At 38.9% G+C, this 72089-nt stretch overlaps 1 protein-coding gene and 1 long non-coding RNA gene across 3 annotated transcripts; both read right to left on the reverse strand.

Annotated features, from left to right (window-relative positions):
• Positions 1 to 13896: 13896 nt before the first annotated feature.
• Positions 13897 to 15075, reverse strand: LOC145028832 (uncharacterized). Its single transcript, XR_013676204.1, has 2 exons — positions 14712 to 15075; positions 13897 to 14125 (listed from the first exon to the last, which is right to left on the reverse strand). It is a non-coding gene; the product is annotated as an uncharacterized LOC145028832 (long non-coding RNA).
• A 6543-nt stretch (positions 15076 to 21618) lies between these two features.
• On the reverse strand, positions 21619 to 39656 carry LOC145030850 (uncharacterized). Of its 2 annotated transcripts, XR_013676725.1 has the most exons (6): positions 39285 to 39656; positions 39102 to 39158; positions 23596 to 23668; positions 23221 to 23300; positions 22332 to 22397; positions 21619 to 21788 (listed from the first exon to the last, which is right to left on the reverse strand). XR_013676725.1 is itself a non-coding variant. In XM_078979281.1 (3 exons), the coding sequence occupies exon 3, from the start codon at positions 34609 to 34611 to the stop codon at positions 33574 to 33576; it is 1038 nt and encodes a 345-aa protein (XP_078835407.1). In that variant the 5' UTR covers positions 34612 to 35251; positions 39102 to 39158; positions 39285 to 39656; the 3' UTR covers positions 32429 to 33573. The 2 variants fall into 2 exon arrangements, 1 of the variants encoding a protein (XP_078835407.1); XM_078979281.1 differs by lacking the exons at positions 21619 to 21788; positions 22332 to 22397; positions 23221 to 23300; positions 23596 to 23668 and adding an exon at positions 32429 to 35251.
• Positions 39657 to 72089: the final 32433 nt, after the last annotated feature.

Below are 72089 nucleotides of genomic sequence, written 5' to 3' on the forward strand. Positions count from 1 at the left end.
GTTTTGTAGTTATTAATCACATGTGATTGATGTAATAACTATAAGTATTTAACTTGTATTCCCCCCATAAAAGCATTTAAAAACACTTAAATCATTGATTAAGGGGTATGAACTCACCTGTAGTGAGTGGTACGGATGAACTGAAGATGTAGGATTGCTAGGTGTCAAGTGAAGTCTTGAACACCCTCTATGATCCTAGTTAACATATAATATCACATATATGCATACAATTAGTCTTTAAACAACTAATAAACAAAGTTAAGACACCTAGGACATGCTAAACACCATATACAAGTGTTATAAGTCTCAAGGGTTGCATCTAAGTGTTGTAGGGAAAGGCTAGTGTGTTTGGGGTTCAAGGAACACTCCTTTAAGGAGTTTACGGTTTTATGGTTAATAGCAAAAGGGTTTATGGTCGTAAACAGTTGGTTTTATGGTCGTATGGTCAGCCCCTTTGTGACCATTTGATGTTTGAAGCTTTCTAAGCCAATCCAAGCATTCCTATTTCATGTTTAAGCCTTAGGAAGTGTTGTGTGGCATCAAAACACTCCTAAATGGAGTTTACGGTCTATGGACCATTTCTCCATGAGTTTAATACCATAAACTCTCATGGACTTAGGTATTTTGGTGTTTTCAAGTCCTTAGCTCATCATGGTAATAGTCTAGGTTAGATTCTAGGAATTAGGAGTAAATATGGGACATTTAAACACCTTTTGGGGTGTTTACGGTTTTGGGAGATCCCCAAACCGTTAACACATCTAAATGATTGTTTTCTTGTTCTTTTAGGTGATAAACACATCAAGGATGGATCTAGACACGTCCCTAAGGCATTGTGAAGCATCTAGACACCCTAAAGCATCCTTTGGCACTATACTTGGTGTTTACGGTTTTGGGAGCTTCCCAAAACCGTGACCACCTTGTTCTTGGTGTTCTTGGGACTTTTCCTTGATATTAATATGTACAGCAAGCTTTAAATGACTCTAGGATAGAAGTACATACTTTGTGGAAGCTTGAAATGAACTTAAAGTCCAAGAACACTAGTGTTTGTTCTTGGTGTTCTTAGTGTTTTGGAAATCTAGTCAAAACACATAAATGGGTGGATTAAAGGATGTATAATCACTAGATGTTGTGTTATATCAACTAATCAAGTCGAGAAACACTTACGTTTTCGGGAAATCGGGCGAAAACCGGGATGATACTTGAGAGAGTTTGGAGTTTACTCTTTAGGGTGAAAATGAGAAGTGATGCACATTGGGGAGTAAACTCATGCTTAAGCATGATTTTACGTTTTTGGGGGTAGTTTACGGCCCAAACATTAAATTTTGACCGTGAACTTCTAAGCTACGTGGTATTCGCAGTTTAGAAATTTCAAGACCCGAGACGGCACATTCTTTCACCCGTTCATTTAAAGAATAATTATTATAATAGTCAAACGAACTTTAAATTTGTTAAAAACAAATAGAACTGAAATTGACTTATAATATGAAGTGATTGACTTTTAGGGTTTGACCGAATGAAAATTTCGAGTTGTCACATTCTTTATATCCACGAGTATGTGAGAATATACTCTACAATGTTCGTTTAGACTTCACCAGCTAATTTTAACTTTATTTTTAATAACATATTTTTAACTTGTCGGGACAGGATAAAACAATTAAAAATTCATAACTTCTTCATCTGATGTCCATTTCCGTCTATCTTTTTACCGTTGTACTACTATTGTCGAGATCTTCAATTTTCGTTTAGGTTGTGTTGGCTAAAAATCGTTCGATCTTTATTTCGAGTTTTTAGCTGTCTACTACTGTTCTTAAACTTATAAAAATCATAACTTCCTCATATGAAGTCAGATTTGGACGTTCTTTTTATGTATGCTCGTGGTTTGTTATTATCTATGACTTTCGTTTAGATACTTAAGGCTAATAATTCTTTATTGAAATTTTACTTTTTACATTCAATATTGTTTTACTGTTTTAGTCGCGAATTTTTGATCGGTCATAACTACTTCGTTATAACTCGAATTTGAGTGTTCTTTATTTCGAGTTTTTAGTCGTCTACTGTTGTTCCGAAACTTATAAAAATCATAACTTCCTCATACGAAGTCATATTTGGGGGCTCTTTTTATGTATGCTCACGGTTTGTTATTATCTACGACTTTCGTTTAGATACTTAAGCTAACAATTCTTTTATTGAAATTTTACTTTTTATGTTCAACAGTGTTTTAACAGTTTAGTCGCGAATCTTTGATCGGTCAGAACTATTTCGTTATAACTCGGATTTGAGTTTTATATTTCTGAAAACCTTGACATGATATCTAACATTTTATGTATCCCAATTGAGACTTTTTGAACATTTCATTTTTGACGTTATTTTTACTGATTTCAAAATAGATTATAATATTTGACTTTTTGAACATTACATTGACTTGGAATATCGGGTTGTCACACGTTAGACAAGGAGATATACATCGGGGATATCGTTGATGAGTCTTACCCCATCAGGGGCAGGGATGAGCCCTTTCCACCATCCCCTCCCTCTTACTAGGTATATAGGCACCCTAATAGAGGACCTCTTTGGATTAATACACATTGCAAAAGGGTATTACCGTATTACCCATTCAGAGACTAACTTCTTTATTGATATATGCTCCTATTTAAGATGCATCAACTCAATGGATGACACAACTACACTTATTGGCGAGAGAGAACGATCTGCGATCTGTATTTGGCATGTATCCATCACACCACTTCTCGGGACCTAGCACCCCTGCAGACCGAGCATTACCCATCATGGTACCATGGCTGTCCCGCCTGGAAACCCAAGTTAAAGCCCTTAGCCAGGAGGTGATGGAGGTCGAAGGTGAGGCTCGGATCACAAGGATACAATTGTGATGCCTGAGGAGCAGGACCGCCATAGGGAGACCAAACTAGCCCTACAGGATGAGCAGGTGGACACAGTTGCACACATACACTCCTTAGAAGAGAGAATGGACGCCTTGGAGCAACGAGTTGTAGGAGCTGAGGCCAGGGCAACGACCTTAGAGAAAAGGGTAGAAAAAGCTACTCGTGAGATGAATGAGATCGCGGGATAACATGTACGCTATTTTGGCATATGATAGATAGGATATCTTATTTAGTAAGTGACTACACTACTCACATTTTGTGCTAGGGCTTATTGTATTTTTTTTCGGGTAATTTCCATAAAAGACACTATATTCTAACTTTTTTCTTTTTAGACTTAATTTTTTTTTTTCTTTTCCAACTTTTATGTGTTACTTGTTATTTAGACCCTAGGAGGTCACCAACAGGTAAATTAGGTATATTTGTTTCATAAAAGACCCTATATTATGTAGTTGTTAGCATTTTAGGCCTAAAATGTTTTTTTTCAAAATAAACTCAACTTTAAAATTGGTTATAATCTTTAAGACCAAATATATAAGGTACTTCTTAAGTACACCGAAAAAGAAAGTATACATGTATACACTAAAAAATGTTATCTAATCGATTACCTTTTGAGCGAATATAACCTAAAGGAAATGCAAAAAAAAAAAAAAAAAAAAAAAAAAAAAAAAAAAAAAAAAAACTAAAAGATATAGTTAAACTTTATCTTGGATATATATTATATCATTAAACTTGATATATTGTTTATACAAAATGTTATTATTACCACTAATAAAAAGTTTGATGTTAATTTGATATTTTTTTGGTAACATGGATAATATATGGCTAAAAAGAATCTTTTAGCATAATAACAAATTTTTTTATTTGTAGGAAAAAAAATACCATATAATTTAACAAAATGTAAACAAAATAAATTTTTTTAGTTTGTCTATTATACTTATTTGGTGAGTTTGAACATATTTCCCTCTCTCACTTTTCTATATTATTTTTTTTGCCGAATTTTTTAATCTACTTTTTTAGAACAGTTAACAAGCGCACTCACTATCATTCTCCTAAACCAAAGCCATAGAATATTTTGTAGCATTATCCCATTATTAAATAAAATGTTATAATTATATCAAATAAATACATAAAAATATTAATCCTAAATATTTGTATTAGTTTTGTTTAGATATATGAGATTCAAGTATAAGACTTTCTTAAAATGTTAACATCACATATGAATACATAAAACTATATTTTGGGAATGAAACTATTTGAGCATAATTTGAAAATCCAAATAACAAGAATGATATTGCACACTTAAATATCAAAAGATGATGGTTGACATTATTAACAATAGTTGGAATGTGGTGAATGAGCAAAACTGACAAAACTATGAAATTTTGTTGTAGCGAAAAGAAGATTGAATAGTTGGCCTCCTACCTCATTTTATTAGTCTATCTTATGTATACATGGTGTTTAGATCAATACATGGGGTTTGTATGTCACACCCCGGCCGTCGGCGGAAACACCGGGTGGTGTAACGTCATTCTTCGTATCACAGTTATATAACATACATTGGACAGTACTAAAGAAAACACATACTTTTATTGATAATTGAAAGTTACATAACTATTTTTACGGAACCTATTACATAATATCCGACTATATCATACTTCTTAATGAACAGAAAGGTAATAGTAAAACTTCTCCTGTTCGAATACATACCAGCTTTTCAAGTTCCTGAAAACACATGCATTTTAAAATACATCAACATAAAGTTTGTGAGTTTACAGGTTTTGACTCCATATAAAAATAATACTTTCTATGAGTTCAAAAGTATAGTTTTGAAAGTATTATTGACTCCATATAAAACCACATGACAAGCCACACTTTTTATAAGTTTAAAAGTTATAGGAACTTCTATTTTATAAATACTTTTGGTTATATACTACATACATTGGATTTTTCTACAACTAAACTCTTATGAACTCACAAACTTTATTTTGACTTTTAAAACAACATGTAATCTCAGGAAACACTTAAGCTCGGATCAATGGAGCAACTTTTGAAGTCAAGGCATTAAATAACATCGCTTAAATTTTGTGGGAAACTACTTCGTTCGATAACATGCAAAAGTTGTATTGTGTTTTGATAATACTTAACATTCGGATCATGTAACTTACCAAGTCATATGGTATGATGGTTGATTATGTACTTTTGTTTCAATGTATTCAATTATTGTGATACTGTGTTCTCGTTCCACCCTTGGACGTTTCTACCATCTGGTTTGGGGTGTGACAGATTGATATCAGAGCAGTTGTCTGTAGCAAACTAAGTATATTCTTCCATGTAATAAATACAAATATAGATACGGGGACTAATGCATCTGAGTAAAAATTCTAATTTACAATTATACTTTATAATATAATAAAAGTATTATATAAAAGTATACATACATAACCAAAGGCAGTGCCATAATAACAAAACCAAGAACATCAAAGTTTAGGTTGGACACTATGAATAGACTTAGTATAACCGGTTATGGAATCATGGGCAGATGTAGCCTGATCAACTAAGTTTGACTAGGGTTTGACTGACAGATAACTAAGTGTGGGCATAGTGGACAACAACATAAAAAGTCAAGTAATCTAGAAAATAACACTGAATAAACCTGCCAAGAGACACTAAAAGATTAGTAGTATTAGTTACTATATTACGAATCACATAGTACACACACTTATGCGCCCGTTTTCCTAGTCAGACATGGCATAATTCAACCACGGAGACCCCTATTACCCCGCATTGGAAGCTAACGACTGGATTGAGGAGGAATCAGATGAGGAGATTCATGAGGAGGATCCAAAAGAGGATCTCGAGGAGGAGTCAAATAACGAGATATACATCGGGAGATCGTTGATGAGCCTTACCCCATCAGGGGCAAGGATGAGCCCCTTCCACCACCCCCTCTCTCTTCCCAGGTATATGGGAACCTTAATGGAGGCCCTCTTTGGATGAATACACATCGCAAAAGGGTATTACCCATTCAGAGACTGACTTCTTCCTTGATATCTGCTCCTGTTTAAGATGCATCACGACGATGGGCGACACACCTACACTCATGGGAGAGAAAGGATGATTTGCGATCCACATTTGGCATGCATCCGTTACACCACGTCTTGGGACCTTTCACCCTTATAGATCGAGCATTACGAATCATGGTACCACAGGTGTCCTGCTTGGATACATGAGTTCAGGCGCTTAGCCAGGAGGTGATGGAGGTCATAGGTGAGGCCTGGATCACGAGGATACAAGTGCGATGCATTAGGAGCATGACCGCAATAGAGAGACCATACTAGCCCTACAGGATGAGCAGGTGGATACTATTGCACACGGATGGACGCCTTGGAGCAACGAGTTCTAGCAGCTAAGACCAAAGCAGCGGCCTAAGAGTAAAGGGAAGAAGATGCTACTTGTGAGATGAGTAAGATGGCAGGACACCTTGTATGCCTTTCTGGCATATGATAGATAGGATAGCCTTTTTAGTAAGTGATTACACTACTCACATTTTGTGTTGCAGCTTATTGTATTTTTTTTCTTGTGTCTAGTAGTAGTAAGACAACCTATATATGCTCTTTCAAAACTATTGTAACTCAAATCGACTGAATGTTATGATGTTATGTTTTATTGAAAACTATGATGTTTAAGCATGGTGTGTGATATAATTATTACTACTACTACTATTTGTTATCTTAAGTTTATTAGGATAATGTTGACTAAAACATAGGAAAATATATGTTGAAAACATGTCATATACTCATGGAATATGACTAGTAATGACTACAGTTACTTAAATACTTGTTTTACACCATAATCCATGAAACAGGGCGATGCCGATCAGATGAAACTCAAGAATCCGAACAGGACCAACACTAACACCAACACCAACCCCAAAACTGACATACATGGACGTAGCCGCAATCGAAGAAAGGATTGCACAAAGGGTAACAACCATATTAGCTTCATCGATTCCACCCTGTCATGGTGGAAAGGTCATATAAAGACTTTCGGCCTCGGTACTCCAAATTCCATGAGTTAGGAGGGTTTAAAGGTCATGATGATGAAAGAATCCTTGGAAAATAGTCAGACCTTCTTTTGGATGGAATAAGATAAAAATAGATTGCATGTTTATAAATATTAGTAGTGAATGCATTTAGTACCAGCATACACTCTCCCATGTAGTTGAAGTAGTGAGGCCTATAATCTTTACATGATCTATCCACCATGACAGGGCAGAATCCATGAAGGTGCTTGGAACAAACTTTACTTTGCACTCGTTTGCGCTGGAGCTTATCTCGAATACAAATTCAGTCTTTTCAATCCAACTTGTTAGTTCGATCACTCCCCCATCGCCAAAGAAGGACTTGGATTTTCGGTTGGAAAAGTCTTTGTAGAAACCAACTCGGGAATTTTGTCGGCTGTCGTTATGGGAACTGTTGTTAATATACCCTGACCCCTCACGTCTATCGGCATGGTAGTTGGCTACTATGGTTGCTACCCTTTGTGCAACCATTTCTTTGATTGTGGCTGCATCCATGGATATCGGTGTTGGGGTTAGTGTTAGACCCATGCGGATTCGTGAGCTTCGCCTAATCAACATGGCCCTGTTCCAAGGATTAAGGTGTGAAAATAGCTCATAAGTAACTTTAGTCATTATTAGTCATGTTCCATGAGTATGACATAGTTTTATTGTATGTTTTCCAATGTTTTAATCAACATTATCCTAATATACTTAAGATAACAAATAGTAGTAGTAGTAATAGTAAGAAATAGTCACCTCATTCACAACAACCAAGATGAAGGATGGAGAGTCCATTACGACCTAAGTGCAAAGGATGCAGAGGTATGTGGATCGTTTGCTCCATTTGAATGTCAACTTTGATGAAGAGCTGGCTATAGACATAGTCTTGCACTCTTTACATCCCTGCTATGATTAGTTCAAGATGACTTATCATCTGAGAAAGGAGGAAGCCACCTTGAGCAAACTTCAAGATTTGTTAAGAACTAATGAAAGTGGATTAAAAGGAAAAAGTGTTGATCGACTCCTACTGCTACCCCAGTCCTGGCTATTGGACATGGAAAGGGGAAAAAGAGGAAAGCTCCCTAAAAGAACTGGAAGGGAAAGTCACATGATGGATCTTCTTCTAGTAGATGCAAAGGTGAAATCGGTTCTGCCCCTCCCTCCTCTGATCCAGAAGAAGCAACGTGCTTCTACTGCCATGAAAAGAGGCATTGGAAACGAAGTTGGTTGAAGTGCTTGTAGGACATCAAGGATGGGAAGATAAAGCCCACCTTTGCAGGTATTTATACTATTTTGCCTAAAAACTCATCACATGCTAGTTCTTGGGTCCTTGATACAGGATGTGGTTTTCACATTTGTTCTGACTTGTAGTGACTAAGAACAAGTAGGGATGTGGAGCATGGGAAGATGAACTTAATAATGGGCAATAGGAAATCATCACCTGTTACCAAGATCAGAGTTTACTCTTTAGTGCTTAGTAGTGAGTTAGGTTTAGATTTGAATAATTGTTGCTACTCGTCAGAAATGGAGAGGAATATTATTTCTTTTCATGGTTTGCACAGACAAGGATTTAGATATTCATTTAATAATGAAAGTTGTTCTATAAATGCTTATTATAATGGTACTTTTTATTTTGAAGCATTTCCTTGTAATTGTGTATATGAAACTATGATGGTTGTAGATAACTTAGGAAATAATGTATTGCATATTGATTCGTTTAATGGTTTAGACAAGGCATGCTTGTGGCATTGTTGTCTTGGACATGTCAACAAGAAGCGCATCGCCTAACTCCAAAAGGATGGAGTGTTGGAGTTATTTGACCTTAAGTCAGATGAAACATGCAAGTCTTGTTTACTTGGGAAGATGACTAAATTACCTTTCATTGGTACTTGTGAAAGAGGTGAGGGATTGTTGGATCTCATACACACAGATATGTGTGGGCCCTTCAGATCCACCACAAGGGATGTTAATCGCTTCTATGTGACTTTTACTGATGATTATAGCCTATATGGATATATCTACTTAATCAAACATAAGTCAGAGACCTTTGAAAAGTTCAAAAAAGTTTAAGCAAGAAATGGAGAATCAATTAGGCAGTAAAATAAAGATGCTCAGATATGACAGAGGTGGTAAATATCTTAGTATCGAGATCCACGACTATCCTAAGGAATGTGGAATTTTTTCACAACTGACACCTTCTAGGACACTACAACTTAATGGTGTGGCTGAGAGGCGCAATCGAACCTTGTTGGAGATGGTTCGTTCCATGATGAGTCGAGCTTCGCTACCAATCTCATTATGGGGGTATTCCTTAGAGACTACCACCCATATCCTTAATCTAGTGCCAACTAAGAAGGTTGTCAAAACACCTCACAAGATGTGGATAGGGAAGGTTCCCTCGTTGGCACACATCAAGGCTTGGGGTTATGAAGCTTTCGTAAGACGAGAGACTCATGACAAGCTTGAACCTTGAAGTAAGCGGTGTATTTTCATAGGCTACCGATAGAAATCCTTTAGATATCTATTCTACAAACCTAGTGATAATGTGGTCTTCGTAGCAAGGAGAGGAGTTTTCCGCGAAAGGAAACTTATATTCTAAGAGGATGGTGGGAGTACAATTGATCTTGAATAGATTCAAGAATCGAGCAGTGAAGGAACCTCTAACAATAGCGCTCAACCTGAGAAAGAGATTCTTGTTGAACCAGTTGATGCCATTACGTCTTAGACGTTCCAGTAGAGTTAGCATTCCACCTGTATTATATGGTTTCCATATAACTTCAGAAGGTGATATGTTTATCAGTGACAGCACACTAATAAATTTGGATGAACCTAATAACTACAAGGAAGCCATGGCGGGCCCTGAGGCTGTCAAATGGAAAGAGGCAATAGAGAGCGAGATCCATCCCATGTATGAGAATCAAGTTTGGAACTTGGTTGACAATGTACCAGGTCGAAAGACAGTTGGGTGTAAATGGATCTTCAAGAAGAGGACTATCATGGATTGAAAGGTGCACACGTTCAAGGCACTACTGGTTGCGAAGGGCTTTACTCAAACCCTAGGGGTTGACTATGATGAGACCTTCTCACTAGTGGCTAAGGTTAAATCTATTAGGGTTATGTTAACCATCGTTGTGTTTCATGATTATGAAATATGGCAGATGGATGTCAAAACCACTTTCCTTAATGGGAAGCTGGTTGAAGATGTTTACATGTGTCAGCCAGAAGGTTTTGTGGATGCTAAATACCCTAATAGAATGTCTAAGCTTGAGAAATCTGTCTTTGGATTAAAGCAAGTTTCTCGCAGATGGAATCTTTGGTTTGATGAGAAAATCAAAGAGTTTGATTTCGCTAGGAGTGAGGATGAGTCTTGTGTATATGTCAAAGCTAGTGAGAGCATAGTTAGCTTTCTAGTGTTGTATGTCGATGACATACTTCTTATAGAAACAACATTCCAAGCTTGCAGGAGGTTAAGGCCTAGCTTGGGAAGTGTTTCGCTATGAAGGATCTAGGAGAAGTTGCTTATATTCTGGGGATAAGTATCTTGAGAAATAGGAGTAGAAGACTAATTGGACTTAGTCAAAGTACTTACTTGGATAAAGTGCTAAAACGTTTTAGCATGGAGAATTCCAAGAAAGGGGAGTTACCTATCCAGAGCAATACCAAACTAAGTAAGACTCAGAGTTCGAGTACTGATGCAGAGATAGTGGAAATGAGTTGAGTACAATATGATTCCGCCATTGGCTCGGTCATGTACGTTATGACATGTATTCGTCCTGACATGACTTTTGCTTTGAGCATGGTTAGCTAGGGAAACTCGAATAAAGCTCATTGGATAGTAGTTAAGAACATTTTTAAGTATCTATGAAGTACAAAGGAATGGGTCCTTATGCTTGATGGCAGTGATGACTTAAGTGTTACAGGGTATAGCGACGTCAGTTTTTAGACCGGCTGAGACAACTTTCATTCTTAGTCAGGCTGGGTGTTTACCCTTAGTGGAGGAGTTGTTACTTGGAAAAGTTCCAAACAGGAGACCGTAGTTGATTCAACGTGCGAATCGGAGTATATAGCTGCAAGTGGAGCGACAAAGGAAGCTATATGGTTGAAGAACATCGTTAGAGACCTTCGAGTTGTGATAGCTATAAGGGAGCCCATTGAGATTTTATGCAATAATGAAGGAGCGGTTGCCTTAACAAAGGACCCCAGGTTTCCTTTTTTCACTCTTTTACTCTTAATCCGTTAAGACCATTGCTACTACTACAGATATGTGCTAGATAAGGTCCATTACTCTATAAAGTCGGTGACTTGAAGCCTTAGTAGTGATGGACAAGTCTAAATCTCATAAGCTCTAATGCTTTACTCATAAGGGTCCTCATATCTCATGCATGGAGAGATCTTGACGTCCAAAATCTCATTTTAGAAACACCTAAATGGACATGTCTTTGGCTCTAGAGTTCACAAAACTCATAAAGCTTCAAGCTTGGGGCATAAAACCTTAAAAATGGACCAAAACATGAACTAATCAAACAATGAGAAAGTTTTGAGCTTGATACCTCTTAATGATGCACCAACCACAGAGAAAATCGGATCCAAAAGCTTGGACACCAACTCTTCTTCCTTCAAAGCTCCTTCTTCACAAAAGAATCCCACAAGATCACTCAAGAAACCTCAAATACTCACACAAGCTACAAGAACGGAATTTAGGGGTTGAGGGAAGTTGAAGGCTGGAAATGGTGGTTGGAAATGAGGCCATCATGTTCCTTAAATAGGGACACACCATACAATTAGGGTTTTCACTCTGGGCCTAGTACGCCCAGCAAACCCTTTGGTACGCCCAGCATACTAGGTGGTCTCTGCATCCATAAAACAAACATGAGTATGCTGAGCGTACACATGCGTACGCCCCACGTACTCATTTGCCACCTTTTCTCAATTAAGGGCTAGTTTTGACAATTCAATAAAAGTAAGGGTTATCGATACATACCTTATTTCGGGGTGTTACAATTCTCCCCCACTAGGATTAGACTTCGCACACAAAGTCATCCTCTAGAAATAACTCTGGGTACTACTCATGTATCTCGGACTCTGGCTCCCAAGTTCATTTCGAACCCCTACGATGTTGCCATTGAACCTTAACCAAGGGCACCTCCTTATTTCTCAAGATCTTCACCTTCTTATCCAAAATCGCCACTGTCTTTGGCACACCCCCGAACCAGACGGCGGAAACATCCGATGGCTGTTGTGACTCAATTGAATACCATCACAGTGAATATACATGAAACATAACATCATTCATCCCCATGCATTGGAATAATACAACTGGTAGTGTTTACATTTAGTACATTGTTTCAAAACATTACATTCCCAAAAAGTAGATTGTTCGATACTAGTTAAACAAACAACAATATATCACTGAGTACATTTTTCCTTTCGATTTACCTGTTACCTGAGAATACAAGCATTTTGAAAAATGTCAACATATGAAATGTTGGTGAATTCATAAGTAATGTTTGAAATATAATGTTTTGTATTGTTTTGAAAACCGTCAGAAAATCCGATATTTTCTTTAAAAAAAATATTGTATAAAAAGTGTGAAGATCCGTAAATATGCTTGTTTGTTTCTATAAATGTAAGAAAATTTGTTATACTTGGTACGCATCTCGTAGATGTATGAATTGAAAACCCGATGTTTTCCTAACACTGTGAGTTACGCGTTTTATATTTTGTTGTACCGTTGCGACGTGTGTATTTGATGATTCCAGGTGACATTGGATTAATTATGGATTGTGAATTGTTATAAACACGCATTAATGAAAACGACTAGTTTACAACTATACAAACGATTCCTTAGGCGTCGTCCGTATTATTCACTTAATCCAACCACCCCGACTTCTCATAGCCCCACAACCGAGGAGGAAAGAGGGTACAAAACCCCGATATTTCCATAAGTCGTTCAAGGCTATCATGAATGCGAAGGGCCCTTGGCCCGACCCGCATTTGTGAATTCTCGACTTTACTAGCGGTACCAAAGGACCCTTGGGGCCCAACAGCACAAAAGCCATTGAAAGTCCTTTTAAACGGAATTAGGTCATATAAGGCCCAACAAAATGTAAGTGAGTTTCCTTCGAGCCTAAAGATCATGTCATTGGGCTAGCTAGGCCCAACAAGCACAATTTGAAACTTTCGGGCTCAAAGATGGTGTATCGACGTCTGGTGTATTCCCACGTGTGTATTGACTTCCCGAAATTTCCGCGTGTGTATTGAAGTATCGTCGTATTATTATTATTGGATTCGATGTGGATTCGAGACCGAATCAATTAGTTTGGTAACAATTTTGGTGTTGAAGGTGTATTATATTTCGCCGGTAGTCGTGCTGCTGGTATTTTATCATAACAGATTTATTATTTCAAAACACTATAATTTTTCTTTTTGCAACCCCTTTCTTTTGGATAAATTACAATTTTGGCCCTTTGTATGATGGAATTTCCATTTTAGCCCTTAAACCATTTTTCTTGACACTATAGTATCAAAACTTGTAGAAAAGACATTTTTCAGCTCAAATTTATTTGAAAAACAGTTAAAGTCCCTCAAAATGAAGTTTTCTCGGCAGAAACCTCAATTTTTCGCAATTTTTACACTTTTGGCCCACAATAGAAAATTTTTGCATCTTTGGTCCTTTTTATATGTGAAAAGCATTTTTAACCTTTTAAATGGACTTGGTACACTAATAGTCCCCGAACCAGACGGAGGAAACGTCCGAGGGCTGTTGTGACTCAATTGAATACCATCACAGTGAATATACATGAAACATAACATCATTCATCCCCATGCATTGGAATAATACAACTGGTAGTGTTTACATTTAGTACATTGTTTCAAAACATTACATTCCCAAAAAGTAGATTGATGGATACTAGTTAAACTGAAACGACACAAAAATACGACCCAAAAATTTCGTTTTTCAATATAATCAAAACCATAATATGAGTATCATAACATAAAAAAAAAACATACGCGATGTATCCCAAATCATAATAAAATACTATGCGGAAAACTGTATCATACTATATCAAATCCAAAACAACTAAAACCATCCCCAGGACAAAACCTAAGTTGTGGTGTGTGCGATGCTATCACCCCGAGCTCTTCCCTTTGCTTGCGGAAGTACCTGAAACCAAAACTGAAACTGTAAGCACGAAGCTTAGTGAGCTCCCCCAAACTACCACATACCATACAATAACATATAAACACATATTGGGCCTCGCCCACTGTATCGGGCCGAAGCCCGAAAACTGCATCGGACCGAAGTCCGGGACCGACTGGGACCTTGTCCCCTGCATCGGACCGAAGTCCGGAACTGACTGCATCGGATCGAAGTCCGGAACTAACTGCATCGGACCAAAGTTTCGGAACTAACTGCATCGGACCGAAGTCCGGAACTAACTGCATCGGACCGAAGTCCGGAACTGACTGGGACCTTGTCCCCTGCATCGGACCGAAGTCCGGAACTGACTGACTGAACATGGCATAGCATAACGCATCAGCTAGCATGAACACATATACGGCATACTACATCAGTCCGTAGCCCGGAACACATAACACTTAACGCATAAAACATAGCACACAAACCCTGTTCGAGCCACGAAGGCATCAAACATACTAGTTGTTGCATCGGACCTAAATCCGGAAACTACTGCTAACTGAACGGGCCGGCATAGTGGCCTTAGACCCGTTCCTACTGGAAGGAAACTCACCTCGTAAGCTGGCTGCTGAGTGTGTGGCTCGAGAAGCTAATGGCTGCTGCTCCTGAATCTCCTCGGCTACAAGTCCATAAACACACTCAATCAAATACTAAACACTGCGCTTGGAGTAAAATGACTCTTTTACCCTTGGTCAAAGTCAACTCTCTTTTGGGCTGACTCGCCGAGTTAGGCCGCCCAACTCGTCGAGTCCTACTCTCACTTCTCAGTTCTGCATGCTGCTACTCGTCGAGTGTGGCATCGACTCGACGAGTACCCTCTTGATCCAAGAACTCAGACAATCTTCATCTGACTCGTCGAGCCGTATGAACAAACTCGACGAGTTGTTCTTGATCATTAAGAAGATTGCCTTGGACTCGCCGAGTTGTATGAACAACTCGCCGAGTCCCTCCATCACTGAGTCTACCCTCAACTCGCTGAGTCCACTCACTAACTCACTAGATCCACTCGACACTGATAAAAATGGAGGAATCGGGAACTCGCGACCCAACTCGCCGAGTCGTTCTTCCCGACTCGCCGAGTTGCCGCCATGCAACTGATTTTTACTCGATTTTGTTTGAATCCAACACATACAATTGATAGATCTGCGTCCAATAAGCTGATTTACCACGTAAAGTTTCCAACTTTACGTGTACAACCTCATGAATAAGGGAAATAAGGCTAAAAGATGCACAAAATGGGTAGATATATGGTTAATATGCAAAGAAACTCCAAAAAGGCAGTAGATCTGGGCTCTACAACACCCAATCATTCAGATCTAAAGATATCTCAACTTATTAAGGCATTCATGCAAACATAAGGCTTGGGACAAGCATCAACTAGATCTTAGAAGAGCTCTAATGGAGGTTTAAAGCATATAACAAGAGGGGAAATCCGAAAATACCTCAAATAACTCAGATTTGCCCTTGGATCTTTGCACTACAACTCTTCTCCTTGCTCCTTTCTTCTTCTCCTTCTTCACACCTTCACAAAATGGCACACAAAACACTTATAAGCTCTCAAGGTGGATTAGGGTTCTTTCTCACAGCTTTAGAGGGTGAGGGAGGCGAGAATGGGGGCTATAAGGTGACTTAAATAGTCGGCAACCCGGGGATTTAGGGTTTCACCCAGACGGATGGACTCGCCGAGTCAGGGATATGGACTCGCCGAGTCCCCGGCTCACGCGTGCTCAAAGTCGCGACCCTACTCGGCGAGTCAGGCTATGACTCGCCGAGTCCCTCTTGCAAAACTTACAACAATTACCAATCAATTAACATACCGAGAACGGGTCGTGACAATTCTCCCCCACTTGTCTCAGACTTCGTCCTCGAAGTCTGCTTCGGCTGGATCTGTAAATATCTCCGGGTAGTGCGCTCTCATCTCCTCCTCAGCCTCCCACGTCCATTCGGACCCCTTCTGGTGCTGCCACTGCACCTTCACTAGCTGAATTACCTTGTTCCTCAAGGTCTTGATCTTCCGTTCCAGAATCGCGACCGACCTCTCAATATAATTCAAGCCGCTATCAACCTGAATGTCCTCTAGGGGAACGACTGCTGTCTCATCCACCAAACACTTCCTTAACTGCGACACGTGGAAGGTGTTGTGTATCTGACTAAGCTCCTCGGGAAGATCCAATCGATAAGCAACCCGACCCACCCGGGCCAAAACCCTAAAAGGACCAATAAATCTGGGGCCCAATTTGCCCCTCTTCCGGAACCTGATGACACCTTTCCAAGGTGAGACTTTCAGAAGAACCATATCTCCCACCTGGAACTCCAAGTCCGAACGCCTCCTGTCGGCATAGCTCTTCTGCCGACTCTGCGCAGTCTGCAACCTACTACGGACCTGCTGGATCAACTCAGTCGTCTTGAGCACCACTTCGGTGCTCCCTATGACTCGCTGGCCGACCTCGCCCCAACAAATCGGGGTCCTGCACTTCCTGCCATATAACAACTCAAAAGGAGGTCGATCAATGCTCGCATGATAACTGTTGTTATACGAGAATTCTGCTAACGGAAGATACGTATCCCAACTGCCCCCAAAATCTAGAACACATGCCCTAAGCATGTCCTCAAGAGTCTGAATCGTCTTCTCGCTCTGCCCGTCAGTCTGAGGGTGGAAAGCGGTGCTGAAATGGAGACGAGTACCCATCTCGTCGTGGAACCGCTTCCAGAATCTGGACGTGAAACGAACATCTCGGTCCGACACCACCGATACCGGCACTCCATGGCGTGCCACAATCTCCCGCACATAGATATCGGCTAACTTTTCCGCCGATATACTCTCCTGAATCGGAATAAAATGAGCACTCTTCGTCAACCGATCCACTACTACCCATATCGAGTCCACTCCACGTGCGGTCCTGGGGAGTTTGGTGACAAAATCCATGGTGATATCCTCCCATTTCCACACGGGAATGTCTAACGGCTGCATCTTGCCGTGAGGTCTCTGGTGCTCCGCCTTGACCTTCCGGCAGGTCAAACATCTCTCAACATACCAAGCGACGTCCCGCTTCATGCAGGGCCACCAATAATCAGGTCGAAGATCTCGATACATCTTCGTCGCTCCTGGGTGGATAGAAAATCGAGACTTATGAGCCTCGTCCATCAATACTTGCCGTACCCCACCCCAGTACGGTACCCACACCCTACCATGAAGCGTCAACAAACCCCGATTGTCGTAATCAAATGAAGCTACTCGGCCCACTATCCTCTCACACTTCTGTCTCTCCTCCTTGAGGCCCTCCGTCTGAGCCTCCTTGATCCGCTCCAACAACGGAGTGATCACTGTCATCCTCATACACAGATCTCTGATAGGGATCGTCGACACCTTGCGGCTCAGGGCGTCGGCCACCACATTGGCCTTCCCTGGATGATAAAGGATCTCACAGTCATAGTCTTTCAGCACGTCCAACCATCTCCTCTGCCTCATGTTCAAACTCGGCTGATCCATAAGATATCGCAAACTCTTGTGATCCGTGTATATGGTACAGCGGACCCCATAAAGGTAATGTCTCCAAATCTTGAGGGCAAATACAACTGCCCCCAGCTCCAAGTCGTGGGTAGGATAATTAGCCTCGTGAGGCTTCAACTGTCTCGAGGCATAAGCTACTACGTGGCCTCGTTGCATCAATACTGCTCCCATACCTGTGATCGAAGCATCACAATAGACTACGAAATCCTCTACTCCCTCTGGCAAGGTAAGGATCGGAGCCTCGCACAATCTCTGTCTGAGAGTCTCGAACGCCGCCTGCTGCTCAGGCCCCCAACGAAAAACCACCGACTTCTTGGTTAGTCGGGTGAGCGGCACTGCTATCTTGGAGAAGTCCTGAATAAATCTCCGATAATACCCTGCCAGCCCTAGGAAGCTCCGAATCTCAGATGGAGACCTCGGGACCTCCCACTGCATCACGGCCTCAATCTTGGCCGGATCTACCAAAATACCCTTCTGGTTGACGAGATGACCAAGAAACTGCACCTCGCGCAACCAGAACTCACACTTGGAGAACTTTGCGAAAAGTCTCTCCCTCCTCAAAGTCTCCAACACCTCCCGCAAGTGCTCCTCGTGCTGCCCCTGTGTCTTGGAATATACCAAGATGTCATCTATGAATACTATCACCGACCGATCCAGCATCGGTCTGCACACGCGGTTCATGAGATCCATGAACGCGGCTGGGGCATTGGTGAGCCCAAATGGCATCACCACGAACTCATAATGACCATACCGGGTCCTGAAAGCAGTCTTCTGTACATCCTCATCTCTAACCCTCGTCTGATGATAACCGGAGCGTAGATCGATCTTGGAGAACCAAGACGCTCCCTGAAGCTGATCAAACAAGTCATCTATCCTCGGAAGTGGGTAACGGTTCTTCACCGTTACTTTGTTCAACTCTCGATAATCAATGCACATACGATGCGACCCATCCTTCTTCCTCACAAATAAGATCGGCGCTCCCCAAGGCGAACTGCTCGGCCGAATGAAGCCCTTGTCTAACAGCTCCTGAAGCTGTGTAGACAACTCCTGCATCTCAGGGGGAGCAAGTCGATACGGCGCTTTGGCTATCGGAGCCGCACCAGAAACTAGGTCGATCCTGAACTCAACCTGCCTCTCTGGAGGTATCCCCGGCAAATCCTCGGGAAACACATCCGGGTAGTCACGAACAATAGGAACATCATCAATCGTCGCCTTGCCCTTCTCCCGGGCATCCAAGACGTAAGCTACAAAACCGGCGCAACCCTGCTGAACATAGCGCCTCGCCCTTGCGGCGGAACAAAAGGTCGGTCCTCGCTGGGGCCTCTCTCCCTGAATCACTATCTCTCCCCCACTGGGAGTGCGAACCCTCACTAGCTGAAGCTCACAATCAATCACCGCCCCATTGGGGCTGAGCCAATCCATGCCCACAATAACTTTATTCCCACGCAGGGGAATAGGAACCAGGTCCACTGAAAACTACTCATCAAATATCTGAAGGGAACACCCTCTATGTACTCTGCCGACCCTCACGGTCCTATCATCTGCTATCTCAACCTCTAATGGACAATCCAGCTCCCCTGGAGCTCTGCTAAATCTCTTGCTAAGCGCAAGCGATACAAATGATCGGGTAGCCCTCGAATCGAACAATACCAAAGCAGGGATGCCGTTCACCGAGAACGACCCCGTCACCACATCAGGAGTCGCTCGCGCCTCCTCTGCTGTCATCTGAAATGCCCTGCTCTTCGCCACTGGCGCATCAGATCGGCCCTGCCGGCCATCCGTAATCCTCAAGGTGGCAGGGGCAGGTGCAACCACCTTCCCTGCTGCAGCTAAACTGGGACACTGGGACCTTTTATGTCCCCTCTGATTGCACTGAAAGCAAATCAGATCTGATGCTGTAACCGTAGTAGCAGGGGTCGTACAATCCCTACTCAAATGCCCAGTCCGACCGCACTTGTAGCAGCCGGAACTCCCTGCCTTGCACGCCCCCTCGTGCAATCTCCCACACTTGCCACACCGACCGTGGCTCTGCTGACTCCTAGACCTGTGATCTGAAACCTTGGGCTTTTTGCCCATACTGCCTGAACCCGAAACCGCCTCCGGTTTCCTCTTCTTCTCCATCTCGAGATCAATCTCCCTCTCTCTAGCTCTGGCAATCATGTCGTCCAGCGTTTTACAACTGGACCGGCTCACAAACATGCGGATGTCACTCCGCAACATCTCATGATAACGGGCCTTCTTCATCTCCTCATCGGCTGCATACTGAGGAACAAGAAGGGCCCTCTCCCTGAACTTAGCGGTGATCTCCGCCACTGTCTCTGTAGTCTGGGTAAGGTCCTGGAACTCCCTAGCTAACTGCTGCACCTCAATGACCGGTGCAAACTCCGCCCTGAACCTGGTAGAGAAATCAGCCCAGGTCATGGCATCCAATGCCGCATCATCCCCGATGGCATGTCCGACCTCCTCCCACCAATCTCGTGCCCTGTCCTTCAGAAGACAGGACGCCAATCTGACCTTGTCCCCCTCGGGACACCTGCTAGTGCGGAAAGCGTTGGCCACATCCACCAACCATCTAGTACTCGCTATGGGGTCCCGCGCCCCATGATAGTCTGGAGCCCCGCATGCCCTGAACTCCCTGAACGTAAGTGTGCGCGACCCCATCACGGCCGCCATCTCAGCACGGAAAGTACTCAATCTCTCATCCATCAGCTCTAAAATACCCTCCTTGATCGAACCAAAGATCACAGGAGTCTGCTCCAGTATGATGCGGGTAACCTCAGAAGAAAGGAACTCTCTAGTCTGCTCATCCATCTGCCCGACCTCCGGGCCTGATCCCGATCCTGATCCCCCTCCGGCATCTGAGCTGCCGACTGCTGGTCTCGGACGCAAAACTACCATTCTGAAACATATCATAACAACATCAGAACACTGAAATATCTCAAGGGATCATGACACTGCTACTAGCTTCCTGGTCTTGTCTTGGCCTTCCTTGATTCGAGTACGGATCCTCTGCTTTCAGTAGTACGGGCCCATACTACCTTCCACAACTATCCGTACTTTCCTCAAGAACTGCCTTGACTCCACCAAGTCACTTCTACTACTGCTATTCTCTGCTACTCTCATCCTAGGCTTGCCCTAGGGAAACCTCAAGCTCAACACGACTGGTCCTCAGCTGCTGTAGGTCTCCTCATAATGCCAGTTAGCCACCACCTAAACACCATCACATGTGATGAGGATCAGATAATCCTTCAAGTAAAAGACCCGTCCCTACAACGGTTGGACTCAAACGAGAGCTGCGCAATAGGGCCAGTTCCAGCACTCTGGGATTATTCAAACCTGATCACATATGGTGTGACGTGTTCACCTAATGGCTAACTCCCATTACTCAGAACCCCACCAAGCACGAAGCAAGCAGCATTCGGATAAGGGAAACAGACTCAGGCCAAACTATTCTCATAACAAGAAACTGCACTAGCATAGGATGCTAAGCTTCCACTAACAGGCATAACCTAATCAAGCTATCCTACTGCTGTCTACTCAGTACTAGCATGCAATACTCATAAGGCTGTAACACATAAACAGGCACATAAGGCATTCTCCTAGATCCTTAGTCCTATACTAGCATGTTGTTCTACTGAAACTGAAACTGAAAAATTAACTTGTATGGGTAATTTGGGAGTACTTACTTAAGCTCGGCTGACCGCATGCACACACCCCTATCTTGTTAAAAACAATTCTTTCTTTCTAAGTGCTTTCAAAATTCTTTTTGGTAAAACATTTTTATTTTACTAAAATCTTTTATTTCCCTTAGTTTGAGTTCAGACACACCCGGAAGTGTATCCGAATCCCTCAAACCAGGGCTCTGATACCAACTTGAAACGACCCAAAAATACGACCCAAAAATTTCGTTTTTTCAATATAATCAAAACCATAATATGAGTATCATAACATTAAAAAAAACATACGCGATGTATCCCAAATCATAATAAATTACTGTGCGGAAAACTGTATCATACTATATCAAATCCAAAACAACTAAAACCATCCCCAGGACAAAAGCTAAGCTGTGGTGTGTGCGATGCTATCACCCCGAGCTCTTCCCTTTGCTTGCGGAAGTACCTGAAACCAAAACTGAAACTGTAAGCACGAAGCTTAGTGAGCTCCCCCAAACTACCACATACCATACAATAACATATAAACACATATTGGGCCTCACCCACTGCATCGGGCCGAAGCCCGGAAACTGCATCGGACCGAAGTCCGGGACCAACTGGGACCTTGTCCCCTGCATCGGACCGAAGTCCGGAACTGACTGCATCGGACCGAAATCCGGAACTAACTGCATCGGACCAAAGTCCGGAACTAACTGCATCGGACCAAAGTCCGGAACTAACTGCATCGGACCGAAGTCCGGAACTGACTGACTGAACATGGCATAGCATAACGCATCAACTAGCATGAACACATATACGGCATACTACATCGGTCCGTAGCCCGGAACACATAACACTTAACGCATAAAACATAGCACACAAACCCTGTTCGAGCCACGAAGGCATCAAACATACTAGTTGCTGCATCGGACCTAAATCCGGAAACTACTGCTAACTGAACGGGCCGGCATTGTGGCCTTAGACCCGTTACTACTGGAAGGAAACTCACCTCGTAAGCTGGCTGCTGAGTGTGTGGCTCGAGAAGCTAACGGCTGCTGCTCCTGAATCTCCTCGGCTACAAGTCCATAAACACACTCAATCAAATACTAAACACTGCGCTTGGGGTAAAATGACTCTTTTACCCTTGGTCAAAGTCAACTCTCTTTTGGGCTGACTCGCCGAGTTGGGCCGCCCAACTCGTCGAGTCCTACTCTCACTTCTCAGTTCTGCATGTTGCTACTCGTCGAGTGTGGCATCGACTCGACGAGTACCCTCTTGATCCAAGAACTCAGACAATCTTCATCCGACTCGCCGAGCCGTATGAACAAACTCGACGAGTTGTTCTTGATCATTAAGAAGATTGCCTTGGACTCGCCGAGTTGTATGAACAACTCGCCGAGTCCCTCCATCACTGAGTCTACCCTCAACTCGCTGAGTCCACTCACTAACTCACTAGATCCACTCGACACTGATAAAAATGGAGGAATCGGGAACTCGCGACCCAACTCGCCGAGTCGTTCTTCCCGACTCGCCGAGTTGCCGCCATGCAACTGATTTTTACTCGATTTTGTTTGAATCCAACACATACAATTGATAGATCTGCGTCCAATAAGCTGATTTACCACGTAACGTTTCCAACTTTACGTGTACAACCTCATGAATAAGGGAAATAAGGCTAAAAGATGCACAAAATGGGTAGATCTATGGTTAATATGCAAAGAAACTCCAAAAAGGCAGTAGATCTGGGCTCTACAACACCCAATCATTCAGATCTAAAGATATCTCGACTTATTAAGGCATTCATGCAAACATAAGGCTTGGGACAAGCATCAACTAGATCTTAGAAGAGCTCTAATGGAGGTTTAAAGCATATAACAAGAGGGGAAATCCGAAAATACCTCAAATAACTCAGATTTGCCCTTGGATCTTTGCACTACAACTCTTCTCCTTGCTCCTTTCTTCTTCTCCTTCTTCACACCTTCACAAAATGGCACAAAAAACACTTATAAGCTCTCAAGGTGGATTAGGGTTCTTTCTCACAGCTTTAGAGGGTGAGGGAGGCGAGAATGGGGGCTATAAGGTGACTTAAATAGTGGGCAACCTGGGGATTTTGGGTTTCACCCAGACGGATGGACTCGCCGAGTCAGGGATATGGACTCGTCGAGTCCCCGGCTCACGCGTGCTCGAAGTCGCGACCCTACTCGGCGAGTCAGGCTATGACTCGCCGAGTCCCTCTTGCAAAACTTACAACAATTACCAATGAATTAACATACCGGGAACGGGTCGTGACATAAACAAACAACAAGATATCACTGAGTACATTTTTCCCTTCGATTTACCTGTTACCTGAGAATACAAGCATTTTGAAAAACGTCAACATATGAAATGTTGGTGAGTTCACAAGTAATGTTTGAAATATAATGTTTTGTATTGTTTTGAAAACCGTCAGAAAATCCGATATTTTCTGTAAAAAAAATATTGTATAAAAAGTGTGAAGATCCGTAAGTATGCTTGTTTGTTTCTATAAATGTAAGAAAATTTGTTATACTTGGTATGCATCTCGTAGGTGTATGAATTGAAAACCCTAGGAAAACCCGATGTTTTCCTAACACTGTGAATTACGCGTTTTATATTTTGTTGTACCGTTGCGACGTGTGTATTTGATGATTCCAGGTGACATTGGATTAATTTGAGATTGTGAATTGTTATAAACACGCATTAATGAAAACGACTAGTTTACAACTATACAAACGATTCCTTAGGTGTCGTCCGTATTATTCACTTAATCCAACCACCCCAACTTCTCATAGCCCCACAACCGAGGAGGAAAGAGGGTACGAAACCCCGATATGTCCATAAGTTGTTCAAGGCTATCATGAATGCGAAGGGCCCTTGGCCTGACCCGCATTTGTGAATTCTCGACTTTACTAGCGGTACCAAAGGACCCTTGGGGCCTAACAGCACAAAAGCCATTGAAAGTCCTTTTACACGGAATTAGGTCATATAAGGCCTAACAACATGTAAGCGAGTTTCCTTCGAGCCTAAAGATCATGTCATTGGGCTAGCTAGGCCCAACAAGCACGATTTGAAACTTTCGGGCTCAAAGATGGTGTATCGACATTTGGTGTATTCCCACGTGTGTATTGACTTCCCGAAATTTCCGCGTGTGTATTGAAGTATCGTCGTATTATTATTATTCGATTCGATGTGGATTCGAGACCAAATCAATTCGTTTGGTAACGATTTTGGTGTTGAAGGTGTATTATATTTCGCCGGTAGTCGTGGTACTGGTGTTTTATGATAACAGATTTATTATTTCATAACACTAGAATTTTTCTTTTTGCAACCCCTTTCTTTTGGATAAATTACAATTTTGGCCCTTTGTATGATGGAATTTCCATTTTAGCCCTTAAACCATTTTTCTTTACACTATAGTATCAAAACTTGTAGAAAAGACATTTTTCAGCTCAAATTTATTTGAAAAACAATTTTAGTCCCTCAAAATGAAGTTTTCTCGGCTGAAACCTCAATTTTTTGCAAATTTTACACTTTTGGCCCACAATAGAAATTTTTGCATCTTTGGTCCTTTTTATATGTGAAAAGCATTTTTAACCCTTGAAATGGACTTGGTACACTAATAGTCCCCTGTTTTACAGAAAAATACGGTCTCATCCCCTCTATTTTGAAAATCTCGCAACTTGCGCCTTATTGGGCCGAAATGTTCATTTTTGGCCCATTATGTTTAAAAATTCACATTTTAATCCTTCAAAGAAGTAAATTTTCAGAAAATACATTTTTGAATCTGTTTTGACTCATCTCAACCCTCAGAATTTGTATTTTGTCATTTTGGCCCTTTAGTTTTATATTTTTAGCATTTTGAGCCCAAAATGGGTTTTAAGCCCAAAGAGGTTCATATTAACCAACTTGGTTATTTTTTCTAGAATTGATTTGTATGAAATAATATAGGTTGTACTTATTTCATTCAACATATTGTAGATCTCGGTTTCTAAGCTCATTTTGACTAGATCCAACACCACAATCACATAGAACATATATATAAGCATAGAAATCACACAAAGCATACATATACTCATAGATCTACACATTTGCTTATATTCTCCCCCCACAAAACTTATAAAAACCGAAAAATAGGGGGTATGAAGCTCACCTTGAGTTGTAGTTTCGGTTTTGAAGAGAGAAAAGAAGAAAATTTCGATCCTAGCAAGTCTTCTTGGTAGATCTCGAGTTTAGTGACTTCTAAGGTGCATGATCACAAGTTGGAATAGATTTAGAAGAGATTTTGATGAAATGAAGGAGCTAGATAATGGAATAGTCATCAACTTACCTTAGATGATGTGTTTGTGGGAAAAACCTCCTTGAAAAGCTCTTGATTCTCGAAAATTTGATGAAGAAAGGTGAGGGTGTTCTTTGAGAGAGCTTACTTAATAAAAATGGGATGAAGTGTGTGTGCTTGGAAGCTCTCGGCCGAGAATCAAGAAGAGAAGAGAGAGTGCATGGAAATATGAGTAAGGCTTGGATGCATGATGAATAATAGCCTAGTTACCCACAATATAACAATGAGGTGGCTAGCATAAGTCAACCCTTCTTCTTGGGTTTACCTTGGGCCGATAATGGAGAGGGGAGAGAGGGGATTTTTGGTCTTTTTGCTCCAAGGCCCATATTATTCTTAAGTTAGAGGATTGTTAGTCCTATAAAAATATAAATGTGATTTTTATGCTTTATTAGGCTTGCTTAGGTTAATTATGGTCCAAAATAGTTTATAATATTTGATATATTTCACTCTAGGCACAATATGGCCCAAAATAGTGAAATAGTTGGAAGTGGGTCCAATTAGAGCCCATTTAAGGGTTCTAAGCCCAAGATAGTCAAATTGGAAGTTTATTGGTCCATTGGGTCCAATAAGGAAGTCCTAGTCCAAAATGGACCTAAACAAGAACTTCTAGGGTTTCCAATTGCTTGTTGACTATTTGTAGTGCTTGTATGAAGTGTTTGATTGAAAATGTGTTGTTATAGAGTAAGCATCATGCATGCTTTCATATCCTAGATTCATAATTCTTACTTAAGTGTTGAAGTTACAAGGCACAAAATTTCTAATTGTGACAGTCTTCTTGATGTTGTTCAGACGATCATCAACCTGAATGTCCACTAAAGGGACCACTACCGCCTCGTCGGCTACACACTTCCTCAGCTGGGATACATGGAAGGTGTCATGAATCTGGCTCAACTCTGCAAGGAGCTCTAACCGATAAGCTAACTTACCTACTTGAGCAATCACTCTGAAAGGACCAATGTATCTAGGGACTAGCTTGCCTCGTTTCCTAAATCAAATCACCCCTTTCCATGGGGATACCTTCAGAAGGACAAAATCACCGACCTGGAACTCTAGTCTGGAATGTCTCCTATCGGCGTAACTCTTATGATGACTATGGACCATCAGCAACCTCTGCCTAACTTTGTAGAGATTTGCTCTGTCGTCTTAAGCACTATCTCAGTGCTCCCCATCACTCTCTGCCCGACCTCCCCCCAACAGATCGGAGTCTGGCACCTCCTCCTATATAAAATCTCAAAGGGAGGCATCCTAATACTGGAATGATGGTTGTTGTTGTATGAAAACTCAGTCAAGGGCAGGTATGAGTCCTAACTCCCACCGAAATCCATAACACATGCGCGTAGCATGTCATCGAGCGTCCGAATCGTCCACTCGCTCTGCTCGTCTATCTGTGGGTGGTATGCGGTGCTCAAATGTAGTCGGGTACCCAAATCCTCATGAAATTTCCTCCAGATCCTGGAAGTAAAACGTACATCACGATCTGACACTATCGATGTTCGCACTCCATGTCATGCCACCACCTATCGAACGTAGACCTCAGCCAGTTTCTCTGCAAAAGAGTTCTCACTTATAGCCAGAGAGTGAGCACTCTTTGTTAACCAATCTACAATCACCCATATCGCGTCGACACCCCTCGTAATGCTCGGTAATTTGGTAATAAAATCCACGGAGATCTGTTCCCACTTCCACAGGGGAATCTCCAAAGGCTGCAACTGGTCATGGGGATGCTGATGCTCTACCTTAACCTAACAACAGGTCAAACATCTCTCGACTACCCATGCCCCAGGGTGGATTGAAAATCTCAACCTATGGGCCTCATCTATCAAAGTACGTCGGGCTCCACCTGTATATGGCACCCATATCCGCCCATGGAAAGTCATAAGCCCCCGACTATCAGTCTCAAACTCAAATTTGTCCGATCACCCGCTCTCTCCTATGGTTCTCTGGTTTCATGGCCACCGCTTGGGCCTCTTGGATGGTATCTAAGACTGGATTCATCACCATCATCCTTATACACACGTCTCGGATCACAGCACTCATTGCTCTACGACTCAGGGCATCGGCTACCACATTAGCCTTGCCAGGATGATACAAAATCTCACAGTCGTAATTCTTTACCACATCCAACCACCTCCTATGTCTCATATTCAGGTTGGGCTGATCCATAAGGTACTTCAGACTCTTATGGTTCGTGTATATAGTACATCGGACTCCATAGAGATAGTGGCGCCAAATCTTGAGGGCGAATGTGACAACCGTCAAAATTCGAGTCGGTTCTAGATTTGAATAAACTTAGTCGCACATATAGGCATGACACATACTAGACTTTGTAACTAGAAGCTAAGTTATAACCTACTAGAAACTCGGAAACAAGTAGAATTGAAGGATAGTGTACTTAGATTTCACATTGATATGTGAATTCTACTGCTACTTAACTGTAGTGACTATCCATATTTGGGTCACTCTTTGACTCGAACACTTTTCATGAATCATACACACACATCATTCACTTGAACTATAAGTAGAAATTAGGTCAAAGTCTCATAGAAACTTAAATCAAAGTTGAAGACTAGGACTAGTATACTTGATTCCTCAATCTTGCTTGAATCTCGGAATTACTACATAGAATGCCAGTAAACCGATAGAATAAATGACAAACATTATTCATAACTATAAAAGAGTTATAATACAATAAGATAAATTGAAGTCTCAAAGATTCTATTGATTTTGATATCCAAATATTTATTAAATCTAAAGACCCGAAAAACCCTAAAAACTCAAATTTATAAACTTTAACACCTAAAAATCCATAAAATTTGGTATGGACTATATAATATCAATTTAAAATAACTCAATTTAGTAAAATATAACCAATGAGAAATAAAATTTAAGTCATTAGTATTTAACCTTATTTTCTAAACCAAAAATCAAGGTTTTGTGAAGGAAAATTTAGAATAAAGTGCATATTTTATAAAAAATTGATATTTTTATAAAATAAAGTTATATTTTATAAAATTTAAAAGAGAGAGACCCTCTCTCCATTCAAAAGTCGGATTCGTCTCTCTCTCTCCTCTCTTTCCTCTTCCCAAAACACCCAAACAATTCCCCTCCACACTCCATTTCTCCATACTTCACTTTCTCTCTCACACTCCCTCACTTTATTTTCTCTCTATTCTCTCTTCCTCTCTCTAGGAATCACGAAATTATTCAGAAAATAAGTCCAAGAACACACCTCAAACTCAAAATCTTCATCATTTAGTGGTGTTCATTAAGGTAGAACACGATTTCCCTTCATTTTCCTTCAAAGTTTTGTTATTTTTCTTACACTTTCTTTTTCTTCTACTCCATTCTATTGTAAAATCATGAACACTTGCACCTATTAGGATTTCATCCAAAAACAACATGCATGTTGTAGATGGTGAAGTCACATGACCTAAACCTAAGTTAAAATCAAGAAAATGCACTTTTCTACATGTTTTGGTGGAAAAACACCACATACATCCAAAGTTATCTTTCAAAAACGAACTTTGAACATTTCAAACTCATGAATGGTCTTCAAACAAACATGCATGTGATGATCTTCAAGCTTAGATGCTAGATCATCAAAGTATGTTGTTAAAAGCTTTCAAATATGTTCATGAAGGATTTATTTCAAAATAAATATCTAAAACTCCTTTTCTGACCAAATCCGATTCTTCCCAGATTCCCACCAACAAAATAAGATGCTTAGTAAATTTCCAGAAGATAATTCATTTATCTCAAATTACTATAATTAATGCCAGAAAATTAAGCAATAAATCATATAAAATACTTTCCGATATCTATAAATCCTAGTTAAATTTGCGTATGACCCCTATGCTAAATAATGACCTCTCATTAAGTTTCATCGATTTTTGTTACTGTTTAGTGTGGTTTTCAAATTTCTTTATGTTTAGTCCAAATAAATCATAAAACCACTTTAAAGAATGTGAAAATGATACCTAACAATTTTCCTAGCTTCCCCCATATGTGAAAGACTCAGAAAAATACTTTCACCATTTTCCATATTGTATTTCCTATTTTTCCCCGATATTTGTATTTATAATGGCCTAAAAATAGAATAAATAGTTATCCACATCCAAAATTCATGAAAATTTACCAAAACACCTTGTAGTACATGAGGATGCTACATAAAAATTTTGATGATTTTTCTCTTCTGTATACTATTTTTCTTCTGTTTTCCCAAGATTAAATACACTTAAACCCAATTTTTGTTAGAATAAATACACAAAAATCATAAAATTTGGTTAAACAGTTTAGAAATTCATTTTAATATTTTTCCCAGCTTAATAATGTTTAATAACAATGTTACAAAATTTTTGGGTAATTTTGGAAACTATTATTTATTTCAATTTTTATTAGAATAAATGCACAAAAATCTTAAAATTGGGTTAAATAGTTTAGAAATCCATTTTTATATTTTTCCCATCTTAATAATGTTTAATAACCGTAACACAAAAGGTTTGGGTAATTTTGAAAACTGTTTTCTATTTATTTCAATTTTTATTAGAATAAATGCACAAAAATCATAAAATTGGGTTAAACAGTTTAGAAATCTATTCTTATATTTTTCCCAAATTAATAATATTTAATAACAGCAATACAAAACGTTTGGGCAATTTTGAAAACTGTTTTCTATTTATTTCAATTTTTTTTAAATAAATGTTCAAAAATCATAAAATTAGGTTAAGTAGTTTGGAAAACCATTTTTATATTTTTCTCAACTTAATTATGTCTATTGGCAGTATTATAAAAAGTTTGAGAATTTTTATCATATGGATTCTATTTTTCACGAATTTATATTGTTATGAAGGCACAAAATTTTGGAAAAATGGTTAATCACATCAAAAATTCAAGGGCAAATTTATGGAAGACGTCTACTGTATTTGGAACAAAAATCTAAAATTTGATGAATTTTGTAAATTATTTGATAATATTTTTGGATTTTTAGGTGTTTAAAACACCTTTAAATGTATTGAAATACCCTTAATTAATATTACAAAAATATGGAAAATGATATCCAAAATTATCTTAATCACATGAGTTATAAAATTTCACCATTTCAGAAAAATGTTTGTAACTTATCAATATGAAATTTTGATACAATATTGGCATAATTCTATTGTAGTAGCAAATATACTAGTGTTAGCTTTCTATTAGACTTATTAGTATGTAACATCGTGTAGGAATCGATAGTAGTTCAAGTGGATCATAGTTGAAGGCACCATTTGCATCATCTCAATGCATATTGTGAGTATTCACGCACTCCCTTATTTTCGGTTTTTAAATATTTTGGGGTGGAAAAGCATGTCTTAAACTATTTATGTTCGTTGTATTTATTGACTCGTATAAACTTGGTTGCTATATTTTGCATATTGTGAGTATTCACGCACTCCCCTATTTTCGGATTTTATGTTTTGGGGTGGAAAAGCATGTTCGAAAAACTATTTATTTGTTCGTTGTATTTAAATTGATTTGTATCAAACTTGATTGCTATCTTATTGTTATATCTCTCTATGTGTGTCTATGTAACACGGAACATGAGAACTTATCAAATTAAGTCTCTTCCCTTGTACTTTATTCCAACCATTAACTCTTTGAGCCAATGGTCATTGTAGATAACGCTATTAGGAATTGACAACTCATCACTCATCCGATTGATGAAGTGCATGATACCATATAATCTATGGAACGATAACCATAGATTTTAATAGGGCATCAATCATAGGCTTGGTTGGGAACTCCTTGTTTGCTCATACAAATACAAATCCGTTACTTATTATAGCAATAAACTTTGTATCTCATTATAACAACAAAATTTTGTTACTAAATACTTATTTACTTGTTTTAGCAACAAACTTGGTTGTTTCTTATAGTAACAAACTTGTTTGCTCCTTGTAGCAATAAAACTTGTTTACTCATTTTAGTAACAAACTTTATTTCCCATGAGGATATGAATGTTGCATCTCTTTTGGGCAACATATTTTATTTTTCATGATGACAACGAACTTTGTTTATACAAACTTATTTACTCATTTTAGCAATATATTTTTATCTATGGAAACTTATATCAAAATTTTTATTTCGATTCATGAAACCAATATTATTTTTAACTTGTGAACTCACCAACTATTTTATAGTTGATGCTCGTTTTACATGTTTTTTCAGGAATCATCAAGTAAGTGGCACTTAGGGATACTTCACTTTTAGGAGCATGTGTTGTATTTCAATTTAGGTTGTAATTTCTTTTAAAAGTTGTTCAAACACATTGTAAATTTGTAATTATTTTTAATACTATGGTTGGTGTTGTCTTTTAGCTTTTGCTATGAAACCATTTATACTGTCACGCCTCGTGTTTCCGCTTTAGCGGGTGTGATAGCGAATACACCGTCCCAACTCCAAATCATGAGTGGGATATCTCGTCTCATGAGGCTTCAGCTGCCTCGACACATATGTTATCACGTACCCTCTCTGCATCAATACAACACTCATTCCTGATATAGATGCATTACAATAGACTATGAAGTCATTTATTCCCTCCGTAAGGGCTAACACCCAAGCAAAAATATCACCCTTCCTGGTTAATTTGGTGAGAGGAACAACAATCTTGGAAAAATCTATGATAAACCTCTAATAGTTGTAAGGTCCTGGAAACAATGATCTTAACCAGTGATCAAGAAACTAACAATCGAATAAGATAAGAATAGAGTTGAAGATGAATGAACCAAGCTTTGCACATGTTAATATCGAAAAAACGTCAGGTACAACTTGGACAATGACCATAAACTCTATCGACTGACAATAACTACTGACAGACTCTAACAAGCCCTTTATATAGGGGAAAGGCTAGCAGTAAACAGGTTTACGGTCGTAAACAGACTTTTGGTCGTAAACACTTCCAAACATCTCTATTACATGACAAAAGACTCATTAAGACCTATACATCAGATCGCCTAGCCCAAACCATAAACTAGACCCTTCAATCTCCCCCTTGGTTTGAGGCTAGCTTTGACTCGGTCCTTTTCAACGATAAGCACATCGGACCCCCCCCCCCCCCCCTTCACGACATGCCATCCCTTTTGCGATGATCTCTCCAACCATTGTCGTGTAATCTTTAACAGCATACTTGAAGATCTCTTCAACCACTTTGATCTGATGATGTGCCAAATGATGAATATCCCACTTTCCGAATTAAAGTAGATCTCTTTTGTAGAACAAGCGAAAGCAACCATCTTGAAACTTAATAATAGTAGTCGCAGTGGTTTCTTCATACACCCACTAAAGCATATTCGCAAGAGATCCATCACAGAAGTTCTGCAACACATGAATCTATCTAACTTGGTTGGTCGGTGGCCACAACAGAATCTGGAAAGGCTGGTTTGTCTTGGGATCCACTATGTTAAGGAATCTTTTAATGGACTCAACAGTCTTCATGTTAGAAAATCTCTTCTTTACTTGGTCTTCCAAAAAAAGCTTGAAATGAGTTGCCCGTAGATCACCTGATGGATTTGCAAATACATCACTGGATAGTTCTGAAAGATCAACCATTGTCCATGAGCTGAAATCATGGAAGTCTTTGTAATACTCCACGTTTGAGCTTTTGCGTCTCACTATCCTGTCATGAAAACCCCATGAGACAATTCTTGATCTATCACCATACTTGTGTCCAAATCTTTTCTTTTCAAGATCAGTAACGGTAACTTGGGTTGATCTCCAGAAGCGTTCTGATATGAGCTCTTCATAAACAATAGTTGCTTTTTCTTGGCGGATGCTGCTAATTGTTTTAGTGCAACAAAGTTGGGTGCTTGAACTGGTTCTTTTTCAAAACGATCAACGGTCTGAATTCTTCTTTCAACGGGCGTCAACAGGGGGATCGAGATGACTCGCTAACATTGAATTCTAGAACGGATGATTTGAACTTGTCGCCAAATTTCTCTGGCAGTTTCTTCTTCAAGTCAAAGTAGCATGCAGTTATGGTTCCCATGTGTGTTTGTAGATCAGAGATTTGCTTTGATTTTAAAGTCTTATCTGCTTTAAGATCAGCAACACGAATGTTACGCTGAGCTTTTTCAGCTTCAAGATCAGCAACACGAATGTTAAGCTGAGCTTTTTCAGCTTTAAGATCAGCTACACGAATATCAAGCTCGGTGTTTTTCTGGTTTAGCACGCCGATCTCCTTTCTAAGTTTGTGCATGGTGGAATCATCCTCTCCTGAGTGGCTTTCCTCTATAGAAATTCTTTTAGCGCGGGAGGAAGGCACTGAGCTTTGTTGTTGGGCCATATACATAGCAAGCCTCACAAAGGGAGCTGATGAACCACCAACTTCAAAAATGGTGCTTGGTCCTTCGTGGGATGGTACGGATGAATCAGCAGCAAAAGCAGTTGTTGGAGTAGTTGTTAGTTGAGTCAAATGGCCTTGAGATTGTTCTGGAATGAATACTCCCTGCCTCGAATCACGTCTTTTCTTTTTCAACAAAGATTGGGAGGTCTGAATCGTCAACGGTTCACTCACAGATAGCTCAGTAGTGGGAATAACATCCTCAAGGGGAGGAATCCATGAAGTTGTCTCCATAGGTGTTGTAGTGTCAGCCATTTGGTTGGAACTAGGAGGAGTTTCAAGAACATCTTTTGTATCACGTATCTTTGTTGTTGGATGAGCAACATCACAAATACTATCAAAGAACGAGTCATAACCTGAGAGATCAACATCGTCTTCAGAAGTTACGCGGTCTGAAGACTCATGAGACTCAAATGCCTCGCTTGAATCGGCAAACATACCAAACTTCACCAAGGGATACTTTCCTTGAAAAGTAAATTTTCCCTTTCTGTTTTGCTTGATTAGCCCGACAGTGTTTGGCCCAAGAGACTTCATGTCTAGAGTTTCTCCTTCTTTAACCATCGCAGGAAATTGCTAGTTGATGAAGACTTGAATGAACCTTGGATACATCAAGAACTTGTCCCTTGTTTTTTCCTTTGATGTTTACAATCAGCTCATCAAGGATGAACTTGGAGAAGTTGAAACTCAGTCCCGCAGCAAGTGAAATGATGGCAACTGTGTTCCTTAAAGAAATTTCATCTGAGCCAGATTTTCTTCCTGATATGTAGCTCACAAAGACATGAGCTAAGAACCTCCAGTAAGGTGGTAGCAGCTTCTTCATTGTCGGAGGAAATTCGCCTTCATAGCCCATCTTGTTGAGAAGTTCCTGAACTTGATATGTTTCAATCTCAGTAGGGAAGGTAGATTGATCGTTGATTTTCAGAACGTCCCTGATGAATTGTTCTGTTATGATGATTTTGTAACCCTTTACAGTAGCTTCAACAGATACAGATCCATCTTCTCCTTTCTTTACGTCAGCTGACCTCCAGAATTCTTTGAATATGTCTTGATAAACTGTTGGATTCACGGTAAGAGCAGTGGTCAGGCAACATTTCCTTAATCTATGTATCATTGACTTGAACTCTCCACGAGCAACAGGAGGATCAGCCAAAAGAATTGCCAAGTTGTGACTGTCAGCGAATTTTAGATTTGCCATTTCAACCTGCACAAACCAAGCCAAGTAAGAAAACAATTTATTTAAACATTTAAAATTGATGTTTACTCATGTTGAAGTTTAATTAGGCTCCTAAGTGAAACAATTGAAGAAAAATCAAATTTTGTTGACCAAAACTGGGTTTTTACGGTCAAAGAGTTTTCATGGTCGTAAGCTCTGGATGTAAGCTCTGGTCGTAAACTGTGAAAACGATTTTTCTTCGATTATACCCTCAATACAGGTCGATTCGATGCGAGAATGGCATTCTAAGGATCGAAAATAGCATACCTACACGTATAATCAATCAATTCCACGAAAAAAAAATTCAAAGAGTAGAGAGAGAAAATCAGGGTTTACGGCCGAGAGAAACAAAATGAAGAGGTAAAGAGTTTTCAACTGGAATTGAAAACCTTATATACTCGGTCCAAAATCTATGGGCTGCAATCCATAATGCTTTAAAAATAAAGCCCAATACCCAAAAAAAAAAAAAAAAAAAAAAAAAAAAAAAAAAAAAAAAAAAAAAAAAAACATTTTGAGGACTAAAAAATAAAAAATAAAATGAAACAAATTTTAAAAATCAAACTAAAGTATTATTATTATTCTTAATTAAAAATTTTTATTTTTTAAAATATTTGGAAAAATGAAAATAAAAATAAAATTGAAATTGAAATTACAATAAATTAACACTAATTTCACCTCAACTAATGCTAATAATATTTTTGTGATATTGGGATCAAAGTTGTTAGACAGCCTTAATCCACTTATCGGTATTTCTACCTTCATGTTCATGTCTGGTCGATCGCCGATATTGTGGTCCACTTAAACACGAAAGGTTGTGACAAATTTAGGATATTATTGTCCACCTAAATGGAACAGCGAAATCTACAGACAACCTATAAAATGTTCAATTTTAATTGTATTAGAACGTGTTTCTCGCTTCTTGATATACCCTAATAATTAAGGTCTTCCAGAATACTCCTTACTTCAGATGAGCAGACAATTATTAAGGAAGAAGTTAGATATAAAATGCATATGTTGTACACTCAGGTCAGATCTCTTCCAATCACGCAGAGAGTGAAACATATGACTAACTAGAGTTTAGAGGGATTCAGAAGTAGAAGGTTTCATATGTTGTGTACCAGATCGGATTGTTAATCACGCAAAAGAGACAACATATGGCTAACAAGTAGGAAGAATAACATAGAAGAAGATGCAGAGAGACAGAGTTGCATATGTTGCATTTCAGATCAGATCTCTTCCAATCAGCAGAGGAAGCAACATATGACTAACAGGTAGAAAGAAAGAAAATAATTTTCTACAGACCTAATTTATCGGGATTCCCTAGTTTCCCCGTCAATACCGGAATTAAGGATGAAATCCGCACATCGAGGAAAAGTTAATCCACAGTTCTAGATACATATCATTTAATGTATTTGCATATTCTCATGTATATCTCTCTGCTCAACCTACCCAAGCATAGTATTGTCAGGCTAAATGAAACTATTTAGGTCAAGATTTGTCAGGTCTCTAGATTCCTTAAGTTCATCTGATCCTAGTCAAGTCCATTCTAAAAACTTTCGTACCTACCAGCACATCGAACTCAGAGCTTAGACAATTCAACTTTGGTACCTTACACAGATTCAGATTGTCTGTTATCACATGATTATATCACTTCCCAACACATCACCTACAAACAAAATCTATCAGCAACATATTTTTGATTTTCTGATTTCCTAATGTTTTTTGGATTTTGAAATTTTAAATTTTTGTTTGGTTCTTGTTTATTTCTCCCCCTAAATTTGTGTTTGGTTTAAGCTTTGTTTCTCTTATTACTGAAGAGATTAGTAATTTTTTGGGAAAAGGGACGGCGGAAAAAAAAATGGCTACAAACAACATGTTCCTTTTACGCTATCACTAAGATCTTCTATCATCACCTTCTCAGGACAACTGTGACAACTTCATCAACAAAGATTCATCAAAGCTTGATGAGTTCCTTTTACTTGTCAAATGAAATTGAAGTTGGTCGTAGTACAATTTATCAATCCCTCCAAAAAGAACATTTATCGACTGATAAATAACACGGGATTCCTTGACACATTCAGTTTATGTGTTCCATGAACAAGTTTATCACTAACTCAGAACCATTTCTGTCACCTCATTTCACACTCTTTATTTACCGATATTTATCGAAAAACAATGGGAAGCCATTTATAGCATGTAAAGAAACAAAGATACTTGTTAAAATCTAACTTTAACTAGCATAAATTAAACTAGTAAGAATTGGTGTAAATCAATATGGAGGAAATGCTTAACAATGGAATTTCATCATTTGAACATTTGTTAGATAAATCATTAGAAGTCAATGTGATTTTAATGAATCTCTGATTTAGCTATAACAATCCAAGAACCTAGGCTTTTCTTAGTTAATACAATGGCTAGTAGAGCTCATAACACGTTCTCTTAGTTAAAGTAACAATTTTCATGAAGCATGCATTAAGATTTAAAAGCCACCAAATCCAAGAGGAGTCAAAATGTTTCCACTACCATGTCAAAATGTTTCCACTAACACGTTCTCTTAGTTAAAGTAACAATTTTCATCTGAGACATACACCTTACCTGGTTGAGGCGGTTCAAGGCAGGGCGAAGTGGGGAGAAGCGGATTGAGGCAGTTCTTTGTTAAAATGAATAGAAGAAGAAAAACTGATATAACTATTAAAAAATAAATAAATAAATAAATAAAAAATACCTAGCCTTATTTATAATCACACTTCTTACCACTCCGATTATTTGAAACCCATGAGTTGTTTACACGGTAGGGACACTTGAAAGACCATGAAGAGATGGAACAAGAAGAGGAGAAACAGGGGCAACAAAGTAAGTGTTGTTGAGGGAATAGTACTAACATGAAGTTCATTAGTAGGAAGAAATCAGGAGCGAAGACGGTTTAACTATAGAGAAAAGGAAGAGTCTCGTGACTTATGGAGAAATGGAAGACTTTTTAATGTGTAGTAAATGCAAATTATAGGGAAATGGAGATGTGGTAGGGTGGAGAACTAGACTCTGTATCACTGATTTTATTTTAATTTATTATAAACGTAATAAAAATGTAAAAAATAAAATAATAATAATTTCAAGATTTCATGAAAATAATAACTAAATTTATAAATACTAACATAATTTTGTGTTTTTGTATAATATAATATTTTATAATTATTTTGTTATTCCGCCTCGACCTTACGCCCCGGTTCGCCTCGAGGCTTACGATGAGCCTCATGAGGCACAAAGAAACCGCTTGGAGAATACTTTTCGTACTTTTAAACCTTGTAAAATCGCATATGTAAAAATATCAACTCTAATGCAGGTAAATTACTATGTACAAAATTGCTATTCATCTCCTTATGTAACAAAATCAAAATTCGCATCAAGGCATGATAACTCATTTTGCAATGTTTAAAGGACCACCAAAAACTAGGAGCTTTTTTTACTTCATCGTCTATTTAATCAACTACTTATGAGCTTTCATTCTCACACCTAACTCCAAACCATGAAAACAAGAATATAACACCTGATATATTTCTATTGATGTCTTATAAATCCACCAAATTCATTTATATTTTTATCATTAATTAACAAGTATCAGTATCTTTTGCTTTCACTAACAGCTAAAACATAAATCAATTATGATACTCAAATGATGGATTATGATCTAGCTCTCAAACATTATTGATCTACTAATCACCAAGGTGACTTATTAACCTAGCATTTGATAAGGATTAAAACATGAAATAACAACAAAATTAAGATTTAACAGTAAGCACTTAAGTTCACTAATAAAGACAGGATGAAAATTAACAAATACCTGTGATGGATGAACCCAAGAGCAAAAGCAAATCAAGCAGATTTCTAGTAATCAAACCTAGATTAACAAAATAACAATCACCACAAAAATCATTCAACTATAAAACCCTAACTTTATATATCTAGCAAACTAATTATTCTTTAGAAGCGATTAAAAAGAGAGTGAGGGTTGTAGTGGGCTTACCTGAATAACTAGGAATGTTGATGGCATCGGAGTTAGGTACGGCGTAAGGGTTCACACGGCGATGAATTGACGGTGGAGGGAGTGATTGGTTGCTTGGAATCAGTGGTGGGAATAGGGGGAGCGGAGGTGCGATTAAGAGGAGTAATACGATTTGCTGATGAATGGAGGTTAGGGTTTATGATTTTGAGGGTAGCTTCGAATCATTTGGGTGATTGGGTAGTTAAGCTTGCGACTTCAATGTCATTTCACCATCGCTGGAGCTAGTCGCCATTGATCTTTGATCGTCAGCTCCAGGGGTAGAAGCCTAGAAGGGGAGAGCTAGTGGGTCGCCATTAACGTTGTGTTCCCGAGTTGATTTAGCTGTGAGATTGGGTAAAGTCAGGGCCGGTCCTAAATCATGCCCCTATATTTTAAGATATGTAAAAAAAATAGTTATGAACTAAATAAATGAAATATAATAGTTATATTTTAAGATATGTAAAAAAATAGTTATGAACTAAATAAATGAAATATAATAGCTAAAGAACAAAATAACTAGCAAATAAATTAAATATGTTATTTTATTTTAGAATATATATATATATATATATATATATATATTTATAAGGCTTTACTTTTATCTTTAGTTTTATTAGCATACACATTTTGGTTTCAACCATTATAAAACAAGCTACCTCATATACCTTTAAATAGATTGATAATTCCAAAGTCTAATACGTTGATGTTTTAGGTCAAAGAGAAGCAAATGTAATTGATAAAGAAGTAAAATTAAGTGGCGTTTGACTTTGCCAACTATGAAGAACATATGAGTTAAAAAAATTATCTTTAACCGTAGAAGTAATATTAGTTGTAAAAACCTCATTTGCATTTGGATGCAAATATAGTCTCAAAGTTCAAAGCGTTGTACTTTCATGTAAATAAAAACATTGATATGATTCCACTTGTTGAGTTTAAGAGATCTCGCCAATTATGACAGCTAGAATAGGTTTTTTTTAATGGAAAACACATATTGAAATAAAAAAGCCAGTAGCAAGATGGATAAAGATACAATGAGTTGAATATTAAAGGATAGTACATCAATTACCCAAAATATACATAAACATTAAAGTTTGAAAGAGAGATCATCAATTTAGGAGGTAACCAGTGTAGCAAGTTAGGTACTCCAAATTTCAACCATAAAATAATAGCAATGAACTCTTAAAGCCTCACCAAAAATACCAATCAAGTTTTTATTTGATTGTAGTAAGAATAACCAATCCAACAGTTAGACCATCAATGCTTTTAAAAGCCAATATGAGCAAATCAACCATTAAAACGAACCAAGGGCATAATGGTTAAAACTTTACATTTACCACTTCAGCAAAGTAAAAGAACTTCCAGGAAACTCTTTATAAATCTGCAATCATCAAGGGACAAATTAGCCAATTTTCAAGGAAATTTCCCATCATCATCCATCTAAAATATAATATTATCAGGTACAAAAAGGTCACTAAACCACATTTGTCACTCCGCCACAAAAGAATAGAAGGCTGGCAGCACCACCAAAGAAGCGAAAGTGGACCAGGAGTATCGTGAAGGGCAAAATGGTCAAATAGCCCAAATAATATCAGTCTTCAAACTTCCGAATTAGAGAGATCAATAAAACTAAGGGAAAAAATGTCCAATAAAAACCAGCAACAGTCCTTTAAATCCATCGATGATAGTATGAGGGGCAAAGGCAGAGTCTGATTGCTTGAAATATTCACATTCACGTCTCCTCGTTTCCCTAATTGCCATGAAGAAGGACGTCTCATCGTCTTCTGATCTTTGAAATTGGCGATGTGTGCTAGTTTTCTTTTGTCGATGCGGTGATAATAAGTGACCAAATTTTGGCCAAAACAATATCAGACCTATAATAAGTGGACCAACTATGATGCCCTTATTATTGTGGTGCCCTGGGCTGTGGCCCAGCTCGCCCAGCCCTTGGGCCGGCCCTGCATAAAGTATATTGTGTAGTGGAGTGTCTCATGCCTGACAACTAGCGTAGAAAGAGAAGATTCAACGGTCTACTGACCGTTTGAATCATTTGACAATTTTTTTTCTAAATTATCAATTTTAATATAAATAAATATAAGAGTAAATTACAATAATGGTTCCTATGGTTTGGGATAATTTGCGCGTTTGGTCCTTAACTTATTTTTTTAACTCGAAAGGTCTCTATTATTTGTTTTCATTACGCATTTGGTTCCTACTGTTTGTTTTTGTTACGCGCTTTAGGTAAGACAGGACCAACCGCGTAACAAAAACAAACAATAGGGACCTTCCAAGTTAAAATAATAATTTAGGGACCAAACGCGTAAATTACCCTAAACTATAGGGACCATTCGTGTAATTTACTCATATAAATATAAAGTTTTTGATTTATGTTGAAGGTCCAAAATCAAGAATTTTTCGTGAATTTGATCCAAATAAATTTGAAATGATTATTTTTTCTTTATTATTTATTTTTTATATTTTTATCTAATTTAGAATTTAAATAATTATGAAAAATAAAACACCACCTCCCCACCCCTCTCCACCATACATCCTCCTACTTTTTCTCTCATTTTCTTTTTTGCTCTCTCTCTCTCTCTCTCTCTCTCTCTCTATATATATATATATATATATATATATATATATATATTTCCTCCCTATATTTGACCTATAAACTCTCTCTCTCTCTCTTTCTCTCTCTCTTTCTCTCTCTCTCTCTCTCTCTCTCTCTCTCTCTTCCCTATATTTCACCTATAAATTTTAGACGAAAAAACCTAGACTAGATCCATCATCAGCCACTTCCAGCCACCTAGCCCATCTCCAACCACTTCTCCCATCACCGACATACTCCGCCACTCAACTCAACCTAAACTCACTGTACCCCTTCCCCCCCCCCCCCTGCTCTCTGTCTATCTATATATTTATGGGCATGAACATACATATTCGAATGAAATCACTTCTAGTTTTAAGTACCAAATACTCTTCTGTAATCTCCCCATTCTTGACCCTATTCCACGGAACCCACAAATCAGCTTGCCTCCTTAATGCTCTATCCCAATCACTAACAACCACCGCCCCAAATTTGAAGCGTTATCCCTTATCAACATATCCGAGAAATTAGAATCATCAGAAACCAACACTAACCAATTAATTCCTCTACTCATGGAATGGTGCATTTGTGTCGTCAATGCCCAATCCATCGTCTCAATCCACTGTCTGAGGCTTATCCTCCACCTTTTTCATAAAACCCCCCGCCATTCTAAGCTCTCTTGTCAATCCATACCTAGTTTTGGGCGTAACTAGGGTTCTAGTAGCCTCCATCTACTTGTGGTATCTTGTGATAAACCTCTCCTTGAACCGTTGTCGTTTCTTTCCCTTCAAGGATTTCATTTTATTAACCTTCTTCTCTCTTTTTTTCTCATATGTAATTGTTTGAAGTGTTTCTTTAGGTAAAGGTAGAATAGAGATAAAGGTGGAATAGCGGGTTAAGAAGAGAAAAACTTTGTTTATGTCGTCATTGTAAACATGGACGACGATAGAAGCTTTGTCTTACCGGAGAGAGTAAAGGAAGTTGAGAAGAAAGGGTCGAAAGAAAAAAAGAATGGTCACCTAGTTTCTTGTGTCACAAAAGGGGTGGATCATTAGTGGGTCCGTCCTTTTTTATTTTTAATTAATAAAAAATGAAAAGAAATATATAAAATTTCAAAAAAGAAATTCAAATGTCAAAACGGTCAATTCAAGTGTTTTATAAACGAAAACCATATAATATTTTGATTTTGGATCTTCTATGCAAGGTGGAAACCTTTTGGACCTGAAAGACCTCAACTTTCGTATTTTTGAAAGACCCAAACTTTCATATTTCACATTATCATTACTCCAAAACATGCTATTTGCATATTCATAAAAGCAATATTTTACATTGATATAAAGGATTTACAAACTATTGGATACAAACCTTCTATTACAAAGTGTTATATATATATATATATATATATATATATATATATATATATATATATATATATATATATATATTACATAACTACCCATGATATTGTAATTTATACAAACATAAAAAGTAGTACAAAAGTACTATTACAAACTATTCTACATCTTTCATTAGTATGTAAACACACTATTTATTTATCACCTACAATTGTTAAACATTATTAGGGTAAGCGGTGACGCTTAGTGAGTTCAAAAATAGATACAATATAATGTTATGCCATATATATATACTTCAATGTGACAAGGTAAACAGGAACAACAAGATGTATGTGAGATCATGTAACAAGCATTCATATCAATCAAAGACATTATTCAAAGATATTCTTTTCAATTCTTGATATACATCAATAAAGCTTTGGCCCAATTGGCATAGAAGACATGCAATTTCTAATTAACATCTTGTTAGATTTCAAGCTTATAATCCTATCTAACCATTTGCCAAAGCCATAGAATAAAAGTCATTCTCTTACGGAGACATGCTCTACATGGCCAGACACTACGTACCAGTACCAATGTGAATCTAAGTCCTTCCACTGATCACATGGTCAAAGGTATTACAATTGCTATAAACATAGCGAATAACACGAGAAGATAACTCAGAATGATAATACTGAAAAGCACATAGCACATATAACACATAACATACAATTGTTCCTATATATTGAACTCACCTTAAGTTAACCGGGGGTTAAAATAGTAATTTGGACAGCACTTCGGCTTTAAATATGCCTTTCTATGTTGAAAACCGGGAGTTTGTTTGAAAACCGGGCTCTGCGAAGGTAAGGCTTCAAAACCGAAAAGATAAAATTTTCCGGGCTTCTCGGGGGTCTCGGGACGTGTTTCGGGTGCTAAAATTGATTTCGGGGCTTCGGGGAAAGTTAATATGAATAAAATATGGAAAGAGGGGCTAAAAGTGTCAAATTTTTAAAGTTAGTCGGCAAATCTCGCATGCCTCTTATTTATAGGGTGCGAGTCCGAGGGGTACTTGGCTAAGAAGGCTCCACGCAGTACCTGCGAGCTTCGGACACGGAAGGAAGGCATGGCGCTTGCGAGCTGCGGACATCTGGCAGGAGGGGCGAAGGCCACGAGGCCGCTGCGAGGCTCGGACGTGGCACGGGAGCGAGGCAGGTAGGCGAGACGTGTCTCGCGTCGGACTGGCCACCGATGCGAGACGTGTCCCCTTCCTGCTGGACCTCGACCTTGGCGAATCCCCTTATGACACCTGCTGAGTTCGCATTCGGCCACGTCTCTGGTGACGTTGCTGGTTCGTGCGAAGGTGACGTGGCCGGTACTGTTCATGCGAGTTTTCTCGGTTTTTGGGCCACGAACTTCTAAAATCCGTAACTTTCGCATACGAGCTCCGTTTTTGACGTTCTTTATATGCACACGTAGCTAAAATCATGCTCTACAACTTTCGTTTAGACTTCGTTGGCTAATTTTGAATTTAATTTTATTATTATTATTTTTAACATACAGGGACAGGAAAATCCATTAAAAATTCATAACTTCTTCATCCGACATCCGTTTTCGTCAGACTTTTTACCGTTGTACTACATATGATGAGACCTTCAATTCTCGTTTAGGATGTATCCGTAAAATATCGCTCAATCTAAAATTCGAGTTTTTAGCTGTCTACTGCTAAGTTGAAACTTCGAAAAGTCATAACTTCCTCATACGAAGTCAGATTTTGGCGTTCTTTTTATCGAATTTCTCGGTTTAACGAATACTACGACTTTCATTTAGATTACTAAGGCTAAAAAGTAGTTTATCAAAAACTCAGTTTTTACGTCCTTTGGCACCGTGCCGGTTTTGTCGCGGATCTTCGGTTGGTCATAACTTCTTCGTTATACTCGGATTTTGACGAGGTTTTCTCCTACAACTTTATAACGAGATTATCTACAATATCAAATAATAAAATTTTACTTATTTAAAATTTCATATTTTCCCTAAATTTCACTATTTGGCTTTTAATTTGGAATCTCATAAGACTTCCAATATTTTCTGAGTGATTCTAAACATAGTTTTACTTCATTTCTAGTAAAAACCATATGTTAGAACTCAACACTCAATTTTACATAATATTTCACAATTTTATTCATTACAAAACACGATTTTAAAACGTGTATGTTACAAATACCTCCTCCTTTTGAGGATTTCGTCCCCGAAATTATATCGATTAAAATAAATGGGGATATTTTGCTTTTATCTCATTCTTATTCTCCCAAGTATAGTTTGGGCCACGATGGTGTTTCCACTTGACAAGCACCAATTCTACTTCTTTATTGCGTAGCTTAGTTGTTCTTTCATTCACGATTTCATCAGGCTCTTCTACATATCTTAACTTATTATCCAATTTCACTTTGGATAATGGAACTGTCTCATCGTAGATGCTCAAGCATTTGCGCAGATAACTTACATGAAACACATCATGAATACCCGCCAAATCTTCAGGCAATTCTAAGCGGTAAGCTTGCTTTCCAATTCTCTGGATGATTTTGAAAGGACCAACAAATCTAGGACTCAACTTTCCTTTCTTCCCAAATCGCATAAGGCCTTTCCATGGGGATATCTTCAGCATCACGAAATCACCCACTTGAAATTCTATAGGTCGTCTTCTCTTTTCCGTATAGGACTTCTGTCGATCCTGGGCTGCTTTCATTCTTTCTCGTACGATTTGAATCTTGTCGGTGGTGTCTTGAATCATTTCAGTGTTGGATAAAGGTGTCTAAGTCCATAACTTATTTGGTATATACTTGACCCGACCCGGCATGGTCCATTTGGGTTGCATTTCATCCAAACTATTTATGGATAATTTTATGAGAGTTATACACATACGTTTATTAATATATTATAAGTTATAATATATTAATATGAGATTATGTTATTTAATTAGTTTTAGTCTTAAATTAATTATGAATTAATTTAGAGATTAAAAGGAAGACTAATTAGATTATGGGCTATTGGTTTTATATAGTGTGGGCTAATGCTCTTTTGTTAATGGGCTAAGCTTATATGGAAGTCCATGGATGATCCATGGAGCTTTTAACCCATGGATCCTTGGAAAGGAAAGGTCATGGGTTATTAGGGTTTCACCCTAATCATGTACACTATATAAGCATGCTTATGGAGCATGAAATGGGGCCTTAGTGTAACTAGTGAACTAGTGTGTGTGAGCTTGTGTGTGGCCGAAATATACAAGTGTATACACTCTCTCAAAGTTTTCCAAGAGTTTGTGGTGTTTTGTGATTCCATTTGAGGCATTCACACTATTGGTTCTTGGCCCTCAAACTCCTCAAGAACCAAACTCATCAAAAAGGTATGTAATTTCTTCTAACTCTTTATGTTGAAATGTTCCCCATGCCATGTTAGATAGGTTATAAACCTTGGAAAATTATTATTTTGCATGTATTTAGACAAACATAGATCCAAGGTTTATTAGGGTTGCATGCACACTTAGGAAGTGTTAGATTGCTCAAAACCCAATAGTGGTATCAGAGCCTAGGCTTGCTTGTTTGAATACTTGATGCAAATTGCTGAAAATCGAAGATTTTATGCTGTCTGCACAACTGACTCGCCGAGTCCATGAAGGGACTCGACGAGTCCAAGGCAAAACTCATCCAACTAGGCGAGTTGGTTCACGCACTCGACGAGTTGGACCCCCAGACAGCATATCTTCGAGTTTTGGTGCTGGAATTGGTCTAGAATCATTACCTTAAACTGTTTTGGAGTCATAAAACCTGTTTTTGATGTGGTAATGATGATGGTGGACCAATTTCAAAGTTATAATCAAAATTTCAAGTTTATATGTGTTCATATGATTCTTGAAATTGTTGATGTGGATGTTCATGTTCATATGAGTTTTGTTAGATCATAGGAATTATTTGCAAATTGTTTGTTAGTTAATTCTTGATCTTAATGTGTTTTAATGGAATTCATAATTTGTCCTCAAGTTATGGAATTCCAAAAGTTTTTCTTTTAAATGTTTTTTATAAGAAATCATAAGTTACACTTTTGAAGAGTTTTTCTAATAAATGCTTTTATGGACTTGATAACTTGTCCTCAAGTCATGGATTTCCAAGAGACACTTCATTAAAAGTATTAAACACTTAATTAAAACTCATAAGTTATGAATATCCAAAAGTTTTGAAGAGTTACAAAACTTGCCCTCAAGTTTTGGAATTTTGGAAAGTTTCACACACTTTAATAAACTTTAATTCCAACACTTAGAATTTTAAAAGTTAAAATTCAACACTTATACTATTTATAACATTAATGGTTAATTATTATATATATGTATAAGAACAAGTCGTTTTACCGTTAGTAGGCCTCATTCACGAAGCCGGTCTATAAGGTGGGTATAAGGTTGTTGCCTATAAAATGGCGACTTAATGGGTGTCCACTCTCACCCACCGTTTGCTTGATCGGTGGAGGGTCGTTAGCCGAACGGGTAGGACAATGACTTTAAATTCTCATTAAAAGTATAATGATTATTATAAAGTAACTAAATATATTTTATTTAATTCCCAATCTTAGGAAAAATGTGAATTTGGTGCTAGCCCATGGAATTCACACTTTGTACCTTACCAAGTCGTTGGTGGAGCGTGTGTGGGTAACCGGCACACTAACTTGGACTAGTAAGGATCACGAAGGGTGACTTAATGTTTGTCATAGATCAATGGAGCGTGTGTGGGTAACCGGCACATTGATTAGGTGATAATATTAAGGGTGCCAAGTGAATTGGTATGGTTATTCACACCTTGTTTTGTGATCCTCGGCATCCCAGTCACAAAATTTGAGAGGGCACACTCGAGATTGAAACATGCCATTGAAAAAGTTCAATGAATCTCAAAAGATCTAGGAATTTCAAATCCAATTAAAACCTAATAAATTATTTCGTTTTTCATGGTGGAAATTGGTGAATCGTCATTCGCCTACCTTCAAATATTTTATAACTTGGATTACGGCATCCCTCTTCCAAGTTATAAAATATTGTGTTGGGTCCTAGCCTTAATATTTCATATTGGGGGTTATATTAAGGACTTTGAATCAACTAACTTGATTTTCTCCAATTATAGATGTCTGGTTCAGACAACTATGATCTTCCCAAATCTCTTGAATATAGTATCACTCAACATCATGCTTCACTTCCTCCACCTCCTCCAATTATTCTCCCTCACCCACAAGTTCTTGAAAAGCCACTCAATCCCTATTGGCAAGCATAGTCTATGTGTGCTCACATCTTGGAGATAAAGTCACATATTGACAAGCCGGGAGAGTTGGGTGTCAAAGTCTCGTGAAAGTTGGATGTTCAATCACTTTCTTAGTAACATAGTGAGTCTCTTTGGGACTACTATGAGACAGGTTATGACACGAGCCTTAATGATCTTATCTATTTGCTTTGTGCTGTGGAATCAGCAATGATTTGGAACACCAGTAAAGGAAAATTTATTAGAAGATCAACTTCCCAAACCTTAAATGGACATTGGAAATGGTAGCATTGGATATCTAGAAAAAGCATTTCTCTTCCCAATGGAAAGGGATCGGCCATAGTCAACTCGGTTGACCAAATGGTAAAGAGAAAGGCTGAGTCTGAGATAGTCTCATGTGCCATTACCAAAGGGTCTATATGTTTTATTACCAAAGGAAGGGGCATTGGTTGCGAAGCTGCCATATTTACCTGAAAGGTCATAAGATTGATCAAGTCAAAAAGTTTGACTCTACTTTAGTTAAAGTCCACTGACTAACTCTATTAAGTTCCTATTTGGAGATTATTATTACATAATGTGAATGGATCACATGCTGATGTTTTAAGAATCAAAGAAAAGATAGGAAGCTTAAAGTAAGTATATGTTGATTCTGATTGAAAAGGTGGGTTTCGATCGCATGGTTCGGTAATCAGAATTTTGAGCTGTTGCTTAAGAGTTATAATATGAGTAGATAACAACAACAAGGTTTTCATGTGGATTGTAAGGATAAGTTTTTCCGCAAAGTTTTAAAATAAAAGAAAAAAAGGGTTTTAATTTTATTTATTTTAAAAATATCCTTACAATGGCATCTGTGGAAAATTGTTGCTTATATGTTTCCAGTAATAGCAATATTGGAAAGTGGATTTGATTCTTTCATTTGTGGTAGTGTCCGAATTTACCAAATGAAGAAAGTTTTTCATCACCCAAGTTTCAATTAGACAGAAACTTGGAATCATACAAGTTGTATTGTATGATGAATGAAAATTTTCATCTTTGAAAATTAAGACTAATTCTTTGATCACATGTATATGTGAGTCAATTGAAGGACTAAGGAATTAGGTACACTGGGTGTGCGCTAGTAAAGGTCCACCACAAAGATTGATTTGTCATGATTTACTAAAGATTAGTAAATATGATTATACTTATAAGGTTAAGTATAATTCTGTAACAATGGAAAGGTTACAATGTATGACAAAACAAATGAAAAGAATCAAATTAGGCAGAAAGATAAAAGTTTCTCAAATCTGAAAGGATGGGAGAGTACTTTACTATCATATTTCATGATCATCTTAATGATTATGAAACCATATCACAAATTCATACTCTAAGGATGTCTTAGTGCATTGTTATGGCTAATAAGAGAGGTCATGAATTGTTGGATTGGTTAAAATCAAGAAGATGAGTCATACTTCGTTCCAAAACAATTCTTAAAGTCATACTCCAAGATTGTAGCCTTGAGTGACATAAAGGAAGATTTATTAACACTAGTCAAATGTAAGAGTAAAATGTTTTCTACTCTTGTACATTTGAGATTGGTAAGTTGTGATGTCTTGGATGAGACAAAGACCAACTAAGACCAATTGTGTGAAGTGTTAGTCTTGATAAGAATCCGCACTATCCCATGAATATTTGTTTTGTCAAGGAATGGTCCTTGACTAGGGAAACTTATATGTCAAGGGGACAGTGGGAGCCTTAAAGATCCTGAAAGAATTTCAAGATTTAATCAAGAGTAAAACCTGTAATTTATCACTAGCACACAAGTTAAGGTTTGCAACCTATCGTGTTGACATAATTCTTATTTCTGTACCTACTTCAAATAAGTTGAATTTGCATGTGAGTTATCAGAGTTCAACTTGGAAGCATTGGTGGGCCTTATGCTACCAAGGTGACAAGAAACTAAGATTGAATAAGTTTAATCCATGTAAGGCTGAATTTGTCACTAACCTTGTCTTGTGATTATGGTTTTGACAAATTAACATGGATAGCAACTCATACACCATAAAATCTAAGTGTCATAAGGTTTCTCTCCGATTCATGAGAATGATGGTGAGGAAACGCTTTCACTAAGTAGATTTTAAGTAGATATCAATTTTGTTATTTGCATTTTCAAAAGTCGTTAGTGGAGCGCGTGTGGTTAACCGGCACACTAACATGGACTTGTGAGAAATGGCAAATTCCTAAGCAATTGAGACTATGATTACGACATCCCTTTTCATAGTTCTGAAAATTGTTTAGACACACATGTGAGCTATCTAAGAAAGGGTGTATGAATCTAAATTTCAGAAGTCTAGCAGATTTCTGGAAATATGTCAGAGCTAGTGGGAGCATAAGTTTTATGCTGATAATCATCATGTTAGTGGGAGTATGATTATTACGTTTAGTGTTGCAAGTTAGCAATGTTAATTATAGAAAACAAAAGTTTCAATTCGTGAAGTTTCAGGGGTTGAAAAGTTGTTTTGCTATAATTAAGGGAGAGGAAATTATACTTCATTTCAATTCTAGAAGCTTAGATTGAGATTTTAATCATCTTTAGTCAAGGACATATATATGAATTTTATGTCTGAATGGCTCGACTTAAGGAAATTCTATATATATTGTGTTCTCAAAATTCAATTATGATTACGACATCCCTCTTCATAGTTAAATTTTGAAAACATGGCAAATAAAAATATTGTAGCAAAAGACTGGTCTAGTATCATGTCTTTATGTCAAACATCATGAATCGTGTCCCATATGCTTCGGGTATAAGATCGATTGCATGTGCTATAATATTCATCCTTTCTAAATTTTCCAAATGCTCAGGGCATTTAGAAGGGAAAAGTCTAGAACTGGATATGACTAAAGTGATTAAGAAATTGTCGAGGACAAATCTGAGGTTCACCAAAGATTGGTTGCTCAGGGAAAGTTGGAAGTATGATGTAAGTTGTCGGAAAGGACCGTATTGACATGTTCTGAAAAGAAGTAACTCTTGTTCGGAAGTGATAGTCAAAATGGGACTATGGAAATGTCTTCATAGGTGGAAGTTATTCAATCTATGTAAGATTAGAAAACCTTAATGCAAGAAGGATGTTAAAAGCAATGTACTTTGAATATGAGACTTCCGTTCCATAGAAGTTGACCTTCTTTGGAATACTCTGTAATGACTGGTGACAAGGTTTTGGTGACTTTGTGAATAATCATTACAAGAGGAACATTGCATAAAAGTTTAAAATCTAACAGATTTTTTGGTAAATGACAGGAATCGGGGATTCTCACATTTACAATAAGGATTTGAGATTGTGAAATGAGTATCATTGGAATCATGTTCAATTGATCTGCATCACAATGTAAGGATCATAGAGAAACATAGTGTGCATACTTGGAGTATGGCATAACTATTGTTTAGAAAAACAAAGTGTACATGCTAGGAGCATGGGACGACTATTGTTTTATTCAAGTCTTAAGTTGATTGTTTGAAACATTATACAATGAATAATGTGTAATCAATATGGTGATAAATAAAAGGTGGTTCTATTTATATTCTAAAGGGTTCTGAGACCATATTAGATTCGATTATTATTGTGTTTCACTTTGCATGTTTTGACTTCCAAAATAGCTAGGTTATTCTTTTCGAATGACTAAGTTATTTAAACACTCCACAGTCGTTCATATGTTGGAAGTAGGTATGAATCAAGACTGTCATGAATCGGGTTTGTAGATGTCTAAATGGGTTTAGTCATAGCAATGGTTGCTACAACATTCATGAGTGCTCATAAGTTATGAGTATTGGAATAAACCCACGCTCACTTGTATCACTTCATGGAATTTATCTCGAGTGATCGTGAGACGTTAATATCATATAAATCTTTAAACCTAGAGATATGAGTTGTTACCTATGATTTGGTTGTGCATTGATTGCACATAAACGCATCAGTAACTTGATGTTATAAAACGTGCCTTTGTGTACAATTTAACAAGTAGTAGAACAAGCATATGAGTCGAAGTTTATCTGTTCCTTCTAGAAATAGAAGCGATATCTAGGCCCCTCGATGATTTTGTTGTGACCTATGTACCGGCCGGTCAGAACTAAATTGATGTGTTCGATTAAGTTCTTTGTCAAACAAATCGAAAATCGGGAAACAAACTGCTGGACAATAAGTACGATGTTGTTCCATGTATTTGTCCGGCTGATATCATGAGAACAGAGGATTATATGATCACTTATCTAAAATGGCGCTTCATAATTCAACAGAGTTTTCGAGAGCTACGATTGCTGGTTGGTTCCTGAAGTAACATATGCAAAATATAGTTATTAGACTTATCCAAGTGGGAGTCTATTGGATAAGGTGTCTAAGTCCATAACTTATTTGGTATATACTTGACCCGACCCGGCATGGTCCATTTGGGTTGCATTTCATCCAAACTATTTATGGATAATTTTATGAGAGTTATACACATACGTTTATTAATATATTATAAGTTATAATATATTAATATGAGATTATGTTATTTAATTAGTTTTAGTCTTAAATTAATTATGAATTAATTTAGAGATTAAAAGGAAGACTAATTAGATTATGGGCTATTGGTTTTATATAGTGTGGGCTAATGCTCTTTTGTTAATGGGCTAAGCTTATATGGAAGTCCATGGATGATCCATGGAGCTTTTAACCCATGGATCCTTGGAAAGGAAAGGTCATGGGTTATTAGGGTTTCACCCTAATCATGTACACTATATAAGCATGCTTATGGAGCATGAAATGGGGCCTTAGTGTAACTAGTGAACTAGTGTGTGTGAGCTTGTGTGTGGCCGAAATATACAAGTGTATACACTCTCTCAAAGTTTTCCAAGAGTTTGTGGTGTTTTGTGATTCCATTTGAGGCATTCACACTATTGGTGCTTGGCCCTCAAACTCCTCAAGAACCAAACTCATCAAAAAGGTATGTAATCTCTTCTAACTCTTTATGTTGAAATGTTCCCCATGCCATGTTAGATAGGTTATAAACCTTGGAAAATTATTATTTTGCATGCATTTAGACAAACATAGATCCAAGGTTTATTAGGGTTGCATGCACACTTAGGAAGTGTTAGATTGCTCAAAACCCAACATTCAGGGCCTCCAAGGATCTTCTGTCCTACATCACGCCAACATAATGGCGTACGGCATTTGCGACCATATAATGCTTCATATGGTGGCATTTTGATTGAAGTGTGATAACTGTTATTATATGAAAATTCGACAAGCGGTAAGTATTTATCCCAGTTACCACCGAACTCCAAAACACATGCACGAAGCATATCTTCTACTGTCTGGATTGTTCTCTCTGTCTGACCATCTGTCTGAGGATGATAAGTGGTACTGAGAGCAACTCGAGATCCTAATTCGCGTTGCATACTCACCCAAAAGTGAGAAGTGAAGCGAGTATCGCGATCGGAAATGATCTTTAGTGGCACACCATGTCTTGCAATAATTTCATCCAAGTATACCTGTGCGTATTTCTCCATTGGAGCCGTTTCACGCATAGCGAGAAAATGTGCACTCTTAGTTAGACGGTCGACGATTACCCAAATGTTATCATTCTGTCTAGCAGTGTTTGGCAATTCGGTAATAAAATCCATGGACAGCTCTTCCCACTTCCATACAGGAACACTAAGGCTTTCTGGAGTTCCATAAGGCTTTTGGTGTTCTGTTTTGACTTATAAGTATACTAAGCATTCCTGTACATATCTTCTAATGTCTCTCTTTAATCCAGGCCACCAATAATCAGTTCTTACATCATAGTACATTTTACTTGTGCCAGGATGTATTGATAGCTTAGATTTATGAGCTTCATCTAAAATCTTCTGTCTTAATCCACCAATCTTTGGAATCCATAGCCGATTCTTAAATACTTTTAATCCTCGTGGATCGTCAATTAAAACATCGGCATAATGTACCATTCCTTCCTTCTTTACATTTTCTAGCTTTAAGGCTTCAACTTGCCATTTCTCTAGTTCATCAAGAATGGTGAACTTCACCGTAGTGTGAGTAATAGTATAACACATACTATTACGATAAACTTTCCTGCTAAGTGCATCTGCAACCACATTAGCCTTTCCATGATGGTACAGGATTTCGCAATCATAGTCCTTGATTAGCTCCATGTCTCGTTGTTGTCTCATATTCAGAGTTTGTTGACTGAATATATACTTGAGACTCTTATGGTCGGTAAATAATTGACATTTCGTACCAAAAAGGTAATGTCTCCAAAGTTTTAGGGCAAATACTACTGCAGTGAGTTCAAGATCATGGGTGGGATAATTCTTTTCATAATCTTTTAGTTGTCTTGAGGCATAGGCTATTACTTTACCACGCTGCATCAACACACAACCGAGTCCCAATCTTGAAACATCGCTATATACGGAGAAATCATCATCACCTTCTGGGAGTGATAAGATAGGAGCATGAGTTAAAAGATCTTTTAGAGTTGTGAAAGCTTTTTCTTGATCTTCACCCCATTCGAACTTCACTTCCTTCCGTGTAAGGCTTATGAGGGGTACGGCTATATGAGAAAAGTCTTTAATGAATCTCCGGTAATATCCCGCGAGACCTAAGAAACTACGAATTTCGGAAGCATTACGAGGCACTTCCCAATTTTGAATGGCTTCGATTTTGATGGGATCTACAGATACACCGTTACTGGAAATAATATGGCCGAGAAATTGAACTTGACGGAGCCAAAATTCACATTTCGAGAATTTAGCATAAAGTTTCTCCTTTCGAAGGAGTTCTAGGATTTTACGAATATGAATGGCATGATCAACTTCAGACTTGGAATAGATTAGAATATCGTTAATGAATACGATGATAGACTTATCGAGCATTGGGCGGCACACTCGATTCATCATATCCATGAATACGGCAGGAGCATTTGTCAAACCGAATGGCATGACAAGGAATTCGAAATGCCCATAACGAGTACGGAAAGCAGTCTTCGGTACATCTTGCTCTTGTACTTTCAACTGATGATAGCCAGATCTCAAATCAATTTTTGAGAAATAGCTAACACCCTGAAGTTGATCGAATAAATCATCGATGCGAGGTAGTGGGTACTTGTTCTTGATAGTCACCTTATTCAGCTCATGATAATCAATGCACATTCACATCGATCCGTCCTTCTTCTTGACAAACAATACTGGAGCACCCCAGGGAGAGGTACTCGGTCGAATAAAGCCTTTGTCAAGTAATTCCTGTAGTTGGATCATCATTTCTTTCATCCCGGCTGGTGCAAGACGATAAGGAGTCTTTGCGATCAGAGCAGCACTGGGCACAAGGTCAATTCGAAATTCTACTTGTCTGTCTGGAGGAAGTCCAGACAGATCATCGGGGAAAACATCGGGATATTCGTTAACAATGGGAATATCATTTACAGTTTTATTCTCCTTTCTTGAGATGTCAACTGTATATGCCAGATAGATAGGACAACCTTTCGATATGAATTTACGAGCTTTGAAGAAAGAGATTATTTTTAAGATTCTTTGTTCACCATAGCTATGAATAGGATCTTCCCCTTCAATAGGAATGCGTACCATCTTTTCGTAACACAAAAGTTCTGCATGGTTCTTTGATAACCAATCCATGCCGAGAATAATATCGAAATTGGGCAAGGAGATAGGGATTAGGTTAGCAAGAAAATTATAGCCTTCAATTTCTATGACACAATCCCTATAGATTTTATCAGCAAGTAATGATATACTTCCTGCAGTATCTACGTGAAATGGTTGCGCGAGTGCATAGCAAATAGTTTGAAAAGAATGCACAAATTCATAAGATACGAAAGAATCTAAGGCACCAGAATCAAATAAGATGTGAGCAGGTCTAGAGTTGACAAGAAATGTACCCGTCACGACATGCCCTCACGTGCTTCCTCTGCGGTAATCTAGAATTCACGACCCTTAGCTTTTGGCACCTCTTCCTTTTTAGCTGGAGTACTCTTTGGTTGTTGGATAGGGACTTGACTTCTCGCTGGTTGTTGAATAGAAGCTTGATTTCCCGTTACTTGGCTGGTAAGAGTAGGGCAAAAACGCTTCTTGTGGCCTGTAATACCACATGCATAACAAGTCACATCCTTCTTTGGGCAAGCTGGCTTGATATGACCAGTTTCTCCACACCCATAACAGACAATGGATTCTTTGTCTATTTTGCATTGACCCGGATGATTCCTTCCACAAACGCGACATGATGGTGATTGAATAGAAAAAGATTATGACCTACCACGGCCACGAAAAGCACTCTAAGATTGTGCTTGCTTGCTAGGATCAGTTCGAATAGATTGAGCTGGTGGAATAGTGGAAGCAGGAGTAGTTCTTTCAGTACGTGGATGCTTTGGAATAGTAAGAGTAGCACCATGTATTTCTAAGTCATGCTCACACCTTCGAGCATACTCAACGGCTTTATCAAATGACAAAACATCCCGGTTGACAACGAAATCATGGATTTCGTGTCGTAGTCCTTCCATGAATAACTGAATTTTCTCGTCTTCAGTTGGAATATACTTCGTAGCAAACCTTGCTCTTTGATTAAATTGAGTTTCATATTCATTCACAGTCATTCCTCCTTGGTTAAGCTCGAGGAATTCCTTCTCTAATCTTCTCCTCATATCTAGAGGAAAATACTTTTCTAGCACACGAGTCTTGAACAATTCCCAGGATAAGTTCTCCTGGTCACATCCATCCAGAGCTTCATATGTTGCTTCCCACCAGACTAAAGCTTCTCCAATGAGCATTGCAGAAGCATAAATAGCCTTGTCTTCATCATCCACATGAGAAACACGAAATACTTTCTCGGTGTTCTTAATTCTAAGTTAGAACGATTATAGGATTAACGACACCAGAAAACTCTGTAGCACCACTACTCTTGAAATCTTTGAATGAGGGACGCTTCATTTTCTCGCTTGAATAATACTCTGTAGCACCACTACTCTTGAAATCCTTTATCATCATTCTTTTTGTGTTCTTCGAGAGTTTGTCGAATAATACCAGTAAGTTTACCTAAAATTCGCTCCTCACGAGGAGATACTGGAGTATTCACTTCCTTGGGTTGAGGATCTCCACCAACATCAGGGGTATGGCTACTTACTTGTTCAGCCATTGATCTGAAATACGGAGTAAGATAGTATTTTAGAATATTAGGGTTTACTACTACCTAATACTTTTACTTATATATTTCCTATGGTTTGTATCCCTATACTTACAATGATTAAGTTCATATATTGAACTTCCTATAGTTTAAGTCTAAATACCAATCCGTGGAATTTAGTTCGCTTAAACTACTGCTTTCATATTTCACATTATCATTACTCCAAAACATGCTATTTGCATATTCAGAAAAGCAATATTTTACATTGATATAAAGGATTTACAAACTATTGGATACAAACCTTCTATTACAAAGTGTTATATATATTACATAACTACCCAAGATATTGTAATTTATACAAACATAAAAAGTAGTACAAAAGTACTATTACAAACTATTCTACATCTTTCATTAGTATGTAAACATACTATTTATTTATCTCCTGCAATTGTTAAACATTGATAGGGTAAGCGGTGACGCTTAGTGAGTTCAAAAATAGATACAATATAATGTTATGCCATATATATATACTTTAATGTGACAAGGTAAAAAGGAACAACAAGATGTATGTGAGATCATGTAACAAGCGTTCATATCAATCAAAGACATTATTCAAAGATATTCTTTTCAATTCCTGATATACATCAATAAAGCTTTGGCCCAATTGGCATAGAAGACATGCAATTTATGATTAACATCTTGTTAGATTTCAGGCTTATAATCTTGTCTAACCATCTACCAATGCCATAGAATAGAAGTCATTCTCTTACGGAGACATGCTCTACATGGCCAGAGGCTACGTACCAGTACCAATGTGAATCTAAGTCCTTTCACTGATCACATGGTCAAAGGTATTACAATTGCTATAAACATAGCGAATAACACGAGAAAATAACTCAGAATGATAATACTGAAAAGCACATAGCACATATAACACATAACATACAATTGTTCCTATATATTGAACTCACCTTAAGTTAACTGGGGGTTAAAATAGTAATTTGGACAGCACTTCGGCTTTAAATATGCCTTTCTATGTTGAAAACCGGGAGTTTGTTTGAAAACCGGGCTCTTTGGGGGTCTCAGGACGTGTTTCGGGTGCTAAAATTGATTTCGGGGTTTCGGGGAAAGTTAATATGAAGAAAATATGGAAAGAGGGGCTAAAAGTGTCAAATTTTCAAAGTTAGTCGGCAAATCTCGCATGCCTCTTATTTATAGGGTGCGAGTCCGAGGGGTACTTGGCTAGGGAGGCTCCACGTAGTACCTGCGAGCTTTGGACACGGAAGGAAGGCGTGGCGCCTGCGAGCTGCGAACATCTGGCAAGAGGGGAGAAGGCCACGAGGCCGCTGCGAGGCTCGGACGTGGCACGGGAGCGAGGCGGGTAGGCGAGACGTGTCTCGCGTCGGACTGGCCACCGATGCAAGATGTGTCCCCTTCTTGCTGGACCTCGGCATCGGCAAATCCCCTTGTGACACCTGCTGAGTTCGCATTCGGCCACGTCTCCGGTGACACTGCTGCTTCGTGCGAAGGTGACGTGGTCGGTACTGTTCATGCGAGTTTTCTCGGTTTTTGGGCCACGAACTTCTAAAATCCATAACTTTCGCATACGAGCTTAGTTTTTGACGTTCTTTATATGCACTCGTAGCTAAAATCATGCTCTACAACTTTCATTTAGACTTCGTCGGCTAATTTTGAATTTAATTTTAATATTATTATTTTTAACAGATCGGGACAGGAAAATCCGTTAAAAATTCATAACTTCTTTATCCGACATTCGTTTTCGTCAGACTTTTTACCGTTGTACTACATATGATGAGACCTTCGATTCTCGTTTAGGATGTATCGGTAAAATATCGCTCGATCTAAAATTCGAGTTTTTAGCTGTCTACTCCTAAGTTGAAACTTCGAAAAATCATAACTTCATCATACGAAGTCAGATTTTGGTGTTCTTTTTATCGAATTTCTCGGTTTAATGAATACTACGACTTTCATTTAGATTACTAAGGCTAAAAAGTAGTTTATCAAAAACTCACTTTTTACGTCATTTGGCGCCGTGTCGGTTTTATCGCAGATCTTCGATTGGTCATAACTTCTTCGTTATAACTCGGATTTTGACGAGGTTTTCTCCTACAATTTTCTAACGAGATTATCTACAACATCAAATAATAAAATTTACTTATTTAAAATTTCATATTTTCACTAAATTTCACTATTTGGCTTTTAATTTGGAATCTCATAAGACTTCCAATATTTTCTGAGTGATTCTAAACATAGTTTTACTTCATTTCTAGTAAAAACCATCTGTTAGAACTCAACACTCAATTTAACATAATATTTCAAAATTTTATTCATTACAAAATACGATTTGAAAACGTGTATGGTACAGGACCCTATACATATTTTTTGAGAAACCATAAGGACCAATTTTTACAGTTTCTTGGGATCCCATTCTTTCTTTATAAAGTACAAATTCATTTACATTATCTTAAACAATGGATCAACATCTAATCACTGACACCCTTCAAACATACTCAAATTTGATTCATCCTGTCACAATTAGCATTTTTGGGCTAGGAAATTTTGTCCATGTGAAATTAACTTTTGGTGTATCTTGTAACCCTAAGTATAATGTTATACATGTTATTCATTCAACAACAACAATTCGAATTAAAACTCACTTGTGCAAGCTCTAAACCTAATTCAATACGCTACATTCACTCAACTTTGGGCTTGAAACCCTAACTTGTCGGTTCAAACTCTTATTGGACTAGGATACCCTTAATGGGCCTAATGGACCAATAAACCCTTAACTTGGTTCCTTTGAGCCAAGAACCCACATTTGGGCCTTAGTTGGAACCACATTCATTTCACAATAAGTGTTTTGGGCCATAAGACTCTTCACGGGCCTTATTGCGCCGAAAACCACTCAAGTGATCACATGGGGCCGAAAACCAATCGTTTTTACCTCTTTTGGACCGTAAGCCTCTAATGGGCCCAATGGACTGGAAAAATTCATTTTTGGGCTATGCAATCTCGATTGGTAATCAAATATGAGCCCAATATCCAACTTCCTTTCCTCTCTCTCTCTCTCTCGTTCTCGATTTTAAAAATAATTGAATTGATTAAAATGCGACACCTCACAAATGCATGGTGGAAATCCATGCATATTGTCCATCATATCTATAGGAAATTAGGGCTTAACCATCATGAAAATACCACAATAATTTCTCTCTCTTCTCTCTTCCTTCATATTCTCGGTAAAGAAGCAATATCACCACCTCTCTTCACTTCAAATTTCTTCAAACACTCTTCCTCTCTAGCACAAGAAATTCCTTCCTTCATCCATTCAAATTTTCGTGAGTTTGTGTGTGTTCAAGAAGATCACTTCACGCTTCACACTTGTGGTAAGATCATAAAAACTCAAGTTGATTTATTTCATTTTATGTTAATGAATTACTCTCATAACTACCTTCATTTCGTGTTCAAGCTTCCTAGAACTCCCAAAGTTTGAAACTCTTCCCAAATAAACACTCCAAGGCTGAAAACACCTTCATTCTCTTTCATTTTGTCATCAAAACCTGTAACAACGTAAATTTTCAAAACAAAATTTTCATTTTTGCAAACATCAAAACCATCATTTAATATTCTGAATTCAAATGTGTAACAATGTCATCATAACAAAATACATCCCATGATCATAAAAACAATTCTTTTGTCAGTGTGTACAAATCACGCCGGCGCCTTCCCACGGTCCTCGCTAGTACCTGAAACACATAACACAACAACTGTAAGCATAAATGCTTAGTGAGTTCCCACAATACTATTTACGCACATACGCCTTTCCAGGCCATGACCTTCCGGTCCATGTGTCTCAGGGGACTTCCGTCTTGACTCGGTAAACATTCCGGTCCTACCTACATCAACCTTACGGTCCACATCACAACGCTTTCCGGCCCATATCATATATGCCTTTCGGCCCATAACATAATGCCTTCCGGCCCATATCAAACATAGCATACATAGCACATACAAACAATTAACTTATCATATACAGCACATACAACTCATAACATATCCGACCTTCCTGTCACACAATAAAACCCTTCTGGGTAAAGTATAGTGAGAAAACTCACCTCGTGGAAAGTCTAGAATCTCGCGTACTCGCTATCTCCAAATCCCAACGACGACTCTACCACGCCTAATCATAATAAATATCTTTTTAATTATTATAGACTTCCACAACTAGACTTTACCCCTTTTCATCATTCCTCCGAGGGTAAAAGACCATTTTACCCTTCCTTGACTCAAAGTCTACATGTTGACCAAAACCCTAAAAATCAACAAAAGTCAACATTTTGAGTACGCGGGGCGTACAGCTTGATGTACGCGGGGCGTACATCGCCAACCCAAGGATCGGGGTCTACACCCAGTATGCTGCACGTACTGGGAGTTACGCCCAACGTAACCATCAGACTTAAGCATTCATCATTTCTGGTCTTAATCGGTTAAGCCATTACTCCAACTTCTAGAGCCGGCTTTATATAAGCATCTTTACCAATAAGTTGAAACCTTTAAGCCTTGGCATGGCTATAGAGGCTCCTACACTCCTTAACATTTTTCTATTCCAACTTAAGGATCTAGATCTCATGCATGGTAAAACATTCACGTCCAAGATTACATTTTTATGAGTCTACAACTCAAATAGACCAGAAATATGATGGATCTAAGCTTATGGAGACCATTTGCTCATAAAGTCTCCACCTTTGGGACCAAAACCCTAGAAAATGGTACTTAAAGCATATCACAAGAACTATGTGTCAAGATCCGAACTTTTTACCTTAGAATGAAGCTTCAGCCTTTGCAAAGCTCGGATCCACACTTGAACACCAACTTCTAGCCTTCCCAATTAACTCTTCTTCTCCTTTGCTACCTTGAAATGGCTCCACCAAGCTTAGAACACTCATAAATGGGCTAAGAACGAATAAACACACTCTTTAGGGTTCTTTCTAAGGGATGGTGGTTGAGGAGTCGAGCCACACATTCCTTTTATAACCATCCGAAATAATTAGGGTTTTTAGGTCTGGACCGGTTACGCCCAGCGTAACCTTACCCGAGGGTGAACGCGTTCAAATGAAGCACGCGAGTACGCGCAGCGTACTCCTTGTACGCCCAGCGTACTCGCCTAACATGCAAAATCCTAAATGGCAACAAATCAAAGATGAAGGCTAAATAGAAGGGTACCTGGATTTCGGGCTGTTACAATTCTCCCCCACTAGAACCAGACTTCGTCCCTGAAGTCTCACACTGAAAACAATTCCAAATACTGATCCCACATCTCAGACTCGGACTCCTATGTCAGCTTGGACCCCTTCCGATGTTGCCACTGCACTTGTACCAAGGGTACTTCCTTGTTCCTCAGAACATTAACCTTTCGATCCATGATCACTACTGGTCTCTCAACATAGTTCAGGCCTGCATCCACCTGAATATCATCTAATGGCACCACTGCCGACTCGTCAGCAATACTTTTCCTCAACTGCGAGATATGAAAGGGGTCGTGGATCTGTCCCAACTCAGCAGGTAGATCCAACTGCTAGGATACCCTGCCTACCCTAGCGATTACCCTGAAAGGTCCAATATATCAGGGTCCCAACTTTCCCCTCTTCTGAATCGTATCACTCCTTTCCAAGGAGAGACCTTTAGGAGCACAAGGTCACCAACCTGAAACTCGAGCTCAGACCGACGCCTGTCCGCATAACTCTTCTGGTGACTCTGCGCGGTCAAAAATCTCTGTCTGACCTGCTGTATCTGCTCGGTCGTCTTAAGTACAATCTCCGTGCTACCCAGTACCCGTTTCCCCACCTCTCCCCAGCAGATGGGGGTGCGACACCTCCTCCCATACAACAGCTCAAAGGATGGCATACCAATGCTCGAATGATGGTTGTTGTTGTACGAAAACTCTGCTAAGGGTAAATAGGTGTCCCAACTCCCTCCAAAATCCAAAACACATGCTCGGAGCATATCCTCAAGCGTCTAAATCATCCGTTCGCTATGTCCGTCCGTCTGTGGGTGGTATGCGGTACTAAAATGCAGCCTCGTACTCAACTCCTCATGAAACTTCTTCCAAAACTTGGAAGTAAATCGTACATCCCGATCTGAAACGATTGACATCGAAACCCCATGCCGCGATACCACCTCCCTCACATATAACTCTACCAACTTCTCCGCAGAAGAGCTCTCACTGATGGCTAGAAAATGAGCGCTCTTCGTCAATCTATCCACAATCACCCAAATTGCATCGACCCCCCTCGCAGTCCTTGGTAATTTGGTGATAAAATCCATGGTAATATGTTCCCACTTCCATTCGGGAATCTCCCGCGGCTGCAATTTACCGCGCGGACGCTGGTGCTCGGCCTTAACCTGACGACAAGTCAGGCACCTCTCGACGAACGATACAACATCCCTCTTCATACAGGGCCACCAATACTCCTTCTTTAGGTCCAAATACATCTTAGTAACCCCGGGATGGATCGAGAATTTCGATCGATGCGCTTCCTCCATCAAAATAGTACGCGTACCACCCACAAACGGTACCCAAATCCGACCCTGAAATGTCATAAGTCCCCGACCATCCGTAACGAATTCTGATACCCGACCGATGACCCGCTCCCTCTTCTGGTTTTCTGGTCTCGCAGCCTCAACCTGGGCTCCTCGGATGGTGTCCAAAATCGAAGTCATCACCATCAACCTCATACAAACATCTTGGATCGGGGCGCTTTCCGCCCTACAGCTCAACGCATCGGCCACTACATTAGCCTTGCTCGGGTGGTACAGGATCTCACAATCATAATCCTTCACCACATCCAACCATCTCCTCTGACGCATATTCAGATTTGGCTGATCCATCAAGTACTTCAGACTCTTGTGGTCCGTGTATATGGTACACTGAACCCCATAAAGATAGTGTTGCCAGATCTTGAGGGCAAACACCACAGCCCCAATTCCAGGTCGTGGGTGGGATATCTCGACTCATGAGGCTTCAGCTGCCTCGAAGCATATGCTATAACGTGTCCCCTCTGCATAAGCACTGCCCCTAATCCAGATATAGATGCATCACAGTATACCACAAAATCCTCCATCCTTTCCGGGAGTGCAAGCACCGGGGCCTCGCACAATTTTTGACGAAGGGTCTCGAACGAGGACTGCTGCTCCGGATCCCATGAAAATGCAACACCCTTCCGGGTCATCTTAGTAAGTGGCACGATGATCTTGGAGAAATCCCTGATAAACCTTCGATAATAGCCGGCCAATCCCAGGAAACTCCTAATCTCAGTGGGCGATCTTGGTACTTCCCATCTCATCACCGCCTCGATCATGGCCGGATCAACCAATATCCCCTTCTGGTTAACAAGGTGTCCTAGGAACTGGACCTCTCGTAACCAGAAATCACACTTGGAGAATTTGGCGTAAAGCCTCTCCGATCTCAATACTCCAAGAATCTCCCTCAAATGATCCTCATGCTGCTCCCTAGACCTCGAATATACCAAAATATCATCAATGAATACGATCACCGACTGATCCAGCATCGGCCTGCACACCCTGTTCATAAGATCCATGAACGGAGTCGGGGCATTGGTGAGCCCAAAAGGCATCACCACAAACCTCATCTGATGATAACCCGACCTAAAGTCTATCTTAGACAACCAAGATGCCCCCTGCAACTGATCGAATAGATCATCGATCCTAGGTAATGTATACCGGTTTTTAACCATCAACTTGTTCAACTCCCGGTAATCGATACACATCCAGTGTGAACCATCCTTTTTCTTGACAAATAGAATCAACGCTCCCCAAGGTGAGCTACTCGGTAGAATAAACCCCTTTCCTAACAGCTCCTGAAGCTGCGAAGATAACTCCTGCATTTCTGGTGGAGCGAGGTGATAAGGCGCCTTGGCGATGGGCGCCGCTCCCAGAACCAGATCGATACGGAACTCCACTTGCCTTTCCAGAGGCACACCTGGTAATTCTTCGGGGATCACATCCAAAAACTCGCATACTACTCGAACCTCATCAACCGAATTTGGCCTCCCCACTGCCACTCGAGTGTCCATCAAATAGGCTATGAATCCACTGCAGCCCTGCTGCAAACTCTGTCTCGCCCTGGCAGCCGAACAAAACGTTGACCCACACTTGGTCCCCTCGCCATACACAGTAAGCACTCCCCCACCAGGGTCTCGTATAGTCACCAGCTGTCTCTCGCAGTCAATGACTTCGTCCCTCGCATGAAGTAGCTGCGTCACCGGAGTCGTGGTGCTTCTGAGGAGCGATGCGTGCCGCACACCTGTCTGAGTCTCGCAGCTGAAGCGTGTCACCCTCCGAGCCTCGCACCTGGCCACTGAACCTCGCTCCGGCTGATGCGTGGTCTTCGCTGCTGCTGCCACCTACCTGTCCGAATCCGAACCTCGCCCCTATAAATAGGAGGGTGCGAACCCTCTCGGCTAAAATTTTGAATTTTTCCATTTTTCACCCCTAAATCCATATTTTCACTATTTTGACTTTTCCCGAAGCCCCGGTATCAATTTTAGCACCCGAAACACGTCCCGAGACCCCCGAGAAGCCTGGAAATTTTATCTTTTTTGGTTTTGAAGCCCTACCTTCGCAGAGCCCGGTTTTCAATTATGCTCCCGGTTTTCAACATAGAAAGACATATTTAAAGCCAAAGTGCTATCCAAATTACTATTTTAACCCCCGGTTAACTTAAGGTGAGTTCAATATATAGGAACAATTGTATGTTATGTGTTATATGTGCTATGTGCTTTTCAGTGTTATTATTATGAATTATTTTCCCGTGTGATTTTATTCGCTATGTTTATAGCAATTGTAATATCTTTGACCATGTGATCAGTGAAAGGACATAGATTCACATTGGTACTGGTACGTAGCCTCTGGCCATGTAGAGCATGTCTCCGTAAGAGAATGACTTCTATTCTATGGCATTGGCAAATGGTTAGACAAGACTATAGGCCTGAAATCTAACAAGATGTTAACCAGAAATTGCATGTCTTCTATGCCATTTGGGTCAAAGATTTATTGATGTATATCAAGAATTGAAAAGTATATCTTTGAATAAAGTCTTTGATTGATATGAACGCTTGTCACATGATCTCACATACATCTTGTTGGTCCTCTTTTCTTTTGCCACATTGAAGTATATATATGGCATAACGTTATATTGTATCTATTTTTGAACTCACTAGGCGTCATCGCTTACCCTATCAATGTTTAACAATTGCAGGTGATAAGTAACTAGTATGTTCACATAGTATTGAAAGATTTAGAATAGTTTGTAATAGTACTTTTGTACTACAGTTTATGTTTATATAAATTACAATATCCTGGGTAGTTATATAATATATAACACTTTGTAATAGAAGGTTTGTATCCAATAGTTTGTAATTCCCTTTTATCAATGTAAAATATTGCTTTTATGACTATGCAAATAGCATATTTTAGAATAATGATATTGTGAAGTATGAAAGTTTGGGTCTTTCAAAAATACGAAAGTTGGGGTCTTTCAACCATGGTATCAGAGCAGTAGTTTAAGCGAACTAAATTCCACAGATTGGTATTTATACTTAAACTATAGGAAGTTCAATATATGAACTTAATCATTGAAAGTATAGGGATACAAACCATAGGAAATATATAAGTAAAAGTATTAGGTAATAGTAAACCCTAATATTCTAAAATACTATCTTACTCCGTATTTTAAATCGATGGCTGAACAAGTAAGTAGCCATACCCCTGAGGTTGGTGGAGATCCTCAACCCGAGGAAGTGAATACTCCAGTATCTCCTCGTGAGGAGCGACTCTTAGGTAAACTTACCGGTGTTATTCGACAGACTCTTGAAGAACATAAAAAGAATGACGATAAAGGAAAAGAGAAAGTCACTGGAGAATCTTCAAGCAGAAAGGTGAAGCATCCCTCGTTCAAAGATTTCAAGAGTAGTGGTGCTACGGAGTTTTTTGGTGTCCTTGATCCTATAATTGTTCTAACTTGGATTCAAAACACTTAGAAAGTATTTCGTGTTTCTCATGTGGATGATGAAGACAAGGCTATCTATGCTTCTGCAATGCTCATTGGAGAAGCCTTAGTCTGGTGGGAAGCAACATATGAAGCTCTCGATGGATGCGACCAGGAGAACTTATCCTGGGAGTTGTTCAAGACTCGTGTGCTAGAGAAGTATTGTCCTCTAGATATGAGGAGAAGATTGGAGAAGGAATTCCTCGAGCTTGAATAAGGAGGAATGACTGTGAATGAGTATGAAACTCAATTTAATCAAAGAGCAAGGTTTGTTATGAAGTATATTCCAACTGAATAAGAGAAAATTCAGTTATTCATGGAAGAAGTATGACACGAAATCCATGATTTCGTTGTCAATCGGGATGTTATGTCATTCGATAAAGCCGTTGAGTATGATCGAAGGCGTGAGCATGACTTAGAAATACGTGGTGCCACTCATACTATTCCAAAGCATCCACGTTCTGAAAGAACTACTCCTGTTTCCACTATTCCACCAGCTCAATCTATTCAAACTGATCCTAGCAAGCAAGCACAATCTCAGAGTGCTTTTCGTGGCCGTGGTAGGTCACAATCTTTTTCTATTCAATCGCCTTCATGTCGCGTTTGTGGAAGGAATCATCCGGGTCAATGCAAAATAGACAAGGAATCCATTGTCTGTTATGGGTGTGGAGAAACAGGTCATATCAAGCCAGCTTGCCCAAGGAAGGATGTGATTTGTTATGCATGTGGTATTACTAGCCACAAGAAGCGTTTTTGCCCTACTCTTACCAGCCAAGTGACGGGAAGTCAAGCTTCTATTCAACAACCAGCGAGAAGTCAAGTCCCTGTCTAACAACCGAAGAGTACTCCAGCTAAAAAGGAAGAGGTGCCAAAAGCTAAGGGTCGTGAATTCTAGATTACCACAGAGGAAGCACGTGAGGGCATGTCGTGACGGGTACATTTCTTGTCAACTCTAGACCTGCTCACATCTTATTTGATTCTGGTGCCTTAGATTCTTTCGTATCTTATGAATTTGTGCATTCTTTTCAAACTATTTGCTATGCACTCGCGCAACCATTTCACGTAGATACTGCAGGAAGTATATCATTACTTGCTGATAAAATCTATAGGGATTGTGTCATAGAAATTGAAGGCTATAATTTTCTTGCTAACCTAATCCCTATCTCCTTGCCTAATTTCGATATTATTCTCGGCATGGATTGGTTGTCAAAGAACCATGCAGAACTCTTGTGTTACGAAAAGATCGTATGCATTCCTATTGAAGGGGGAGATCCTATTCATGTCTATGGTGAACAAAGGATCTTAAAATTAATATCTTTCCTCAAAGCTCGTAAATTCATATCGAAAGGTTGTCCTATCTATCTGGCCTATACAGTTGACATCTCAAGAAAGGAGAATAAAACTTTAAATGATATTCCCATTGTTAACGAATATCCTGATGTTTTCCCCGATGATCTGCCTGGACTTCCTCCGGACAGACAAGTAGAATTTCGAATTGACCTTGTGCCCGGTGCTGCTCCGATTGGAAAGACTCCTTATCGTCTTGCACCAGCTGAGATGAAAGAAATGATGATCCAACTGCAGGAATTACTTGACAAAGGCTTTATTCGACCGAGTACCTCTCCCTGGGGTGCTCCAATATTGTTTGTCAAGAAAAAGGATGGATCGATGCGAATGTGCATTGATTATCGTGAGCTGAATAAGGTGACTATCAAGAACAAGTACCCATTACCTCGCATCGACGATTTATTCGATCAACTTTAGGGTGTTAGCTATTTCTCAAAGATTGATTTGAGATCTGGCTATCATCAGTTGAAAGTACAAGAGCAAGATGTACCGAAGACTGCTTTCCGTACTCATTATGGGCATTTCGAATTCCTTGTCATGCTATTCGGTTTGACAAATGCTCCTGTTGTATTCATGGATATGATGAATCGAGTGTGCCGCCCAATGCTCGATAAGTCTATCATCGTATTCATTGATGATATTCTAATCTATTCTAAGTCTGAAACCGATCATGCCGTTCATATTCGTGAAATCTTAGAACTTCTTCAAAAGGAGAAACTTTATGCTAAATTCTCGAAATGTGAATTTTGGCTTCGTCAAGTTCAATTTCTCGGCCATATTATTTCTAGTAATGGTGTATCTGTAGATCCCATCAAAATCGAAGCCATTCAAAATTGGGAAGTGCCCCGTAATGCTTCCGAAATTCGAAGTTTCTTAGGTCTCGCGGGATATTACTGGGGATTCATTAAATACTTTTCTCGTATAGTCGTATCTCTCACAAGTCTTACACAGAAGGAAGTGAAATTCGAATGGGGTGAAGCTCAAGAAAAAGCTTTCTCAACTCTAAAAGATCTTTTAACTCATGCTCCTCTCTTATCACTCCCAGAAGGTGATGATGATTTCTCCGTATATAGCAATGCTTCAAGATTGGGACTCGGTTGTGTGTTGATGCAGCGTGGTAAAGAAATAGCCTATGCCTCAAGACAACTGAAAGATTATGAAAAGAATTATCCCACCAATGATCTTGAACTCGCTGCAGTAGTATTTGCCCTAAAACTTTGGAGACATTACCTTTTTGGTACGAAATGCCAATTATTTACCGACCACAAAAGTCTCAAGTATATATTCAGTCAGCAAACTCTGAATATGAGACAACAACGAGCCATGGAGTTGATCAAGGACTATGATTGCGAAATCCTGTACCATCCTGGAAAGGCTAATGTGTTTGCAGATGCACTTAGTAGGAAAGTTTATCGTAATAGCATGTGTTATAATATTACTCACACTACGGTGAAGTTCACCATTCTTGATGAACTAGAGAAGTGGCAAGTTGAAGCCTTAAAGCCAGAAAATGTGAAGAAGGAAGGAATGGTACATTATGATGATGTTTTACTTGATGATCCACGAGGATTAAAAGTATTTAAGAATCGGCTATGGATTCCAAAGATTGGTGGATTAAGACAGAAGAATTTAGATGAAGCTCATAAGTCTAAGCTATCAATACATCCTGGTACAAGTAAAATGTACTATGATGTAAGAGCTGATTATTGGTGTCCTGGATTAAAGAGAGACATTGGACGATATGTACAGGAATGTTTAGTATGCTTACAAGTCAAAACAGAGCACCAAAAGCCTTATGGAACCCCAGAAAGTCTTAGTGTTCCTGTATGGAAGTGGGAAGAGCTGTCCATGGATTTTATTACCAAATTGCCAAATACTGCTAGACAGCATGATAGCATTTGGGTAATCGTTGACCTCCTGACTAAGAGTGCACATTTTCTCGCCATGCATGAAACAGCTCCAATGGAAAAGTATGCACAAGTATATTTGGATGAAATTGTTGCAAGACATGGTGTGCCACTAAAGATCATTTCCGATCGCGATACTCGCTTCACTTCTCACTTTTGGGCAAGTATGCAACGTGAATTAGGATCTCGAGTTGCTTATCATCCCCAAACAGATGGTCAGACGAAGAGAACAATCCAAACAGTAGAAGATATGCTTCGTGCATGTGTTTTGGAGTTCGGTGGTAACTGGGATAAATACTTACCGCTTGTTGAATTTTCATATAATAACAGTTACCACACTTCAATCAAAATGCCACCATATGAATCATTATATGGTTGCAAATGCCGTACGCCGTTATGTTGGCACGATGTAGGATAGAGGATCCTTGGAGGCCCTGAAATGATTCAAGACACCACCGAAAAGATTCAAATCGTACGAGAAAGAATGAAAGTGGCCTAGGATCGACAGAAGTCCTATACGGAAAAGAGAAGACGACCTATAGAATTCCAAGTTGGTGATTTCGTGATGATGAAGGTATCCCCATGGAAAGGCCTTATGCGATTTGGGAAGAAAGGAAAGTTGAGTCCTAGATTTGTTGGTCCTTTCAAAATCATCCAGAGAATTGGAAAGCAAGCATACAGCTTAGAATTGCCTAAAGATTTGGCAGGTATTCATGATTTGTTTCATGTAAGTTATCTGCGCAAATGCTTGAGCATCTACGATGAGACAGTTCCATTATCCAAGGTGAAATTGGATAATAAGTTAAGATATGTTGAAGAGCCTGAAGAAATCATGAATGAAAGAACAACTAAGCTACGCAATAAAGAAGTAGAATTGGTGCTTGTCAAGTGGAAACACCATCGTGGCCCAAACTATACTCGGGAGAATAAGAATGAGATAAAAGCAAAATATCCCCATTTATTTTAATCGATGTAATTTCGGGGACTAAATCCTCAAAAAGAGGAGGTATTTGTAACATACATGTTTTGAAATCGTGTTTTGTAATGAATAAAATTTTGAAATACTATGTGAAATCAAGTTTTGAGTTCTAACAGATGGTTTT

Source organism: Lactuca saligna, chromosome 2, assembly GCF_052625555.1.
Source record: "Lactuca saligna cultivar CGN05327 chromosome 2, ASM5262555v1, whole genome shotgun sequence".
NCBI classification, from domain to species: Eukaryota; Viridiplantae; Streptophyta; class Magnoliopsida; order Asterales; family Asteraceae; genus Lactuca; species Lactuca saligna.

Coding starts and splice junctions, on each gene's coding strand:
- LOC145030850 (XM_078979281.1), bottom strand. CDS start 34,611: ATGGTTAAAGAAGGAGAAACTCTAGACATGAAGTCTCTTGGGCCAAAC.